Source organism: Sphaerodactylus townsendi, linkage group LG11 (assembly GCF_021028975.2).
Source record: "Sphaerodactylus townsendi isolate TG3544 linkage group LG11, MPM_Stown_v2.3, whole genome shotgun sequence".
NCBI classification, from domain to species: Eukaryota; Metazoa; Chordata; class Lepidosauria; order Squamata; family Sphaerodactylidae; genus Sphaerodactylus; species Sphaerodactylus townsendi.
Genome location: NC_059435.1, coordinates 3806291 through 3878379, shown reverse-complemented (window position 1 = coordinate 3878379; position 72089 = coordinate 3806291).

The window sequence follows — 72089 nt, the reverse complement described above, 5'->3', positions numbered from 1 at the left end:
GGCTGGTGTGTCCTCTGTTCCTGTTCCTTGTTAATTCAGATCTAATCACAGTTATCCTTGTTTTAGTTACATCTAAATTAGATGACTGCAATATACTTTACAGGAGCTGCCCTTGAAGACTGTTCGGAAGCTGAAAGTAGTGCTGAATGCTGAGGTTAGACTGCTGGCTGGGGCCAGCTATCAGGAGTGCACGACCCCTATGTAAAGGTAAACATAGGTGGATTCCACCCAGCACAAATATAATGCTTTTAGGATGTTATAAGAAGATCTGCTTTGGTATTTTGTGTTCCCACAGCATGAGAGAACCCAAGCATTGTCAGCCAGAACGGACCTTTTATCCCACTTGCTGCACATAGCTCTTGTCAATTTCACAGTGGTACCCGCCAGTTTGTGTGTGCTTCAGGAGAGTCTCAGTGGGTTTCTAGAGTGGAATCCATGTCAGGAGGGGAAAGGAGTCTTGAAGAACATTGGCCAAGATATGATGATATAATCCTATGGAATCGTGAAGAACCTGTAATGAGAAACAGAGATAATATAAGTATAAGAGGGAAAACTTGCCAATGGTTTACATATTTACAGTTACAAAACAGCCTAAAAGAAGACAAAAGAAACTGGGAATTAGAAAAGAAAAAGACAGATTTGGATATAGCCTTGACCAGACAAGATATTAAAAATGTTAGCACATTTTACAAAATCCTGTTGGAACAAAAAGAAGAACAAGAACTCATAAAAAACAATATGGTAAAATGGGCACAAAACATAGGGGGAAATATAATGTTGGAACAATGGTCAAGTTATTATAAAGATATATATAGATTTACTCCCAACGCAGCTATCTGGGAGAATAACATAAAAATGTACTTTAGAACATACATAACCCCCACAATATTAAACAAAATGAATGCTAAAATCTCCCCGATATGTTGGAAATGTAGAAAAAAACCAGGAACATTTATTCATTCCTGGTGGACATGTAATAAGATAAAAAGATACTGGGTTGAGATACACAGTCAAATATGTAATATTCTCAAAATTAAATACAAGAAATCATTGGGTACTTACCTACTAGGGCCAGCACTAATGGAAAAAAAGATACCTTATAAATGTAAATACTTACTTTTTCATATGCTTACAGCAGCAAGGATAGCGTTAGCGCAGAGGTGGAAGTCCGAGGAAATCCCAACCCTAGAGGACTGGAGAACTAAAGTGCAAAAAATGTTTGTGCTGGACAAAATATCATTTACACTTAGAGGGAAACCAACGGAAGACTACTATTCTACATGGCAGCCGTGGACTAATTATACTAATAAAGTTTAATGGACGTCATTCACTTTGTATGAGTATAGAACAAAGTAACATTGATTGTTGCTATTTTAATTGATTTACAGACAAAATATTAATGATTAAAATTTAGTTACCAGGGATTGTTATGAATGCAACGTAGAGGGGAAGTCTTGGGGAGGGAAGTGGGGAGGGAAGTGGGGGGCGGGAGGTAAGGGAGGACAAAAGGAAGGATCTAGAAAGATGAGTCGCAAATTTTTCTGTATTAGTTTAGATAGCTCAGTTTGATAACTGTTCTTCTTTCCTTTTAATTATTGTACGAATTAATTTGCGCTCATGTTAATTTATGAGGTAACGAACACTGATTTCCTTTCTGTAATATTTGGTAATATGCAATAAAAATATTACAAAAAAAAAAAAAAAAGGAGAGTCTCTGTGGAGATTCCCCACAGAGGTTTGCTCTGCTTGCAGCTCATGCATTTGCTATTTCACTGTCAAAAGTAGATGAATAAAATTTGTTCAGCCTTTTGACCTCATGCATGTTTCATGTTTGTTTTGTTTTGAGGGGGCCATCTACAAAGCTATGGCAACACAAATAGGCATATATTGCAGCTCCTCTAGTCGGAGGCTGGAAGGCCGAGTCACTCTTGAGCCAGCTACCTGAAACTGACCTCCATCGGGATTGAACTCATGCCGTGAGAGAGCATTGACTGCAGTACTGCAGCGTACCACTCTACACCGTAGTGGCTCCAATAGTACAGCAATTACACTGGCTACTGAGCCACTCCTGAGCCTAATCCAAAGTGTCGGTTTTGTCTCTTGAAGTCCTATATGGTTGTGCCTGGGGTATCTGTCATCTGTTGCTGCGTGGGAATTAAGAACTGCATTTTAAAAAAAGAACTGCATTTGGATGAAGATAAAGATTGAAAAATATGTGGAATTAGAAAGAAAGGTGATACTCATACTGTATAGAACCCCAATACAGCTAGCCTATATGATTAAGGGATTACGCCCAAAATGTTGGCATTGTGGAGAACAGGGAGCATATTATATTCATATGTGGATAGAATGTAAAGTGGTAAAAAAGTTTTGGGAAAACATTTTGAAATATGTAGAACAGTTAGTAAAAGTAAAAATTGATGTAAACAATGATTTATTAATAGTGGGGATAATAGATGATACAAGAGTAAATAGAACTTTGGAACCAATGTATAAAATAATGATTAGAGCAGCACATGCAGTGTTAGCGTTGGGCTGGAAAGATAACAAGAAATGGACAGTCTCAAAATGGTTAGACTATATTTGGGAACAAATACAGCGAGAAATTTTTGAGAGACTGGCAAAAAATACACTATGGCAAGAGAAATGAGAAGATATTATGAAATTATGGACATTGTATGAGAAATGGATGGAAGAAGCCGGATTTAACGAAGAACTATGCAACAAGAGAATAAGAAGAATGAACCTTCTGCTGCTTGCTTGAATAACCAATGAAAAGAAGGGGGGGAGGGGGAGAAAAAGGAAAAATGCATAGTTTGAATAAACATATCGAATGTAACAAATATAACAATATTCTATACAATAAAAATTATATATATAATTATTATATTATTATTATTATTATTATTAAAATTATATATATAATTATAAAAATTATATATATAAAAGAACTGCATTTGGTTAATTTGATGGCAGTCTTAAATTGTGGCTTTAAAATGTGATTTTTATTCTTATGTTTGTATTGTAAGCTGCCAAGTTGCATAAAATGGAAAGGCAGCTAATAAATGCCTTAAATAAATAAATAATGTTTCTGGAAAAAACAGCTCGTGATTTGGGGTATGTATTGCATTGTACCTGATGGTGATTATCTTTGCTTATCCAAGGGATGCTTATTTGAAGCACAATTAAGCTTCCTCTAAAGTCTGTGCTCCTCTCTTATCTTTTGTTGAAAACTATAGGACTTATTCCCTTCCCTAGAAGTAATCTATATTCTTTAACTGTTGGAGGAATGATAGATTGTTAATTGTTGTTGATTGATTTCTAGACAAAGCTAACAGCAATGCATTAGTTACATTATTAGATGAGACACTGATCTACGACTTGGACATTCTTGTGGGAGTTCAATACTTTCTTTAATGACATAATTACAGGCTTGATAACTTTGCTAACAGGAGTATTAGTATGGTAGCCAACGTGGAACATCAGGAATTTATAAAAATTAGGTGTGTTTGGGGAATTCAGGCATACCAGTGCCTAGCACACAGCAAAAGAAGACGATATGCTAGGAAAACAATAGCAAACAACCCCGTACTAGCTCTCAAACGTGTCACGATTTAAATGTATAGCTAAATTAATATTGTGCCATAATTTGTGATACTGCCAAACTTTGAATGAGGAGGAGGCTAGAAACAACCTTCCCTTGCTTGAAAAGTTTGCAATATCTTCAAGTTGGACTCTGATGTCTTTAACTTGGGTTTAACTTGAAAGAGCTTATAGAGTACCTGCTACTCTCTGTTAGGCTACCTCGGCTAACTCTAACCAGCTTATCTGGGTGTTGCCCTTGCCAAAAGTCAGGCAGCTGGCTAATGCCAGTCACATCCCCTGGCAGGTCCCCTTTGGCACCAATGTGAGGTCCCACTGGTGCCACTGCTGCTGCACTGGTGCCCATGCGTGGCACTGCCACACATGATTTAATTTGAGGTTACAAAGAATCTGCCTGGCATGACAAGGCATATGAATACCCTTGGGCTCCTCGGTCTCTCCCCACAGAAATGGCAGGAACAAAGTACTGTGTTGTTCCCTTCTTACAGGACATTCTTATGCATAAATAATTTGCAGAACATGCACAATTTCCTTCAGATGTTTCAGCCAGAGAAGGTGGTGGTAAGAAAGTGTTGTTGTGTCACAGCTGTGACTCAACACAATGCATGGCAGCTGTGAAAAAGGCAAACTCTATGCTGGGGATCATTAGGAAAGGAATTGATAATAAAACTGCAAGGATTGTCCTGCCTTTATATAAAGCCGTGGTGCGACCGCACTTGGAGTACTGTGTTCAGTTCTGGTCACCGCATCTCAAAAAGGATAACAAAGAAATAGAAAAAGTGCAGAGAAGGGCAACGAGGATGATTGAGGGACTGGAGCACCTTCCTTATGAGGAGAGGCTGCAGCGTTTGGGACTCTTTAGTTTGGAGAGGAGACGTCTGAGGGGGGATATGATTGAAGTCTATAAAATTATGCATGGGGTAGAAAATATTGACAGAGAGAAATTTTTCTCTCTTTCTCACAGTACTAGAACCAGGGGGCATACACTGAAAATGCTGGGGGAAAGAGTTAGGACTAATAAAAGGAAACACTTCTTCACGCAACGTGTGATTGGTGTTTGGAATATGCTGCCACAGGAGGTGGTGATGGCCACTAACCTGGATAGCTTTAAAAGGGGCTTGGACAGATTTATGGAGGAGAAGTCGATCTGTGGCTACCAATCTTGATCCTCTTTGATCTGAGATTGCAAATGCCTTAACAGACTAGGTGATTGGGAGCAACAGCCGCAGAAGACCCTTGCTTTCACATCCTGCATGTGAGCTCCCAAAGGCACCTGGTGGGCCATTGCGAGTAGCAGAGAGCTGGACTAGATGGACTCCGGTCTGATCCAGCTGGCTTGTTCTTATGTTCTTATGATTTAGGGTGACCCTCATGAGATTTTCAATGTGAGAGATGATTTGCCATTGGCTGCCCCTGCTGAGTGACCCTGGACTTCCTTGGTGTCTCCCAACCATGGTAGACCCTTAACTTCTGAGATCTGACAAGACTGAGCTATCCTGAACCATCCTGAGAACTTGTTAGGCATAAGTTTCTCAGAAGCCATCTTACTTCTTTCACCAGTTTGATGGAGTTCCTTCTGGCCCAGACGAGAGGCCAATCCCTTTCTGCTCATTTGGCAGCTATGACAATTATTTACCATGAGCCCCAGTCTCCATCTTTAATAAAGTGACATTCAGAATGTTCACAGGGCTGCTCCAGCTCCCAAGAGACCATCCTAATTGGTCACGTCTGCTTCGTTGTCTAGCCACCAGCTGGCAGAAGAGCACCGGATGCTATCATGCTCCGCTTGCAAAGGGAAAACGCAGCTGCTTGGTTTGCTATTTAAAAATATGCAGAAGAAACAAAGTCTTCAGATGTACGCAGGGCTTAATAAAAGACATGCAAGCTGAAATAAGATGACCTTTCAACAGACATCTCCAAAGGGGCATGACTGCAAATGTATACCCTTCAAGAGGACAGATGGGCATCACTCCTCTATCCAAACAGCGGAATCTCCCAATGAATCGGGTATAGCTAGCAACATTTGGCAAGCTTCCCTTCAGGCTTTTTCTGCTCCAAGGCAAACCACATATTTCCAGACATCTGTGTGCAGTAGAACTAAAACTACACCATGCTTGACAATAGGTGATCCATCAAAACACTTAACGAAAATCCAACAGGAATTCCAGAAGCCAAATCATGAAAAATTATTTCAGCAGAACTCAAAAAGTACATTGTGGGGCGATACAAACTCTATAGATGGTCTCTGTAATGGAGTTTATATTTACATTTTTAATTATTCTGTGTCCGATCTGGGCAAACACAGTTTTAAGAGGAAGCTATGCAAGGGTACAGAGATTGCTATGAAATAGTCACCAGTAAAAAGCTTTTGGCCCTGACCTGAATGGAACTAAGTACCCAAAAGCTCAAATGTAAATTAAGTACTGAAAAGCTCAAATATAAATTCACATAGAGAGCTAACAAATTCAATTATAAAGATTATGTAGATAATAAAACACACACACATAAAACAACAATACAAATAGGGTTTGTGAATAGCCTACATTACAAACATATTTATGCACAATTATAACACAAACAAATCCAAAAAATATAGCATAACATCATAGTTCAATATACTATTTAATGAATGTCATGTGCACAGAAGATTAAAACAATGAATATGATGTATCCAAGGTGTTTAAGCATAAGGAGAGTCCACATTTCTGGAGCAGGAATACCATATCTTGTTGGGCCAAGCAAATAAATCATGCTCACCCCTTTCTGTCGGAATAGTACCAGAACAGGGGCACATAGCCAAATATCTTGAACTATTAACTGAACCCCAACAGAGATGGATTATTACAAGGGCCAGATGCAACACCTTTCCATCAGCCATTACAAAGGGTCACTACCTATCTATCCCTCTCCAGGATCGGGTCTGTCCACACTGTAAAAAACCAAGTGGAGACTCTTGCTCACATTATACTTGACTGTCCGAGTCTTGGAAAAAGTAGCAACATTTCTTTTACAAGTGACAGAATTTTCTAAGTAACGTCAAAATGGGTACAGTTTATTTGTCTGTGTTTTGAATGTACTTTTGATTTGTACTTCAGAAATGTCTGTAATGCTCCGGAGCCTATTTTACTATGCCTAATAAAGGTTGTTGTATTAAGGAGAATCCGCATGATAAGCACAGGAGCTCCAATGAGAATCAGTTAAAGCCTTGCTCAAATTCTCAGTCAGAATGAACCCGCAAAAGAGAAAAGTTAAGCCCATATCAAGTCTGTCGAGTTGTATCTTCACACGAACAAGTATGATAGCTACCATTATCTCAAATGCAATATCAGGATTTCCTGATTATCTGTATCACACTATAAGAAATGAATCATTATTGTGGGTATCTTCAGGAGGGGAGTGGGAAATGTACCTCTTGAGAAATATTAACATACCCTGTTTCCCCGAATATAAGACATCCCCTAAAAATAAGACATAGTAGAGGTTTTGCTGAAGTGCGAAATATAAGGCATCCCCCGAAAGTAAGACATAGCAAAGTTTTTGTTTGGAAGCATGCCCGATGAACAGAACACAGAAAAATAAGACATTTCCTGAAAATAAGACATAGCGCATCTTGGGGAGAAAAAATTAATATGAGACACTGTCTTATTTTTGGGGAAACACGGTAGCTTAATATTGCCCAGTTTTAGTAAAACTATAATCCTGTTTCAAAGAAAGTCCCACTGAAATCACAGGGGTTGAAATGCTTGGGGATTTTGCTCAATATCGGTTTATCAACTCATTAGTTTTGAAAAAATGATGTTCATAAAAATGGAGAGGAAAGCAAAGGGGGAGGCGGTGTACCATCCTCTGATGTGGGGCGAAAGCCCGGCATCTTCCCCTTGGTGCCCCAGGGTATCCCAGGCACAGATCTTATCAAAGGAAGGTGTGAACTGTTCCCAGGCTCGCAATGCTTTGTAGTGAATGCTTTGTACCCTGCTTCCCTGAATATAAGACATCCCCAGAAAATAAGAAGACATAGTAGGGGTTTTGCTGAAGTGCAAAATATAAGGCATCCCCCAAAAGTAAGACGTAGCAAAGTTTTTGTTTGGAAGCATGCCCGATGAAACAGAACACAGAAAAATAAGACATCCCCTGAAAATAAGACATAGCGCATCTTTGGGAGCAAAAATTAATATAAGACACTGTCTTATTTTCAGGGAAACACGGTAGTTTGTAGAGGAGAGTAGGAGCTGTTTGGCTCGGTGGGAGGGGGCAACGGGATATAGGTAAGAGGTTTGCGTGGGAATCACCAGATTCCTCTTTTACGATGTTACCTATGCTCTGAATTAAAGGCTTTAGAACAAATCTACAGTTTCCGTGATTTCCAGATCTGAGGTATGACAGGCAGACAGCCTGTTGTTCTCTGATGGTATGAGGAAAGAGTAACTGTTATCCCTTAAGGTTTTCTTGTTGAATTGCTTGAATTTTTTCTAAAGTCTCTGAATTTGTGCTTAATGCTGTAACATTAGCAAGGTTAATACTTGCCCCTATCAGCAGAGAATAAAGCGGAGTCACTCTGGTAAGATGAGAAGTCTTCTTGCACTCACTTCAACCTTCTATCACCCTTGGAAAAGAATACACTCCACGCAAGATGTTCTTTCCATAGGAAGGCTTTTACTTTAGCAGTTGCAGGGTTACACAAGTCCATCTATACAAGTCTATTATACTATACAGAACACTTCAGCTATAACAAAGTTCAACATACACAGAACTTAACTCAGTCTCTATCTCTCTATCTAAACTTAACATATACAAATTCATATATCAAGGATACTTTTCCCTGCCCAGGCAGATATCAGCTTACTGTCACTGGTCTAGAATTACAGTTGAACTAACCAATCATGTTAAAGGTTAATTGTTGCTACTTTCGCCCCTAGACTCCGTTCTCTGGGTTGGCAAACTTTCTGCTAACTTGAAATGACCTTTTATGTGAACTTTTCACTCTTTTTATATATATCATGACAGCCCTAAACTAAAAGAATGTCGTTCCAAAGAAGGAGGAATGTTGGAGAAGCTGATGAGGTGCATTTGCCTGTCTAATCTAACCTATTACATGGCCAAAAGTCTGGAAAGTTTTAAAAACCAAATGCTTTTCTGTCCAGAATGGGCAGTTACTTTGAGCTTGTATATTTTGATATAAATGTATTCAATAATGTATGTTTTAGACCCTTGTTTTTATTTTGTCTGTTTAATTTTAAAATTTTTTAAATGTTTAAGAGTAAACTGATATCTGCTAAACCCATAAATACTAATATTAAATATATGCTGATGTGGTCTGGACAGAACAAACGAAGCTGCCTTCTACTGAATCAGACCATTTGTCCATCATGGCCAGTATTGTCTACTCGGACTGGCAGCTGTTCTCTAGGACACCAGGCAGAAGTCTCACTCATCATCTGAAACCGTTTAACTAAAGAGCCTGGGGACCGAATTTGGGATCTTAAGCATGAAGGGAAGGCCGGAGTGAGGGGGAACTGCGCCCAAGGCGCATGCGTGCCCTGCACCCCTGCCATGCCCCTGCCCACCCTGGAATGCCCCCATCACCGGAACACCCCTGCCACACCCTCACCACGCCCCCAGACAAGCACATGCCCAGTGCATCGTGCGCCCTTTGCCTCCTTGGCGCTATAGCACTGCATGCAGGCAGATGCTCTACCACCGAGTTGCAGCCCCTCCCTTAGGAAAATGGGCAAGGGCAAGACTGAGAGGGGCTTGTTGGGGAAAGCCTGATGAGAAGGTTGACTTGGTATCGAGCAGTAATGAAAAAGGCAAACTCTGTGATGGAGATTATTGGGACAAGATTGGCAATAAACAGGCCAAGATTATAATGCTTTATATGGTGTGACCTTTATTGGGAATATGGAGTGGAATTCTGCCTGTCATGCCATTAAAAAAGAGATGTTGCAGAGTTGGACATAGAGTGGAAAAGGGCAACCAAGATGATAAAAAGTTGCAGCACCTTTCGTTTGAGGAATGGCTGAAGACTGGGACTTTTTAGTCTAGCTATGTGATGACTAATGGGGGGAAGAATGTGAATAAAATTATTAATGGGGTGGAGAAAGTCAGTAGAGAAAGCTTTTCCTCCTTCTCTCGTAATGCTAGAACTTGAGTGTATCCAATGCAGTTGGTGGGCAAAAACAACAACAGCCAGAACCATAAATGGAAGCATTTCTTAAATTTTTTTGTAAAGATCTTTATTAAGACAATGACAATTAAAACAAACATTCCATACAAAAACAAAAAATCAATATTTTTATCTTTAACAGAGTATTAAAAACTGCCTACAATACTTATTAGATAGACTTAATAGAACAAAATATTCTTACACTTTTATTAAATTATTATTATATAATCTTTTTTTAAAATGCTTTATTATAGAAGAAGAAATTAAGAATAATACAAACAAAAAACCCCACAAAATTATAGTTATATATACAAAACTAATACATCTTCATATCAGACAAGTTGGTAAATAATAACAATTAATCAAACGTCCAAGAAAAGAAAAAAAATATTTTAACAATAATTCAACAATTCTATCCATTATTATTTAATTGTACTTCCTTCTGTGCGTACTCTATTTTTAATTTAATAACTTTAACTAAATACTTTGCTTTGGATATGGTATTTCTTATTTAAATACATTTCCCATTGTTCCCATTGACTTTTAGTATTATAATTCTCTTCTAATACCTCCAGTCCAGTCAATTGCGATATCTTAATCACTTCTAACATCTTCATGTTCCAGTCAAATATAGATGGGATAATTGGACTTTTCCAGTTTTTCGCCAGAACTATTCTAGCTGCTGTTGCTAAGTACTGAAATATTTTTCTTTTACTCATATCCATAATGCTATTACACATCCCCAGTAGGTATAATTCCGGGGAGCATTTTATTTTTATTTTAAGCATATTCTGTAGCTCTACATGAATTTGCGTCCAAAACTTCTTAATTTTTTTGCAGGCCCACCATTGATGAAAGAATGAGCCATTTTCTAGGTTACATTTCCAACAAAGCGCGGGTTTCTTCGTAATTTTAGCTATTTGGGTCGGCGTAATGTACCATCTAAATCTAATTTTATAGAAGTTCTCTTTTATATAGTTACTATGCGTAAATTTTAAACCTGTGTTCCAGGTTCTCTCCCAATCCTCTAATAATATCGGGTGGCCCAAATCCTGAGCCCATTTGACCATATAGTCTTTTTCAACCTCCTCTTCCAGCTCTAATTCTAAACACATACTATACATTTTTTTAATTAACTGCTCATCTTTTTTAATTAAATTCATTTCTAATTTATCTACCTCTCCATGTGTCCAGAACGGCTTAAGTTCTTTTGAAAAGATATCATAAAGTTGATGGTATAACCACCAACCTAGATTCCAACCCTCCTCTTTCAGTTCTTCAATAGTTTTAAATTTATATTTAATTTCATTATTCCTCTGATCTTTTTTCAGTAAGTCAGAATATTTAATCCGTCCTTTATCTAGTATATTTTTATTTAATAAGGCTTCATGAGGGGAGAGCCACATTGGTGTATACCTAAATAGAAGTTTCCTATACTTCTGCCAAATTCTATAAGTAGCATATCTAAATAGATGATGTAAAAATTGCTTGTTAACTTTTTCTTTTTGATACCATAGGTAAGCATGTATACCAAATCTCAGATCTGCTCCCTCTACTGTTAATAAGTTATTATTGTTCAGTGTGAACCATTCCTTTAACCAGACAATACAACTTGCATCGTAATATATTTTTAAATTTGGGGCTGCAATGCCCCCTCGACTCTTGGAATCAGAGAGTGTTTTGTAGCGGACCCTTGGTTTTTTTCCACCCCACAAAAATTTAAGCAGATCCTTTTGCCAGATCTTGAATGGTTTATCTGTTTTTATTATGGCTAGATGCCGGTGCAAGAAATAATAGCCTTGGAACTACATTAATTTTAAGTGCTGTTATTTTCCCTAATAGAGTTAATCGGAGCTTGGACCACCTATCTAAGTCTTTCTTAATCTTATTCCATACTACTTCATAATTGTTTTCAAAAAGATTTAGATTCGTTGATGTTAAATTTATTCCCAAATATTTTATTTTAGAAGAGATTTTTCCTCCCCATTTTTCTTCTAAAATTTTCTTATCTCTAGCATCCATATTTTTAAACCAATATCTGGGTTCCTGTTTGCCGCTTATGCATCGGGTTTGTCGTTTCACCGCAGAGTTTCGGGCCAAGGCGCAGCGGGAGGCCTGCTACCGCACGAAGCGCAAGCAGCAGGCTATGGGGAGTGTCGGTAGAAGGCGGTATGCTCCGCGATCGAGCCGCCAGTTCTTCCTTTCCATTTTACCGGTGTTTCAGTGGGCGCTTCGGGCATTCGCCATGCTCCTCCCACCCCTGAGGTCGGAGGATAAGCGGGCCGCGACCGCAGACGCACGGTAGCGACACGTAAGTGGGAGGAGGGGAATAGCGAAGTTTTCGCGCTGTCGACCGCCGTTAGGGAAGACGCTTTCCCCAACAACAACTTTAAAGGGTTGTTGTTTCAGGGCGTTTGAGGCCTCTGGCGGGAGTGGAGTTATTTTGTCGCCGCTGCGCTGCAGCAGCGGCGCTTCGTAACGCGCCTGGGCGGCGCTTTTACCGCCCCCCCCCAGGCCGTATTTGGGCCGCAGGCATAAACGGCTCGTTAACTTTCAAACCAGATATTATATTAAATTGATCCAAAGTTAATTTTTTACATAACCTGCTTTTAAGTGGATCTTCCAAAAATCGCAAACGTAGATCATCCGGCAGGCCCTAATTTTGTAACATTCTTTTAATTTTAACCTTCTATATTTGGGGGGTCTTTTCTGATTCTATCAATGAGTAATTCAAAAACTAAAATAAACACACGGGGAAAAGGACATCCTTGATGTGTGCCACACTGTATCTGGCACTCACTTGTCCTCTCCCCATTCACAATTATCCTTGCGTGTTGTTCCAAGTAATTTTTTTCTATCCAATTTACAAATTTCAGACCAAATTGTCTTTTCTGTAAAACTATCTTAATTAGCTGCCAATCTAAACTATCAAATGCTTTTTGCATATCCAAAAATAAAAGCGCTAGTTGCTTGTCTGGATGATTTTCAAAATATTCAAGTATGTTAATAATAACTCTGGTATTTTCTTTCATGTGGTGCTTAGGAGGAAAACCAAATTGATCTTGTGGTATGACCTCCGAAAGAACTTCTTTTAATCTATTTGCTGTTATTGTAAGAAAAATTTTATAGTCCGAGCTGGTAAGAGATATAGGTCTATAATTAGCAACATCGGTTCTATCTTTGTCCTCTTTTGGAATAAGCGAAATATTAGCCCCCCTTCCACGTATCTGGGATTCCCTGAATATGTATATAGATAGATAGATATTTATTATTACGGCCTTTTGGCCAGCCAATAGTTTAAAATCAGAGTACATGTGAATACATAGCACTCCACTTATACAAAAATATAATATAAATTAAAAATCCATTATAAAATCTATTAATAAATAAATACATTAGCTTTGTGCATTATTACAGTCCCTCATCACACAAAGTGCTCTTCTTGCCTTTAATAAGGAACTACTTTGTTGTGTACCAGTATGCAAAATTCAGCTACCTTCAGTGATAGCAGAAACACGATCTTTCTACTTCACACACACGTACAGAATTCGAGATCCTAGTTATCTATGAATGGATATACATGACGAAAGTTAACAATGGTTGGATCAACAGCTTCCTTTCACCTTCTCATGTAACTTGCAAGGTAATGTAAGATATGTGACATTGAGCTCCACTTCTGAGCCGCGGCACACACAGGTTCTCCTGTGCCTTGGTTGCTTTGGAACCGCCCCATCAGATTAGCTGATGGGAAGGCATCGAAGCGAGCCTCAGAAAAGCCTCCATCGGGCTTCTTGCTGATGTTATTACGGATAGATAAGGTGCAGCTGGAAATACCTATCCATGATTTTAGTGGTTTATATAGGACAGGTAGCCGGGAAATTCTGTTTGCAACTCAATGTCAGTAAGACGTTGGTGGACCATACCCATTGCCTGCTACTTCCAATCTTCCAAAGTTGCACTGACCAAGACCACACTGTCTGAGTTTTGATGTAATCTTTCTAGCCATCCAGGGTAGGGTGTTGCTGCCAATAATGAAGGCATTGAATCCCTCGTACAGGAAAGCACTTTTAAGCCAGTATTTGATGGTTAATTTCCAAAGATGGTCTCTGACTTCATGGCCATCCCTGCTTTTTTTTCTTTGCCTTAATACTCACATTGGCTGTACACATTTCGGTGTATTAAACAAGTATCTCAGAAAAATCGATAGGACTCTCTCCAAAGGCACAAAATCTGAAATCATTGCCAACGGAGCACCATAGGTCAATTGGGCTAAGGCTTTGGCCTCAAACAGTCTAACTCCTGAATATGTATATCATTAAACATTTTAACCAAAAATTCTATTAATTAATCACAGAACTTCTTATAGAACAGGTTAGATATACCATCAGGACCCGGGTTTTAGATGAATTTTAATTTTTTAATTACTCCATATATCTCCTCTTTACTAATTTTCTTATTCAATAATTCCCTAAATTTTTCAACTATTGGGTCCATGGCAAATAGATCTAATATCTTATTATATTCTTCATTATTATTTACAGACTTGGATACTCTCTTTTGGATATAGTAAAGAATAATATTTTAGAAATTCATCTTTAATCAATTCATTATCTGTAAACAATCTGATGGTTTAATTTTCGGAATCCACTTTTCCCACTCTTTTCTCTCTTAATCTCCTTATGCAAAACCATCTATTAGGCTTATCTATTTGTTCAAAGATTTTGTCTTTTTTCTAGAGCATTCTTTTTCTATATGCATCAGTAGTGTGTAAGTAGGAATTTCAAATTGATGTTTCAACAAAAGGATAGTCTCTTGTACTCTTTATTTTGTTGCTTTGTAGGGTTTTGGGTCAAGCCTGTTCTCCTTCTTTTCTTTTATTTGCCTCTTTTCTGCATGTTTACATTGTGGTCAGCATTTTTTTTCTTTTCTTATCCTAAAATCTGTGACTAAGTAGGATCCCTCTTATGTATGCCTTTTAAAGGAACTCTTAAATCAAATTTCTCTCGGTATTCCTTATCAGAGTTAAGTAATAAAAAATTCCTCTAATCTTGTATTTACAATCAACTAATGTACACTCATCCAAAAGTAAAATTACTATCTGCTAATGACCACCTAAATTCTTGTTTCCTATTGTTTTGATCTCATCTTTATCAAAATTAGTTTAGTGATCAGAAATAATACTTGCATGAATTTCTGCATTTATATATCCGCCCATCATTACAGGTGATGTCGAAATCATATTACATTCTAGAGACCTATATTAAAACCTAGATGAAAAAAAGGTGAAGTCTTTCTCTTTGGGATGTTTATAATCTTTCATACATCAATAAGCTCCAACATTTCTACTCCCTCAAAAAAAAAATTTGGGCAATTTCCCTGCTCATTGGAAGCTGCAGGTGTACTCCCCCATACACATTTATCTGCATCCACATCTCATCAATCCATTCATATCACCCATTAACAAAAAAATCCATAATCATATTGTAACAGATGATTCTGAAATTTTTTTAAAAATATTTCACCAAAAAATTCATTTTTCCTGTGTTGGGGAGCATATATTCCTACAACAGCTCAATATATTTGTAAACCATTAATAGTAGTACTCACTCAACAAAATAAGGCGGTCCTTCTAAATCTTTATAAACTAGAATTGGGCTTGTACTTTTCCTTAATATACACTCTCACTACTCCTGCCCTCTTCCCATTATTTCCAGTCAAGAACAAAAATCAATTCCTAGTTTTGGATTTTTAATAAACCTGAATATCCTTACCCAGTATATGTGTCTCTTTGAATTTTAGCTACATTTTATGCATCCTGTTTCCTAAACAAATAGTTAAATACTTTTTTTCTCCTTTTCATTGGACTATTTAGTCCATTAACATGCTCCACACAACAATGTTCATACTCTCTTTATTATATAAAATGAAAGTACAACCTAAGTGAGCACTTTAAAAATCAACACAAACATTAAACCTTTGTGGAGCCTCTACTCCTAAACATCTGTAAAGTGAGATAGGATAAAGAGAAAGCTTAGATCCTTAACAGGAATTCCTCAAGTATAAAAAAATAGAATAAAGATCTTTATCTACTTTAGTTCTTTTTTAAATTTCTTAAAAAAAAAAATCAACTGCTTCTACTTTACTTTAGCTAGCCACAACTTCTTTTCTACCCCTTTAAACTAAAAAACAGACAATCCTTCTTGGAAATTCTACTTGTAATAAATTACTCTTTTTTTTTTCATAGAGTGAAGTTGTTAACTCCACATAACTCTTTCTGTAGCATTCAGGGATTTTACTGGGTATTTCCTTTAGAATAATGATTTCTTTACCATCCGTCACTTTCAATCTCCCATCATAATGCCTGTGCAAAATTTCTCCATTTTCTAAATGCTTTTTTTCTCATCAATGTCCTGAGAACATATCCCTAGGAAGGTTTTTTTCTACATTCTCGCGAACCATTGTAGAATTTCTGCACCCTTATAAGTCTCCCCATCAATCTCCTTAATTCAACATTCTTGCTGCCATCCTACTGCAGTAAATTCTGCCAATATTTCCACCCATTCTAGCGAGTTTAAAATCCTCCTTTGTCCTGTTCTGGAATTTTTCTAAATCTTAGGAATTCTCTCTTTGTATTTCATTTCTAACCATTTAAGTTATCCAATATATAGGATCTCTTTCTCCGCTTCACAGTCTTTCCAACTCTTACCATCCACTCTTCTGAATTTATCATCTCATATGTTTAACATTGTCCATCAGCTGGTTTTATCTTATGTTCTAATGTCCCAATTTTTTTTAACTTCCACTTTTATTCCTGATAAATCCTCTTCTTTCATCTTCTTAACTTTGTCACATTAGTCTCCATGATAGTGTGTGTAATCGGAAACTGAATTTAGCTCATCATTTCCTCTCATTAATATTAAGTTTATCCGAGTGCGTCACTTGGCTTGTTGTCTGGCCCTGTCCTGCCACGCTGGATTTCTGTTGTTCTTCCTTAGGAGTCATCTCCTTTTTTCCTCTGCCTCCCCCCAATTTGCCAAAATATATAATTCCGCCAGGCACAAAGGGGCTGTGCAGGATCTTTTCAAGCTAGAGCTTAGAGCTCCTTTCGGCTTGTTATAGCTGCCAGTTATAGTCAAGCAAACCTCAGTTCTTTAATAGGTACGCTTCAGGCTTTTTTTTTCTTTATTATCCCCTCGCTCATTAGTAAAGCCTCGCAGAAAGCAATGCCAGTTCCTGGAAGGGAGTTGGGCTTCAATGGCCTAGGGTTTACGGCTTTCGGGAGATATTCTGTGCTGTTAAACAGGCTCTTGCGGAGCTTTGCCCCTCAACGCCAGGCTAGACGAGTCTCTGGACCTGTAGCTGCCCCAATGCAACTGGGACTCACCATGCCATTTGTCGCAGCCAAAGCCCCTTCGAGCGGGGAGAGTTCCTTTATGCACGCTTCATACACCGTCCGGAGATCTGAGCCGCCACAGCCATTCTCGGCCATCGCCTCGGCTGCGCTTCCTTGCCGGCCCAGCAATGAGCCCAACCTGCCAGCTGCCCTTTTGCTAAGCTCTTTATACCTGAGCTTATCTGAGAGCCCACTTTCTTCGAGCAAATGCTCAAAAATAGGGGCTTGCCGATACCCCAACGCTCCGACCGTTCACGGAGCTTCTTGCTCCGCCAGAAATCGCACTGGAAGTCAAATTATTATAATATAATCCTTAAATTTTTCTCAGACTTCCAACTAAACTTTCACAAATTCTAATTCAAATATTCCCAAATCATAAACATTCCAAAATTCAATACTCTTTTCCTTTATGTCCCTTAACCTTTTAAAATTTCTTCTCATAAAGACAAGATAGCAATTTTTAACATTGACAATATTCTAATAATTTTATACATTCTGAGCTATTTCCCAGATAAGTTATCAATGGTCACCAATTTTCCACATAATCTTCAACATATTTGTTATTGATTAAATTAGACAGCTTATCATGTGGGGCAAATTCCAGCAGTTTATTCATCCACTCCTCAGTTAGCGGAGAATTCTCCTTAAATTGAAGTATTTCTTTGCTCAATGAGCAATTTAATTGTACGATTTATTTCCAGTCGGTGTAGTGATGGCCCACAAGCACAAATGGCTTTAAAAGTGGATTGGACAGATTCATAAAAGGGAGGTCTATCATTAAGTACTAGTTATGATGACAAAAAAGAGCCTCCATTTTCAGAAGCAGCTAACCTCTGAATCACAGTGCAGGGAGGCAACATTAAGATGAAGTTTTGTTTCCTGTGCTCTGTTCGATGGCCCTCCAGGGTTACATAGTGTTGTTAGGCATGGCTCGGCAATCAGTGGGAGACTGGAGGGTGGGCTGGCCATCAGTGATGGTGTGTCACTTCCAGGAAACCCAGAAGACATGGCACCCTTCTCTAGGAATCACCAGAATGTCTATGGTAAAACCATAGAGTTTCCATTAGTTCCTAGAGAGGTAAAACCACAGAGTTTCCACCAATTCCTAGAGATGTGTAATATCACTTTCAGGCTTCCCTGGAAGTTTCATCATGCTGCCATTCATGCTGCTTCTCTAATATATATATATATATTGCTGGCTACATGGCAACCTTACCAGAGCAGCTGGTTGGCAGCGATGTGACACAGAATGTCAGTCTAGGCAATAAGATTTGGATGGGCTCTCCATTTCTGTGACAGAGGCCTTATGTTGCCACACAGAAATATATTTCCCTTTTACACAGTTAATATAACAAGAATTTGGCTCCGAAAAGTGTAAAAAATATTTCTCCCCTTTCAGTATTTAACATCACAGGCATTGGCTGCAAAAAAGGAGAGAAATTTATTGAACTATTACATTAATTTCAAGCCCCTGTTAGCAAATCCCATGGCAAGAAGAAAAAGGAAAGTAAAGGCCCATAAAATTCTTAATAGCCTTTAGATCAGAAACATCTGTTGGAGCCAGGAGCCTTTTCTCAGCCTACAAACCAGATGAGAACTTAAAACCTCCCTATCCCTGATCAACACTAATATGATCTCCTTGGGATGGTGGTCTAGGATGGGGAGTATAAACTATTAAGATGATTTTACTATTAGAACAATTACATATGGGAGGAAAGGACATGGGCAGGTGAATGTTACTGTACGTTGTCATGGACCCCTGAATAATATTTTCAAGCTGGCTGGGCTGCTTCTTACAAACTATTTTGTAAATATTTTACTTAGGATTGAAGCAGCAAGTTGGCAATTTTTGAAAAGCCTGGGATAAGGAAAATATTGTGGGGCAACACCGGGGCAGGCTCGCTTTAGCGCTGGGAACTGTTTGGAAAACTTGCACAAACCGGGATATTTCACTTGCACATTGTTACCTAGCTTAACAGTTAGAATATATATTTTAAAGTAGCAATGGGGAATGACTCAGCTTGGCAATGCGAGAGGCAGGCTAGGTGGGATCTTTTAGACAGCTATACCAGAATTGGCTTTTGAAATATTTCACAGTTAATACAAAGAGACCAAATTGAATTTAAATACTTTTATAAAATTTTGGTAAAAAACAAACATACAGTGAGGCATAAAGAAGCTTACACACAAGTCCCTGGAGGATATAAACAGGGAGGAAAAATAGGTTTGGAGGATAGATTGGGAAGGGAAGCAGCGGGGACTATATGTTACCTAAGTTCATCTGAAGAAGTCTTGAAGAAGGCAAGGATTCCTATGCCAGCATGGAGAGAGGGGGCCAGCAGCAGCTGGAGCCAGCTTGGAGAGCCAGCTTGGAGAGCCAGCCTGAAGAGCTTGGAGAGCCAGCATTGAGAGCCTGGAGAGCTTGGAGAGCCAGAATTGAGAACTTGGAACTTGGGGTGCCCTGTATTTTTATACCCCTTAGCATAGTTTGGGGCGGGAGTAAGTAAGTTTCTATTCCTGGATTTTTAAGTAAGTTTTTATTCCTGGATTTTCTGGGTTTCCATGCTGAGATTGCTGGGCTGAGTCCCAAGATAATAGAGCCAATTGTTTCTTGATTGTATCAGTACTAGCCCTGAATGGCTTTATGCAGAGCTTCTTTAGGAGTCTTTGCCCAGGTATTCAAATTTGGCTGAGGCATTTATCATTAGGAAAGGATCTATTGTCAAGGAGATAGTATCTAGAGGCAAAGGAAATTTAAAGTCTGGTATCAGGGAGTTCTCTAGGTGCTTTGTGTTAGCAAACTTCTTTGGCGGGGTGTGGTAATCAAGATGCATGTCCATGGGGCTTCCAGTCTCAGCTGACTGCATTAACCCTTTTTAATGATCTCGTTTTGCTAACAGACCTTTTTGCACAGTTTGGCCTGTATTAATATCTGGACATTCTTCTACACACACACAAATATATATGGCTATTGGCATTTCCCTGTAAATATTGTAGGAAAATCGTGTGACATTCATATTCCAGTAAAGTGGGGTATGAAGGGTGTAAGGCTGAACACACTCAAAGTTGATTCTATAGAAAGGAACAAACTTTATTGATATATGTCGCCCTAGGTACAGGGTGCTGGAACTGAGGGTTCTTGCCCTCAGTCCCAGTATATATGTGGTGTGTGGGCGGTCCTTTGGAGTGGCGGGGATCAGGGGATCAGGAGAAACGAAACGGAAACGGAAACTGCGGTAGGACCTTGGTCCTGACAAAGGGTAGGGCAACAACATCCCAGGATATTTAGACCATGCGGAAACTGCCATAGAGAAACCCTGCAGCACAAAATGTCAGATGCGAGAGCTTTAAGCTTGAGCAAGGGGAAATGTTGGGTTGGGGAAAAGCCTTATTTTCCTCTGACACCTTTTTTGTCCATGCTGTCTGAACAAAAAATTAGGAGGGGGCTTTTTTAAAGACATCTTATTTGTTCAGGACATCTTATATGTGTTGTGCATAATTGGCCCTTGAGTCTCCTTATAGGACAGAAAGATGGGATATAAATCCAAACTTTTTTTTCCTTCTGTGTTCATCTCTTGCCTTGAAACACCCACGAGGTGGGATTTCAGGGGGTTCCCAAGAGCTGGTTGTCACTCAAACAGCACACTTTACCTTATGATTGCTCTATCAGGGTGTGAAAATAATCTCACTGTTATCATCTGTGTAGGTGTAGTTGGATGACAGAAGTTGGGGACATAAACAACCATTCACACTGTAGAGGAGATGATTAGTACTGCAGATGAGAGTTGCCTTAGATGTCTTGACTCTGACTGTCTTTCATGGTATAATCATGAACAGAATGAAACCCTTCAAAATCCATAGTAACCAAGTGGCTTAAATGGGTATAACCTGATTCATGATTGTATTGTCGAAGGCCTTCTGTAAAGGATTCAATGGTGTTGATGAGCGGGTCAGCCGCCTGGCCTTGACTGCATTCCACAACCCGGGCGATGGGCCAGCATCGGCGGCGGAGACCTTATCTCTGCGAGAGAGATGAGACCTCCGTTCCCATGGGAATCCGGGAGGGGGGATGGGATGGACAGAGTTATAACCTGTGCTTCTGGCGGGAGACTTTATTCCTGCCACGTCATGTACGTGAGCTTTCTAGGATGTCTGAATAAACGGTCTTTTACACCAAAAAGCCTTTTATTTCTGCTTCTATGGAATTCCTTACATTGTGGCAGGAATCCTAGTTCATCTATCTTCCTAGTGCAGTGGACCTCTGGTGTCTCGGCATGGAGAGGTTGAATATTCCTGTGGAAGGTGCGCGTAGCCCCCAAAGAGGGCTCCGAGCTTTCCCTTCTGGATTTGGAGGAACCGGGCGGAGAGAACGGGTCTCGGCTGGAGACTCTTTCCCGTCCTCAGACGTATGGGCACGAGTCTTCCCTTACTCCCGTTGGGATTCCAGGGACGAGGGAGATTCCATCATGTGGACTTACCATGAGTGCGTTTGGAAGCTGTCTATGGATCGAGCGCCTGTGGATCGGATATCTGCCCGTTTCCGTGTGGATTACAAACTTCAGATGCAACCTGTCCACGGGGGAGACGGGTCTGACCACCTTTCATCTGCGGCAACACAGGAGTCCATTGAACGCATTCCTGGACTGCGTGATTTTTTGGTGATGCTCCCAGGAATCCACCGTGGCCCCCAGATCCCGGATCAGCAGCTGCACCTCCGAGGTGCCCCCTGTGGAGCCACCGGGTGGAAGCACGAAGCGTCATCACGTTCTGATGAAGAGGAATCCGAAGAAAGCCTGCATTCCCATCCGGATCTATTCCCCCTCCCATCAAAAAAAGAGAGCTGGGGATGAAGGAAGGTGGCCCGACCGGGCGTAGACTGCCCAAGAAGCGTAATGGGCCCGTGAACGCCAGCTATGGGAAGAGGTGAACGCAGGAGCAGCTGCAGCAAGAGCGTGAAAACCTGCAAAGAGACCGGGAACAGCTTGGCGCCAAAGAAATCCAACTTCCGAATTGGACCCCGTGCCAAAGACGGCACTGCAAGCGGCAATATGTGCAGAGACCTATCCGTCCATGATAAAGTCCTGGAACACTCCAAAGCTGGACTTACAAGGTACGTCAACAGCCGAAGCGTTCAGGCCTTCGTCACGCAAAAGTGAACTAACTGCAGCTGTTCAACTGAGACTTAACCTGGCAGAACTGGAACGAGAGAAAGCAGCTTTGCTATGCGCAGCAGGATGCCTTTGACTCGCAAGGAGAGAGATTTAGCCTTGGAGAGGGAACTGAAGAAGCAGCAGAACAAAGAGGCCCCAAGTTGGAGTCTACGCTGTCACTGGGTACAGCCAACGCCAGGAAGGCGGCTTACGCAGCTGGGAGGGCCTGCTACACGCGCATCTGCCACACCTTCCAAGGACCGGCTCCCCAACAGAACACTCAAGCGGCACCGGCGTTGGTGCCCCCACCTCCACCCGATTCCGGCCCCCCCCGCGCCGCTGCCTCAACAACTCTGCGCCAACCGCCGCCCCAGCCGGGCTTAAGCGGCGATGGAGAGAGGATATTACAGACCTCCAATACCTGCCCGTTTCGATGGGACCGGGACTGCCAAACTCCCCTACTTCATCCTACAACTCGGGACATGCCCACATGGAGGGACTACTGACGCATTTGTAACCCGGTCTGAACAGCGGCTGAAAAAAATATGGGACATCGGGTTCCGGCTCTTTAGATGGGGCGGCAGCCACGGCTGGTTTGTGACTCTTTTGAATCTGGCAAGATGAGGATACTTCAAGCCGCGGTGCCGGGCGTTCCTCCAAAAGCCCTTAAGGGCTCGCCTCCAAGATCCGGGTGCTGAAAAAAATGAAGCCATCCGCTACAGCATCAAATCTTATTCAGCAAGGCAACCGCTGGTTTGCGGAAATTTGCCCGTGAATTTCATGCGGCTGGCTGTACTTTCTGGAGCTCCCTCCTGAAGTGGCCTGGATGCGCATGAAATGTGAATACTTCTCGGATGCTGTCGACCTTGGTAAACTGCGTGAAACGGTGTTTCCTGAAATTCGGATCCCCCGCACTATTGCTGATTGTGATGTCGACTCTGGGATCCCAGGTGGCATCTACGTTTGAGTACGCTTTCAGTGCCGAGGGCTGCCTACGCCCAAAACCGGCCGGGCTACTTTAATTACCACCGCTGGGCGACTCCCCAAAGCCAAGTTTTTTCCAGCAGCGCCTTCTACTGAGACCACCTCCGAAATGGGCCGTCACCATCTGGGATTGTGTCTCCTATTGCGAGGAGCGACCGGGGCATCTAGCCGCCAACTGCCCGAAAAAACAGAAAGCCAACAGCTCCGGCCGCGCGCACCCCATCTCGCCAAGCCACCACGCAAATCCGGGCCACCCCAGCGAATCGCGGTCGTTCTAAGGCAGTCACCGAAGGCTGCACTCCAGAGGAAGGGAAGCAGCTGTTTGCCTCTCTTCAGCCCCCCATGGATATGAGCCCTAGACTCCAGATGCGGTGAGGTGAAGGCAGCGCTCCCATTACGATTCAAGCGTTTCTGGCCAACCCCGCTAAGCATACCTCGGATTATAGCCCCTCAGCCCCTTTGTAGATTCTTGGTGCTCCCATTGGTTAATGCGGCCCCAGGTTGCGGAGGAACTTGGTCTAGACCGAGTCCCCCTGACTAAGCCCATACCTATCTTCACCCAAATGAATGACGGCAGTCCTCTCGGGGTCGAAGGACCGGCCCAGTTCAAAAAACGCTAACCGGTTTCCTCCTCCGCTGCGCTTCGACCATTGGGAGAAAAATTAGTTTTGATATTCCCCATGGCGGTGGCCAAACACTCCATAGTTCTGGGCATGCCATGGATTGCTAGTTGCATGAACCAAAATTCATCTATGGAAAGAAAAGGATCTTAGAATTCACTGACCCTCCCTTAAGCGCGAGGAGAACACACATGAATTGGGGGGAAAACTTCCACCTTCTCCTGACATACCCCCCCCCTTGGCTTCATCAGCGATGCACGCTCCTAATTGCTCCCCGATTCTACCGGGCATTCCACCGCGGCTTACCAAGATTGTAGCCAGAGTATTTCAGGGAGCAAGAATGCGATCAATTGCCACCCCAGAGAGACACTGACTGCAAAATCGTATTACAGCCAGAGTATGGCAACTGCCCAAAAGGTAGAATCTAACGCATGAGTCCCAATGAGGAGAAGGAACTGCGTTGCCTCCTTAGGACAGCTAAGAACCTCGCATTCGGCGAGGGTTCATACGGCGGAGCTACCAAACACACACATGCTGCTCCTGGTATTGTTTGTTAAAAAGGATGGAGCTCTTTAAGACTCTGCAATCGGATTACCGAGAGCCTCAATCTCGGTTTCCCTGTCCAATAAATACCCTTTGCAGCTATTAATCAAGGACCTTTTAGATGCATTGGGCAAGTGGACGATGCCTTCTTTACTAAGTTGGACTTAAGAGAAGCCTACTACAGGGTCAGAATTGCGGGAAGGCTATGAACATTTGACTGCATTTAACACGGAAATTTGGGACAGCATGAATACTTAATAATGCCATTCGGGTTAAGTGGGGCCCCCGGAGCTTTTATGGCCCTTTATCAACGAAGTTCTCCATGATTTATTGGCATACGAAGTGAGTAGTGGTGTATTGCTTAGATGACGCTTTTAATTCTATTCACAAAACCATGGAAGAGCATGATGGCATTGGTTCGGGAAGTATTGAAACAGCTTTACCTCAACAACTCCTCTTTGCCAAACTTTCTAAAATGTTGTTTCCACCAAACCTCTATCGCACTGGCATTTGGGTTACCGGATCTCTTCCGAGGGGCTAAAAATGGATCCTGCTAAGATTGGACGCCAGTCCTCCAATGGCCTGCCCCTACCAATCCCGAAAGGAACCTCCAATCTTTTCCTAGGAGGTTTGCAAACTTCTATCGCGATTCCCTTTATACCCCAATTCGCTGAACTGACGGCTCTCCCACTGACAGACCTCTTTACGCGCTTTAAAAAAGGGTTAAAAGATCCACAGGCTGCCAAGCCCGGGGCCCCCCTTTCCTAATGGTCTAAAGAATGTCAGACAGCCTTTCAGCTTTTAAAATCAGCTTTTACTACCGAACCTATCCTGAAACAACCCTGACCCAGATCTTCCGTTTGTGGTTCACGTGGATGCTCCTCAGACCAATAAAGCGGCTTTGGGGCAGCCCTGTTGCAGAGAAATAAAGATGATAGGCTGGTTCGCGTGTGCTTATTTATCAAAGAAATTCTCCGGTGCTGAGCTCAACTGGACTGTAGGGGATAAAGAGACTGCGGCTACATCAAAGTAGCGCATCTTTCCACTTGGCCGCCACTGGCTGGAAGCGAAAAACACCTTTCAAGTTTGGTCGGATCACAAGAACTTGGTCACGCCCTCTCCACCCCCCCCTCAAGATGTCCGCAAAACAACTCCGTTAGCACCGATTTCTTTCTCGTTTCTCTTTCACTGTCCATTTTTTCCCCGGAAAAACCAATAAACTGGCCGGATCGCGGCCTCTGCAGCGCCTCACCCGGGGAGGGGTGGAGCTACCTGACGGGATGATTCCGTGCACTGTTCTCTTCCCCTCCCAATTGGGGCTGGCTGTCACCCGGATATAAGACGTCCACTCCTCCTTCTCCACCCATTCCCAGCCTGGTCTCTCCTTTCCCTCGGGAACTTCGAGGAGGGCGGGCTCGCGCGAAGAAAGCCACCAGCGGAGGAAGGTGACTCCCAATTGCGCCTGGAGAATGGTGTTTGGTGGCGGGGGGATTGTTGGCACGATGCCTCCCCTCCGTAAAGCAGGTTCATCGGTGGCCTGTCATGATGCCCTTACGGCTGGACATTTTGGCTTCCTAAAAACTCTGCATTTAGCCCGCCGTCAATAATTTGGTGGCGCGCTGATGCGCAAAGGAACATCGAGACATATAGTTAAAGGTTGCTCTGTTTGTGCGGAAGACCAAGAACGTTCAGGGAAAACCCCATGGTCTGTTGAAGCCTCTCCCGGTGGCCCCCGCCCCTGGGAAGTCATCTCCATGGATTTTATTACGGATTTGCCAAGGAAAGTCAAGGGCAACCACGGTCTTGTGGGTGGTGGTGGACTTATTTTCTAAACAAGCCCATTTTCATCCCCATGTGCTTTCCCATCCCCTCACGCTCCTAAAGTGCGTAGCTGCGTCTGTTCATTCAGCATGTTTATCGTCTACACTACCGCCCCGTATAAGGTGGTCTCCTCGCACCCAGCGGGCCCCAATTCATTTCCAAAGTTCTGGAAGCTTTTCTGGGTTTGTTGGGGGCCGCTTCAGCGGTTGCAGCTTCCCCTACCACGCCTTCCAAAGTGGACGCGTGAGTCAGAGAGAACGAACAGAACCCTGGAGCAGTATTTACGTTGTTTACACCAACTTCCACCACCAAGACAATTGGTCGCGAAGTTAATTCCATTTGCAGAATACGCCTATAATGAAATGCGGTTCATAGCAGTACAAAAAAAAACCCCTTCGAAATTGTGTCTGGTCGGTCCTTCCCTCCATTGCCGCAACTACCTACGGAAGCGTTGAATCCTCCGGAGTTTCAGCAGTGGATTTCATCTCTGGCTGAGGGTGGAAATGGTCCAGACCGCCTTTTACAACAGGCTAAAAGACTCCCAAAACTTCAAAGCCGGATAAGCACCGCTCGGATTTCCCGCTTTACGTGTGTGAAGCTTGGGTGTATTTGTCTACCAAAAACTTCAGGAGACGTGCATAAAATTTCTAAGCTGGGCAAAGATTAGTAGGACCTTTTCAGATTACCAAAAGTGATTAATGATGTCACTGCCCGATTGGACTTGCCTAATTCTGCTAAGCACATCCATCCTGTTCTTCCATTCCAGTTTGCTCAAAGGAGGCTCCCGCTTTCCGATGCAAGCCTGGCACGACTCAGCCGGAGAGACTCCCCACCGACTATAATTGATGGCCACAAGCATTACGAAATTGACGCCATCCTGGACTCTCGTTTTAATCGCAAACGCTTGGGCAATATTTAGTCTCTTGGGTGGGATATTCCTCTGGGTATAATCAATGGGTTTATTCCGAAAATATTGACGCCCCCGCCCTCATTTCTGCCTTCCATCGCACCTTTCCGCACAAACCTGGGGGGGAGAAGTCTTTTAAGGGAGTGCAGAGTGTAAAGGATTCAATGGTGTTGATGATGGCCGTCAGCCGCCTGGCGTTAACTGCATTCCACAACCCGGGCGATGGGCCAGCATTGGCGGCGGAGACCTTATCTCTGCGAGAGAGATGAGACCTCCGTTCCCATGGGAATCCGGGAGGGGGGATGGGATGGACAGAGTTATAACCTGTGCTTCTACGGGAGACTTTATTCCTGCCACGTCGTGTACGTGAGCTTTCTAGGATGTCTGAATAAATGGTCTTTTACACCAAAAAAGCCTTTTATTTCTGCTTCTATGGAATTCCTTACACCTTCATGGTTCTGGTGGGTTTTCTGGGCTGTGGATCTTGTTCCTAACGTTTTGCCTGCATCTGTGGCTGGCATCTTCAGAGGTATATCACAGAGGGAAGTCTGTTACACACAGAACCAGTTGATTCATGATTGTTCTATTAGACCCTTATCCACACAGAATAGTGTAGTCTAGGGCCCTTTCCACACAGCAAATGTAAAGCAGGTTGCAGGCAGGATAAACAATGCAAAAATACAATAAGTATCCACAAGGCTATCACCACAATCACGTGGTATATTTTAACTAATGAGTCAGTTTATAAATGGAAATTTACAATAAATCATGTGTTTTCATACACTTCATATGTACATTTCATCATCCAATATTACATCATATCAGAGATAAGTGCATAATTTTACATAAACTATTTTCAGTTGTAAGCAATTCAAAGCTTTTTCAGTTACAAGCAATTCAAAACTATGAAAATGTGAGGTGGGGCTGGTAAACCTTCTGGATTTTTTGTTAATCTCATACAGCCTTCCAAGGCCCCTCCTGAAATAAGCAAATATATATAAGTATCATGTATGTATGGTGATTGGCAATCATAATACAACCCAACCCTTGTAAATTTTAACCTACAATAAATTTCTTGTTATTAGGATTTGAGTTTCAAAAAGTTATCTCAAGGACCCTCTTCTGTGGACCAAACAAATTTTTTTTTTTTAGAATTACTACAAACTTTTTATAAAGAATTCCTCAAAATAGTTATTAACACTAAAACAGCAAGCTCACCATAACATGCTCCTTTTACAAGTGAAGCTAATTGTTCTCAGCAAGAAGGCACTGTAGTTCAACAGGTGCCTGCCTTATATACAATTCACTCCAGATTACATACAGCTGTTTCACAAAAAGCCTTGTAGATCTAAATACTGATTAGTTGGAAATGTGCATTTGAAAGCAAAAGTTAGAAAAGCTTCACGTCTCAAAAGTCTCTGATGGGTACATCACTGTCCTTCGAGTTTAATACTTCCAGAATAACCACTTTCATGGATTCTGGACTATGTTCTGTTTCAGTAAAATGTGATACCAATGGAGTGTCCATCTTCTGTGTTCTAATCCAGGATAAGTGTTCTAAGATTCTAATCTTGAAACGTCTGGTTGTATGTCCAATATACCACATATAGTATTTACATACAATTCCATAGATGACATTAGAAGAATAAATAACCTTGTCATAGCCCCGGGCCGTTCGCATGGCTGGACATCCCGTGGTCAGCAAGTGCACTGACAGGGGCATGCGCCTTTGCATGGAGGCACTGTTTTTCCCACTCACCTCCCTCCGTTGCACACCTATGAAATTTGGCAGCCATGGACCTCCGCAGCCATGCTGCCATCCCTGTGCTCCTCTGTAGCTACGCAGCAGAGAGGTAGGGACTGAAAAAAAGGGAAGCGCATTTCCCAAGGCAGCCGCACACTTGGGTGCGGCTACAATCCACATTAAACCAAAAGAGTTGCAGATAGTGCAATTCTTGAAAAACCCGAGTTGGGGGAAAATGTGGCACAAACTTATGTTAGGGATCTGTGCGATGTTCCTCCCAGAGGAGCAGCAGTGGCGTAGGAGGTTAAGAGCTCGTGTATCTAATCTGGAGGAACCGGGTTTGATTCCCAGCTCTGCCGCCTGAGCTGTGGAGGCTTATCTGGGGAATTCAGATTAGCCTGTCCACTCCCACACACACCAGCTGGGTGACCTTGGGCTAGTCACAGCTTCTCGGAGATCTCCTTGCCCTTCCCCCCCTCACAGGGTGTTTGTTGTGAGGGGGAAAGGGCAAGGAGATTGTCAGCCCCTTTGAGTCTCCTGCAGGAGAGAAAGGGGGGATATAAATCCAAACTCTTCTTCTTCTTCCCAACACGGTTTTTGTACCATGGTTAGCCTGCATTTATTGGCTCATATGGAAGTGGCCTAGGAGTGCTCAAGGCAGGGCCCATTGGTGCCATGGCACCCACTGACACCTTTCCTGGTGTTTTTAGAAAGTGAGTGAGGCCAAGTGGGGCTGTTACCCTGTACTGGCTTATCCTGTACTGGCATAGTCAAAACTATCACTGTTTTAATCATTTTATATTGTCTATGCCACTTCCACCGTGACCTTATTATTATTATCTATTTATATCTAGCTTAACTAATTATAATGAGCTTACATTCTCTGTACACCCATGAGCAACATTGATATTTGCCAAAAACTCCTTCCCACAAAGATGTTTGGTTAATAGAGGCTAATTAGAACCTTCTCTGGTGACATCACATCATATTGTTTTCGATGGTGTGAGAACAATACCTGAAGGTGTAATTGCCCTTACATGTTTATGGATTCTTTTAAGATCAAACCTATCAATTACAAGACACGAAGACATTCAACAGCCAGCTCACCTTGCTCACAAAGGGAGATCTGAGAGTGATTCAAACTGGAAGGAATAAAAAGTTTGCTCAAAAAGTTTTTAGACTTCCTTTTCCAGTACATGACTGACAGATCTATCAGTGACTCAGAAATCACATGAACATACATAAGAAGAAGAGTTGGATTTTTATCCCCCCTTTCTCTCCTGTAGGAGACTCAAAAGGGCTTACAAACTCCTTACCCTTCTCCCCTCACAACAAACACCATGTGAGGTAGGTGGGGCTTAAAGAGCTCAGAAGAACTGTGACTAGCCCAAGGTCACCTAGCTGGCGTGTGTGGTAGTGCACAAGTTAATCTGAATTCCCCAGATAAGCCTCCACAGCTCAGGTGGCAGAGCAGGGAATCAAACCTGGTTCCTCCAGATTAGAGTACACCTGCTGTTAACCACCATGCCATTGCTGCCATATACAGAATGAGGCCCTTGGTCTGACAAAGTCAATATTGTTTACTCAGAGTGGCTCCAGACCTCCACATGGAGCTTTTTCCCATCACCTATTTCCCATAACCCCTCCTTTCTAACTGGAGATACCAGGGATCGAACCTGGGACATTCTGCACACAAAGCAGATCCTCTATCACCGAGCCACAGCACCTCTCCTATCAAGAGAGAGATACCATTTGTGTGTGAATGAGTCAGGGCAAACCAAGCACCATACATAAACTTCCTTTTGCACAACAGCCTCCGCACACGCCAACAACAGTACCTCAGGGATGGTAAAAACACCGTCCCTGCGGGGCTGTTTGCACGGCTGTTGCTGCATCAGCCCAGCAGCATCGTGCTTCCCCCCCCACCCCCGCAAAAAAAAATGGTGGGAAAACACTGCTTTCTTGACTCGCTCAATGAGTGAGTCTTTTGGAAAGCAGCGTCTTCCCGCCAGCGCCATGCGAAGGGCAACGACATGAGGACACCACTTTTAGGTGCTGCTGGTTTGTTTTGTTTACCTACCTTTTCTCCCTGCAAAGCTCTGGGTGGAGAAAGGGGCATGGCCACGCTGCCCTCTGACCCCTGGGGGTTGGAGGGCAGTGTGGACGTGTCCCTCCTGCCCTCCAGAGCTTCGCAGGAAGAAAAGGTAGGTAAACCTAATGAACTGGAGGCAGCTCCGTGTGGAGCCACCACTGTGGCCCACAGCTGCTTTGGGACCGCCCGCACGGGACTGTGTGAGTGGTGGCTGGCCACCAGCATAATTTATGCAGGTAGAGACCTAAATTATGCCGGTGGCCAGCCACTTCTTCAGCCCACGCAGAAACGTCCCCCCCCCCCCACCCCCCCCCCCCCCCACCCCCCCCCCACCCCACCCCCCCCCCCCCCCACCCCCCCCCCCCCCCACCCCCCCCCCCCCCCACCCCCCCCCCCCCCCACCCCCCCCCCCCCCCACCCCCCCCCCCCCCCACCCCCCCCCCCCCCCACCCCCCCCCCCCCCCACCCCCCCCCCCCCCCACCCCCCCCCCCCCCCACCCCCCCCCCCCCCCACCCCCCCCCCCCCCCACCCCCCCCCCCCCCCACCCCCCCCCCCCCCCACCCCCCCCCCCCCCCACCCCCCCCCCCCCCCACCCCCCCCCCCCCCCACCCCCCCCCCCCCCCACCCCCCCCCCCCCCCACCCCCCCCCCCCCCCACCCCCCCCCCCCCCCACCCCCCCCCCCCCCCACCCCCCCCCCCCCCCACCCCCCCCCCCCCCCACCCCCCCCCCCCCCCACCCCCCCCCCCCCCCACCCCCCCCCCCCCCCACCCCCCCCCCCCCCCACCCCCCCCCCCCCCCACCCCCCCCCCCCCCCACCCCCCCCCCCCCCCACCCCCCCCCCCCCCCACCCCCCCCCCCCCCCACCCCCCCCCCCCCCCACCCCCCCCCCCCCCCACCCCCCCCCCCCCCCACCCCCCCCCCCCCCCACCCCCCCCCCCCCCCACCCCCCCCCCCCCCCACCCCCCCCCCCCCCCACCCCCCCCCCCCCCCACCCCCCCCCCCCCCCACCCCCCCCCCCCCCCACCCCCCCCCCCCCCCACCCCCCCCCCCCCCCACCCCCCCCCCCCCCCACCCCCCCCCCCCCCCACCCCCCCCCCCCCCCACCCCCCCCCCCCCCCACCCCCCCCCCCCCCCACCCCCCCCCCCCCCCACCCCCCCCCCCCCCCACCCCCCCCCCCCCCCACCCCCCCCCCCCCCCACCCCCCCCCCCCCCCACCCCCCCCCCCCCCCACCCCCCCCCCCCCCCACCCCCCCCCCCCCCCACCCCCCCCCCCCCCCACCCCCCCCCCCCCCCACCCCCCCCCCCCCCCACCCCCCCCCCCCCCCACCCCCCCCCCCCCCCACCCCCCCCCCCCCCCACCCCCCCCCCCCCCCACCCCCCCCCCCCCCCACCCCCCCCCCCCCCCACCCCCCCCCCCCCCCACCCCCCCCCCCCCCCACCCCCCCCCCCCCCCACCCCCCCCCCCCCCCACCCCCCCCCCCCCCCACCCCCCCCCCCCCCCACCCCCCCCCCCCCCCACCCCCCCCCCCCCCCACCCCCCCCCCCCCCCACCCCCCCCCCCCCCCACCCCCCCCCCCCCCCACCCCCCCCCCCCCCCACCCCCCCCCCCCCCCACCCCCCCCCCCCCCCACCCCCCCCCCCCCCCACCCCCCCCCCCCCCCACCCCCCCCCCCCCCCACCCCCCCCCCCCCCCACCCCCCCCCCCCCCCACCCCCCCCCCCCCCCACCCCCCCCCCCCCCCACCCCCCCCCCCCCCCACCCCCCCCCCCCCCCACCCCCCCCCCCCCCCACCCCCCCCCCCCCCCACCCCCCCCCCCCCCCACCCCCCCCCCCCCCCACCCCCCCCCCCCCCCACCCCCCCCCCCCCCCACCCCCCCCCCCCCCCACCCCCCCCCCCCCCCACCCCCCCCCCCCCCCACCCCCCCCCCCCCCCACCCCCCCCCCCCCCCACCCCCCCCCCCCCCCACCCCCCCCCCCCCCCACCCCCCCCCCCCCCCACCCCCCCCCCCCCCCACCCCCCCCCCCCCCCACCCCCCCCCCCCCCCACCCCCCCCCCCCCCCACCCCCCCCCCCCCCCACCCCCCCCCCCCCCCACCCCCCCCCCCCCCCACCCCCCCCCCCCCCCACCCCCCCCCCCCCCCACCCCCCCCCCCCCCCACCCCCCCCCCCCCCCACCCCCCCCCCCCCCCACCCCCCCCCCCCCCCACCCCCCCCCCCCCCCACCCCCCCCCCCCCCCACCCCCCCCCCCCCCCACCCCCCCCCCCCCCCACCCCCCCCCCCCCCCACCCCCCCCCCCCCCCACCCCCCCCCCCCCCCACCCCCCCCCCCCCCCACCCCCCCCCCCCCCCACCCCCCCCCCCCCCCACCCCCCCCCCCCCCCACCCCCCCCCCCCCCCACCCCCCCCCCCCCCCACCCCCCCCCCCCCCCACCCCCCCCCCCCCCCACCCCCCCCCCCCCCCACCCCCCCCCCCCCCCACCCCCCCCCCCCCCCACCCCCCCCCCCCCCCACCCCCCCCCCCCCCCACCCCCCCCCCCCCCCACCCCCCCCCCCCCCCACCCCCCCCCCCCCCCACCCCCCCCCCCCCCCACCCCCCCCCCCCCCCACCCCCCCCCCCCCCCACCCCCCCCCCCCCCCACCCCCCCCCCCCCCCACCCCCCCCCCCCCCCACCCCCCCCCCCCCCCACCCCCCCCCCCCCCCACCCCCCCCCCCCCCCACCCCCCCCCCCCCCCACCCCCCCCCCCCCCCACCCCCCCCCCCCCCCACCCCCCCCCCCCCCCACCCCCCCCCCCCCCCACCCCCCCCCCCCCCCACCCCCCCCCCCCCCCACCCCCCCCCCCCCCCACCCCCCCCCCCCCCCACCCCCCCCCCCCCCCACCCCCCCCCCCCCCCACCCCCCCCCCCCCCCACCCCCCCCCCCCCCCACCCCCCCCCCCCCCCACCCCCCCCCCCCCCCACCCCCCCCCCCCCCCACCCCCCCCCCCCCCCACCCCCCCCCCCCCCCACCCCCCCCCCCCCCCACCCCCCCCCCCCCCCACCCCCCCCCCCCCCCACCCCCCCCCCCCCCCACCCCCCCCCCCCCCCACCCCCCCCCCCCCCCACCCCCCCCCCCCCCCACCCCCCCCCCCCCCCACCCCCCCCCCCCCCCACCCCCCCCCCCCCCCACCCCCCCCCCCCCCCACCCCCCCCCCCCCCCACCCCCCCCCCCCCCCACCCCCCCCCCCCCCCACCCCCCCCCCCCCCCACCCCCCCCCCCCCCCACCCCCCCCCCCCCCCACCCCCCCCCCCCCCCACCCCCCCCCCCCCCCACCCCCCCCCCCCCCCACCCCCCCCCCCCCCCACCCCCCCCCCCCCCCACCCCCCCCCCCCCCCACCCCCCCCCCCCCCCACCCCCCCCCCCCCCCACCCCCCCCCCCCCCCACCCCCCCCCCCCCCCACCCCCCCCCCCCCCCACCCCCCCCCCCCCCCACCCCCCCCCCCCCCCACCCCCCCCCCCCCCCACCCCCCCCCCCCCCCACCCCCCCCCCCCCCCACCCCCCCCCCCCCCCACCCCCCCCCCCCCCCACCCCCCCCCCCCCCCACCCCCCCCCCCCCCCACCCCCCCCCCCCCCCACCCCCCCCCCCCCCCACCCCCCCCCCCCCCCACCCCCCCCCCCCCCCACCCCCCCCCCCCCCCACCCCCCCCCCCCCCCACCCCCCCCCCCCCCCACCCCCCCCCCCCCCCACCCCCCCCCCCCCCCACCCCCCCCCCCCCCCACCCCCCCCCCCCCCCACCCCCCCCCCCCCCCACCCCCCCCCCCCCCCACCCCCCCCCCCCCCCACCCCCCCCCCCCCCCACCCCCCCCCCCCCCCACCCCCCCCCCCCCCCACCCCCCCCCCCCCCCACCCCCCCCCCCCCCCACCCCCCCCCCCCCCCACCCCCCCCCCCCCCCACCCCCCCCCCCCCCCACCCCCCCCCCCCCCCACCCCCCCCCCCCCCCACCCCCCCCCCCCCCCACCCCCCCCCCCCCCCACCCCCCCCCCCCCCCACCCCCCCCCCCCCCCACCCCCCCCCCCCCCCACCCCCCCCCCCCCCCACCCCCCCCCCCCCCCACCCCCCCCCCCCCCCACCCCCCCCCCCCCCCACCCCCCCCCCCCCCCACCCCCCCCCCCCCCCACCCCCCCCCCCCCCCACCCCCCCCCCCCCCCACCCCCCCCCCCCCCCACCCCCCCCCCCCCCCACCCCCCCCCCCCCCCACCCCCCCCCCCCCCCACCCCCCCCCCCCCCCACCCCCCCCCCCCCCCACCCCCCCCCCCCCCCACCCCCCCCCCCCCCCACCCCCCCCCCCCCCCACCCCCCCCCCCCCCCACCCCCCCCCCCCCCCACCCCCCCCCCCCCCCACCCCCCCCCCCCCCCACCCCCCCCCCCCCCCACCCCCCCCCCCCCCCACCCCCCCCCCCCCCCACCCCCCCCCCCCCCCACCCCCCCCCCCCCCCACCCCCCCCCCCCCCCACCCCCCCCCCCCCCCACCCCCCCCCCCCCCCACCCCCCCCCCCCCCCACCCCCCCCCCCCCCCACCCCCCCCCCCCCCCACCCCCCCCCCCCCCCACCCCCCCCCCCCCCCACCCCCCCCCCCCCCCACCCCCCCCCCCCCCCACCCCCCCCCCCCCCCACCCCCCCCCCCCCCCACCCCCCCCCCCCCCCACCCCCCCCCCCCCCCACCCCCCCCCCCCCCCACCCCCCCCCCCCCCCACCCCCCCCCCCCCCCACCCCCCCCCCCCCCCACCCCCCCCCCCCCCCACCCCCCCCCCCCCCCACCCCCCCCCCCCCCCACCCCCCCCCCCCCCCACCCCCCCCCCCCCCCACCCCCCCCCCCCCCCACCCCCCCCCCCCCCCACCCCCCCCCCCCCCCACCCCCCCCCCCCCCCACCCCCCCCCCCCCCCACCCCCCCCCCCCCCCACCCCCCCCCCCCCCCACCCCCCCCCCCCCCCACCCCCCCCCCCCCCCACCCCCCCCCCCCCCCACCCCCCCCCCCCCCCACCCCCCCCCCCCCCCACCCCCCCCCCCCCCCACCCCCCCCCCCCCCCACCCCCCCCCCCCCCCACCCCCCCCCCCCCCCACCCCCCCCCCCCCCCACCCCCCCCCCCCCCCACCCCCCCCCCCCCCCACCCCCCCCCCCCCCCACCCCCCCCCCCCCCCACCCCCCCCCCCCCCCACCCCCCCCCCCCCCCACCCCCCCCCCCCCCCACCCCCCCCCCCCCCCACCCCCCCCCCCCCCCACCCCCCCCCCCCCCCACCCCCCCCCCCCCCCACCCCCCCCCCCCCCCACCCCCCCCCCCCCCCACCCCCCCCCCCCCCCACCCCCCCCCCCCCCCACCCCCCCCCCCCCCCACCCCCCCCCCCCCCCACCCCCCCCCCCCCCCACCCCCCCCCCCCCCCACCCCCCCCCCCCCCCACCCCCCCCCCCCCCCACCCCCCCCCCCCCCCACCCCCCCCCCCCCCCACCCCCCCCCCCCCCCACCCCCCCCCCCCCCCACCCCCCCCCCCCCCCACCCCCCCCCCCCCCCACCCCCCCCCCCCCCCACCCCCCCCCCCCCCCACCCCCCCCCCCCCCCACCCCCCCCCCCCCCCACCCCCCCCCCCCCCCACCCCCCCCCCCCCCCACCCCCCCCCCCCCCCACCCCCCCCCCCCCCCACCCCCCCCCCCCCCCACCCCCCCCCCCCCCCACCCCCCCCCCCCCCCACCCCCCCCCCCCCCCACCCCCCCCCCCCCCCACCCCCCCCCCCCCCCACCCCCCCCCCCCCCCACCCCCCCCCCCCCCCACCCCCCCCCCCCCCCACCCCCCCCCCCCCCCACCCCCCCCCCCCCCCACCCCCCCCCCCCCCCACCCCCCCCCCCCCCCACCCCCCCCCCCCCCCACCCCCCCCCCCCCCCACCCCCCCCCCCCCCCACCCCCCCCCCCCCCCACCCCCCCCCCCCCCCACCCCCCCCCCCCCCCACCCCCCCCCCCCCCCACCCCCCCCCCCCCCCACCCCCCCCCCCCCCCACCCCCCCCCCCCCCCACCCCCCCCCCCCCCCACCCCCCCCCCCCCCCACCCCCCCCCCCCCCCACCCCCCCCCCCCCCCACCCCCCCCCCCCCCCACCCCCCCCCCCCCCCACCCCCCCCCCCCCCCACCCCCCCCCCCCCCCACCCCCCCCCCCCCCCACCCCCCCCCCCCCCCACCCCCCCCCCCCCCCACCCCCCCCCCCCCCCACCCCCCCCCCCCCCCACCCCCCCCCCCCCCCACCCCCCCCCCCCCCCACCCCCCCCCCCCCCCACCCCCCCCCCCCCCCACCCCCCCCCCCCCCCACCCCCCCCCCCCCCCACCCCCCCCCCCCCCCACCCCCCCCCCCCCCCACCCCCCCCCCCCCCCACCCCCCCCCCCCCCCACCCCCCCCCCCCCCCACCCCCCCCCCCCCCCACCCCCCCCCCCCCCCACCCCCCCCCCCCCCCACCCCCCCCCCCCCCCACCCCCCCCCCCCCCCACCCCCCCCCCCCCCCACCCCCCCCCCCCCCCACCCCCCCCCCCCCCCACCCCCCCCCCCCCCCACCCCCCCCCCCCCCCACCCCCCCCCCCCCCCACCCCCCCCCCCCCCCACCCCCCCCCCCCCCCACCCCCCCCCCCCCCCACCCCCCCCCCCCCCCACCCCCCCCCCCCCCCACCCCCCCCCCCCCCCACCCCCCCCCCCCCCCACCCCCCCCCCCCCCCACCCCCCCCCCCCCCCACCCCCCCCCCCCCCCACCCCCCCCCCCCCCCACCCCCCCCCCCCCCCACCCCCCCCCCCCCCCACCCCCCCCCCCCCCCACCCCCCCCCCCCCCCACCCCCCCCCCCCCCCACCCCCCCCCCCCCCCACCCCCCCCCCCCCCCACCCCCCCCCCCCCCCACCCCCCCCCCCCCCCACCCCCCCCCCCCCCCACCCCCCCCCCCCCCCACCCCCCCCCCCCCCCACCCCCCCCCCCCCCCACCCCCCCCCCCCCCCACCCCCCCCCCCCCCCACCCCCCCCCCCCCCCACCCCCCCCCCCCCCCACCCCCCCCCCCCCCCACCCCCCCCCCCCCCCACCCCCCCCCCCCCCCACCCCCCCCCCCCCCCACCCCCCCCCCCCCCCACCCCCCCCCCCCCCCACCCCCCCCCCCCCCCACCCCCCCCCCCCCCCACCCCCCCCCCCCCCCACCCCCCCCCCCCCCCACCCCCCCCCCCCCCCACCCCCCCCCCCCCCCACCCCCCCCCCCCCCCACCCCCCCCCCCCCCCACCCCCCCCCCCCCCCACCCCCCCCCCCCCCCACCCCCCCCCCCCCCCACCCCCCCCCCCCCCCACCCCCCCCCCCCCCCACCCCCCCCCCCCCCCACCCCCCCCCCCCCCCACCCCCCCCCCCCCCCACCCCCCCCCCCCCCCACCCCCCCCCCCCCCCACCCCCCCCCCCCCCCACCCCCCCCCCCCCCCACCCCCCCCCCCCCCCACCCCCCCCCCCCCCCACCCCCCCCCCCCCCCACCCCCCCCCCCCCCCACCCCCCCCCCCCCCCACCCCCCCCCCCCCCCACCCCCCCCCCCCCCCACCCCCCCCCCCCCCCACCCCCCCCCCCCCCCACCCCCCCCCCCCCCCACCCCCCCCCCCCCCCACCCCCCCCCCCCCCCACCCCCCCCCCCCCCCACCCCCCCCCCCCCCCACCCCCCCCCCCCCCCACCCCCCCCCCCCCCCACCCCCCCCCCCCCCCACCCCCCCCCCCCCCCACCCCCCCCCCCCCCCACCCCCCCCCCCCCCCACCCCCCCCCCCCCCCACCCCCCCCCCCCCCCACCCCCCCCCCCCCCCACCCCCCCCCCCCCCCACCCCCCCCCCCCCCCACCCCCCCCCCCCCCCACCCCCCCCCCCCCCCACCCCCCCCCCCCCCCACCCCCCCCCCCCCCCACCCCCCCCCCCCCCCACCCCCCCCCCCCCCCACCCCCCCCCCCCCCCACCCCCCCCCCCCCCCACCCCCCCCCCCCCCCACCCCCCCCCCCCCCCACCCCCCCCCCCCCCCACCCCCCCCCCCCCCCACCCCCCCCCCCCCCCACCCCCCCCCCCCCCCACCCCCCCCCCCCCCCACCCCCCCCCCCCCCCACCCCCCCCCCCCCCCACCCCCCCCCCCCCCCACCCCCCCCCCCCCCCACCCCCCCCCCCCCCCACCCCCCCCCCCCCCCACCCCCCCCCCCCCCCACCCCCCCCCCCCCCCACCCCCCCCCCCCCCCACCCCCCCCCCCCCCCACCCCCCCCCCCCCCCACCCCCCCCCCCCCCCACCCCCCCCCCCCCCCACCCCCCCCCCCCCCCACCCCCCCCCCCCCCCACCCCCCCCCCCCCCCACCCCCCCCCCCCCCCACCCCCCCCCCCCCCCACCCCCCCCCCCCCCCACCCCCCCCCCCCCCCACCCCCCCCCCCCCCCACCCCCCCCCCCCCCCACCCCCCCCCCCCCCCACCCCCCCCCCCCCCCACCCCCCCCCCCCCCCACCCCCCCCCCCCCCCACCCCCCCCCCCCCCCACCCCCCCCCCCCCCCACCCCCCCCCCCCCCCACCCCCCCCCCCCCCCACCCCCCCCCCCCCCCACCCCCCCCCCCCCCCACCCCCCCCCCCCCCCACCCCCCCCCCCCCCCACCCCCCCCCCCCCCCACCCCCCCCCCCCCCCACCCCCCCCCCCCCCCACCCCCCCCCCCCCCCACCCCCCCCCCCCCCCACCCCCCCCCCCCCCCACCCCCCCCCCCCCCCACCCCCCCCCCCCCCCACCCCCCCCCCCCCCCACCCCCCCCCCCCCCCACCCCCCCCCCCCCCCACCCCCCCCCCCCCCCACCCCCCCCCCCCCCCACCCCCCCCCCCCCCCACCCCCCCCCCCCCCCACCCCCCCCCCCCCCCACCCCCCCCCCCCCCCACCCCCCCCCCCCCCCACCCCCCCCCCCCCCCACCCCCCCCCCCCCCCACCCCCCCCCCCCCCCACCCCCCCCCCCCCCCACCCCCCCCCCCCCCCACCCCCCCCCCCCCCCACCCCCCCCCCCCCCCACCCCCCCCCCCCCCCACCCCCCCCCCCCCCCACCCCCCCCCCCCCCCACCCCCCCCCCCCCCCACCCCCCCCCCCCCCCACCCCCCCCCCCCCCCACCCCCCCCCCCCCCCACCCCCCCCCCCCCCCACCCCCCCCCCCCCCCACCCCCCCCCCCCCCCACCCCCCCCCCCCCCCACCCCCCCCCCCCCCCACCCCCCCCCCCCCCCACCCCCCCCCCCCCCCACCCCCCCCCCCCCCCACCCCCCCCCCCCCCCACCCCCCCCCCCCCCCACCCCCCCCCCCCCCCACCCCCCCCCCCCCCCACCCCCCCCCCCCCCCACCCCCCCCCCCCCCCACCCCCCCCCCCCCCCACCCCCCCCCCCCCCCACCCCCCCCCCCCCCCACCCCCCCCCCCCCCCACCCCCCCCCCCCCCCACCCCCCCCCCCCCCCACCCCCCCCCCCCCCCACCCCCCCCCCCCCCCACCCCCCCCCCCCCCCACCCCCCCCCCCCCCCACCCCCCCCCCCCCCCACCCCCCCCCCCCCCCACCCCCCCCCCCCCCCACCCCCCCCCCCCCCCACCCCCCCCCCCCCCCACCCCCCCCCCCCCCCACCCCCCCCCCCCCCCACCCCCCCCCCCCCCCACCCCCCCCCCCCCCCACCCCCCCCCCCCCCCACCCCCCCCCCCCCCCACCCCCCCCCCCCCCCACCCCCCCCCCCCCCCACCCCCCCCCCCCCCCACCCCCCCCCCCCCCCACCCCCCCCCCCCCCCACCCCCCCCCCCCCCCACCCCCCCCCCCCCCCACCCCCCCCCCCCCCCACCCCCCCCCCCCCCCACCCCCCCCCCCCCCCACCCCCCCCCCCCCCCACCCCCCCCCCCCCCCACCCCCCCCCCCCCCCACCCCCCCCCCCCCCCACCCCCCCCCCCCCCCACCCCCCCCCCCCCCCACCCCCCCCCCCCCCCACCCCCCCCCCCCCCCACCCCCCCCCCCCCCCACCCCCCCCCCCCCCCACCCCCCCCCCCCCCCACCCCCCCCCCCCCCCACCCCCCCCCCCCCCCACCCCCCCCCCCCCCCACCCCCCCCCCCCCCCACCCCCCCCCCCCCCCACCCCCCCCCCCCCCCACCCCCCCCCCCCCCCACCCCCCCCCCCCCCCACCCCCCCCCCCCCCCACCCCCCCCCCCCCCCACCCCCCCCCCCCCCCACCCCCCCCCCCCCCCACCCCCCCCCCCCCCCACCCCCCCCCCCCCCAACGAAGTTGTTTTGCGGACATCTTGAGGGGGGTGGAAAGAGCTGCCAGGTTTTTATGATCCGACCAAACTTGAAAGGGGTGCTTAGCCCCCTCCAGCCAGTGGCGCCAAGTGGAGAGTGCTACTTTGATGGCCGCAGTCTCTTTGTCTCCCACAGTCCAGTTGAGTTCGGCACCAGAGAATTTTTTAGACAAATAAGCACACGGAACCAGTCTACCATCTTTATTTTTCTGTGGGGCTGTCCCAGGTGCTTTGTCCGAAGCGTCCGCGTGAACCACAAAGCGGGAGATCTAGGTCGGGGTGTTTTGGGACCAGGATTCGATTGAGTAAACGCATAGATTTTAATAGTTGAAGAGCTGTTTGACATTCCTCAGACCAGAGAAGGGGGGTCCCGGGCTTGGCGGACAGTGAATCTTTACCCTTAGTCGCGTAAGAGGTCTGTGAGAGGGAGAGTCCAGTTCAGCAAAATTGGGGTATAAAATCCACGATAGAAATTAGCAAAACAAAGAAACGACTGGAGTTATTTGCGGTTGGTGGGGGCAGGGCGAATAGTGGGACTGCATCAATTTTACAACAGGATCCATTTTTAAGCCCTCGAGCGAGATCCAGTAACCCAAATAGTCAATGGAGGTCTGATGAGAAACAGCATTTGGAGAGTTTGGCAAAGAGAGAGTTGTCAAGCAAGCGTTCCAATACCTCTCGGACCAACATTTCATGCTCTTCTATAGTTTGCGAGTAAATTAAAGCGTCATCCGTATACAACAACTCCCTTGTACGATGGAAATCATGGGGGGAACTTAGTTGATAAAAGACCATGCAAGCTCCGGGGGCCCCACTTAACCCAGATAGCATTATTAAATATTCAAACTGTCCAAACTTTGTGTAAAGCGCGGTCAGGTGTTCATATCAGCCAGCAATTCTGACTCTGTAGTAAGCTTCTCCTCAAGTCCAATTTAGTAAAAATGCGTCCCTTTGCCGGAGGTGCATCTAAAAGGTCCTTGATCAAAGGTAAAGGATATTTATTGGACAGGGAACCCGCATTGAGACCTCGATAATCTGTGCAAAGCCGTAGAAGACCCATCTTTCTTTTTGACAAACAAAGCGGGAGCAAGCGTGTGTGTGTGTTTGGTAGCCCGCCTTGATGAAAGAGCGAGCAAAGGTTCTTGTCTAAGAAACCACGAAGTTCCTTCTCCTCATTGGGACTCATCACGGTAGGGTCTACCCTTGGGCAGTTAAGCCCCTGGTTTGTATAACAATTTTACAGTCCAGTGTCTCTGTGGGGTGGCATCGTTGATCGCGTTTCCTACTCCTGAAAAACTCTGGCTAGATCCTGATATGCAGGTTGGGATGTCAATAGAATCGGGAGCAATCACTTTAGGGAAGCCAGGGAGGGGGGGAGTGTCAGGAGACGTTGGATTTTTCTTCCCAATTCATGTGTTCACCGCAGGGAGGTCCAGTGAATTCTAGGATCCTTTCTTTCCAAGAAGATTTTTGGTTCATGTAACAACAACCAAGGCATACCCAAAACTATGGAGTGATGTTTGGCCACTGGCGCTAAAATGGAAACTAATTTTCTCCCCAATGGTCGGAGCAACGGAGGAGGAACCGGCTGTATTTTTGAATTGGGCCGGTCCTTCGTTTCGAGGGGGCTGCCGTCCATTTAGGTGAATGGGCATGGAGCTTAGCCAAGGGGAATGGGGTCCAGACCTAGCTCCTCTGCCACCTGAAGTAGAGCGCATTGAATCGATGGGAGCAACCCGGAATCCCACAAGGGGCGAGGCTATAAGTCGAGTGTGTTTAGCGGGGTTGGCCAGAAATGCTTGGGCTGGTAATGGGAGCGCTACCTTCACTCACCGCGTCAGGGGAGTCGGGCCCATGTCCATGGGGAGCTGAAGAAGAGACGGACAGCTGCTTACCCCCCTCCTCTGGGTGCGCCTTCGGTCCTGCCCGCTTTGGAAGCGAGCCAGTGGGAAACGGCCCTGACCCTGCGTGGTGGTTTGGCAGGCCCAGTGCAGCGGAGACTGGAAGCCCGGTTGGTTTTTGCTTCTTGGGACAGTTGGCGGCTAGATGACCCTGGCCCTCCGCGGTAAAGACACAACCCAGAGTCGGCGTGGCGTTCAGAGGTGGTTTCGGTAGAAGCGGCTGGAGCTTGACTTGGTAGGCACGGTAGTGGTTTTCGGTGATGAAGTGACCTCCTTGGCGAGCGTATTCCAAGCGAGGCATGCCACTTGAGACCCCAACTGGATCCAATCTGCAATGGTACGAGGAACCCGGTTAAAAAACACAGTTTCCGCGTAGCTTGCTATCCACAACATCCGAGAAGTATTCGCATCTCATGCGTTCCAGGCCACTCAGGAGGAAGTCGAGCAGCCGCCGCCAGAAATTCCCGCGGACAAATTCTGCAAGCGAGGCGGTTGCCTTGCTGGATGGTTTTGATGAATGCGGATGAAAGCTTCGTTCTCGGCGCCTGGATCTTGAAAGCCAGCTCTCAAAGCTTGGAGGAATCACGGGCACTGTGCGAGAGTCCTCATCCACCAAATCCAAAACAGTCCGCGAACCAATCGGCTGCCGCCCCATCTAGGACTGAACCCGATGTCCCGTATTATTTTAGCGTTCAGACCGGTGCAGATCATGTAGTCTTCCAAGTGGGCATTGGGTTGCAAGATGAAGTAGGGAAGTTTGGAGGCGGTCCCCATCAAAAGCGGAGGGCTGGTATCGGGGGCCGAAAGTAGCCCGATTCGGCGGCTCTTAGCCTGCTACAGGAGGTGGTTGCGCTGGCTGAGCAGGTTGGGCAGGCGGCTGTTGTACAGGGGGGGGGGCTGGAGTCGGGGGAGCTGGCGGTGCCGCTGGCATTTGGGTGGCAGGACCCGATTAAGTGGCCCCCCTGGCACCCGGCGCGATCGAAGTAACAGCATAGGTTTACCAACTTGCGGCCCTCTGGTCTGCCGCTGCCTCCATAGTTCCCTCTCCAAAGCAGTAGCTCCCTCTCGCTAGCGAGTGATACATCTTGGTGCGAATTAAGCATGCTTTTTCTCGCCCTAATTTAAGCCCAGTTCGTCCCGTTTAAGGGCTTCAGTGAGTTCACTTTGCGTCGCCCAGAACTGGAAAGGCGCTTCGGCGTTTACCGTTGTAAATCCAGTCTGGACTGTTCCAGGACTTTATCATGGACTGACAGATTCTGGGCATATTACCCGTTAAGGTAGCGTCTTTGGCGGGTCCAGCTTCGAGGCTGAAACTGCTTTGCGTTGCTGTTCCCGGTCCCTAAAGGGGTTTCGCGCTCTTGCTGCAACTGTGCCCGTTCCTCCTCCCATAGCTGGCGTTCACGGTTCCATGCGGCTTGGGCATCTTCGAAATTAAGCCCTACTTCCCTCATCCCAGTCTTCTCACCGATGGGAGAGGAACCCGGTCCGACTGGGAATGCAGGCTTTCTTCAGACTCTTAGGTCATCCAGGAAGCGGGCCACCAGCGGAGACACCCGTAGCCGCCGTAGCCACCGGTGGCTCCCAGAGGCACCTCAGGTGCGGTCGCCCGGACCCGGGATGGGGGAAGTCCAGTTGGGAAGCTGATACGGATACCCCTCCCAATTCCAGGTTGAGTCCCGGTGTCACTTTGGGCCGGGCCCCAGTGCTGTGCCGCGGTGGTTCCTTGGGAGCATCACCAAAATACGAGTCCAGGAATCGTTCAATGGATTCCCTGGAGTTTGCCGCTATGAAAGATTGGTCAAGCCCGTCTCCTCCACTGACAGGTTGCATCTGAGGTTTGTAATCCACACGAGAACGGGTAGAGATCCGTTCCACCCAGGCGCTCGATCCATGGACAGCGCCCCAAGCGACTCATGGAAGTCCCCATGCGTCGTCGTCACGTCCCTCGTTCCAACCCAGCGGGTAAAGGGAAGACTGCATTTTGAAATCACGAGGGCGGGGAAAAGGAAACCACCAAAGCGAGGCCCGTTCTCCTGCCGGTTTCTCTCTAGATCCAGAAGGGAAAGGTCGGAACCCTCTTGCAGAACTGCGCAGCCCTACATGTAGTAACGGTCAACCTCTCATACATAGCAACCAAAGAGGTCCACTGCCCAAGAATATAGATGAATCAAGATTCCTGCCACAATGTAAGGAATTCCATAGACGCAGAAATAAAAGGCTTTGGTAATGAAAGTCCATTTATTAAGACATCTTAGAAAGCTCAAGTACACGCAGTGGCAGGAATGACACTTCCCGCCAGAAGCACAGGTTATAATACCATTCACCCCATCCCCCCCTTCCTGATTCCCATGGGAACGGAGACTTCATCTCCCGCGCAAAGATAAAGTCTCCGCCGATGCATCTGGCCCATCGCCCGGGCTGTGGAATGCACTCAAGGTTACTTCACCATCAACACCATTGAATCCTTTACACTGAGCCCCATCCTCCCACCACCCCCATTCCCGGCCTCCGCACATGCCAGCAGGGCTTGGGGACGGACTGGGGAGGCCTGCACAGAGGCTGGGAGGCAGGGCTCAGGGGATGGGCCATCCACCACTAAGCCATGCCCCCAGCCTGTGTGCAGTCCAAGATCCACCCCCCACCCCTGACCTCTGTGCAGGCCAGAAGGGTCTGGGGAGGCCTGCATGGAGGCCAGGGGGGCAGGGCTCAGTGGTGGTGGGTGGCCCAGGTGGATGCCGCCCCCCTCTCAGCCCTGCCTGGGGATGGCTTGGGGAGGCCTGCACAGAGGCTGGGGGCGGGGCTCAGTGGTGTGCACCCGGGGACATGGGTGACCCCATACCTCTATAGGCCATATGCCTCTGCTCACAGCTAAATACTTTATCTCAATTTTCTGACCTTGCATTCATCCTGCATTCCTGCACTTCCCGCCTTCTATAGTGTGGGATAGTATTATGGGCTGGGGGGGAGGAATGGGTTTGATATACTGGGGTTGTTTGAAGGTTCTAGCAGAACCAGATTTTTCCCTCTTATCCATGTATCTACCAATAAAGGCTACTTACCATTCACATTACAGACTCTGATTTGGATCATAGATCCAGGGCCGTGGGTGGCCCAGTAGCTCCACAGTAGCTCCACATCAGAGATTCTCTGTTTAACAAGTGCTCTTGCCTGCACAAGCCCCAGATCTAAAATGGCTTGGGGGGCTGTTCCTATCTTTTGAATTGCGTTATGCCAACTAGATTGGAAATTGTGTTGTACAGTTAGTGGAAATAGACTTATTAGCCCTTTACAGATTGATAATATGCAGACCTTGGCCTCAACCCTGAGCATCCCAGTTTTCAATCTAAGCCACGCATTGGAAAAATCCTTAGGCACCTACTAACCCTGACTGTGGACAGATATTATATTCATCTCTCAGGCACAGTGACATAGGTATAGATTTTTTATGGAGTGTTCGGGGGCAAGGCCACACCCCCACCCACCCCTGGGGGTGTGGCCACACCTCCCCAAGCCCCACCCTTGGCCTCAGTGCTTATAAAACTTCTCTCCAAGGCCAGAAATGGCAGACTCCCCTGCCCTGCCTGCCCCCCCCCCCACTGGCTGGGCTCCCAGCTGGAAGCCGGCAGTCCCTTCTCCCTCCTCTCCAGGCAGAGGAGTAGCTAGGGAAAATGGAGCCTGGTGCAAAACCTGAGGTTTGCTCCTCCCCCCCCATGGGTGGCTGCTGTGATGTGGAAATCCACCCCCAAACAGCATCACTGGTGTTTAAATTAGGGAGCCCAGACTCTCCTTTTAAATCCACCTTAAAGGGAAAATCTGGGGTCCCCAGTTAAAACAACATTGAAAGTGATGCTGCTTTGGGGTGGATTATCCCCCATCCTGAAACAGCATCACTTTCAAGCTTTAATCTGGGAACCTCAGATTCTCCCTTTAAGTCCATGCCGAAGGAGTTGGATTCAAAATGGGAATCTGGGGAAATCTGGGGGGTCACTTTTCCTGCTGTCAGGGGTGCAATTGTTAAGCTAGCAGAACCAAACTTTCAGTGTATCTTTAGGAGATTCTCCTGATGACACCATCCGGGTTTGGTGAAGTTTGGCTCAGGAAGTCCAAAGTTATGGACCTTCAAAGGTGTAGCCCCCATTTTCTATTATCTCCCATTGGAAACAATGGGGGATGGGGCACCCCCTTTGGGAGTCCATAACTTTGGACCCCCTAAGCCAACCTTCACCAAACTTGGCTGGTGTCATCAGGAGCATCACCTGATGATAGCCTGAAATTGTGGTGCTGTTAGCCTTAAAAATGCACCCCCTGCAGGCCAAAAACCAAAAAACACTGTAAAATACAAAAACCTCAAATGGGGTGGAGCTTCGGGCATGCAATGGGGGGGTTGAACCTAAGAACCCCCCCTTACCTATGCCCTCACTTAGGCAGATTCTGCACAGGCCAAAAACAGTGCCCTAGGGACAGTAAAAACGCCATCCCTGGGGTGCTGTTCATATGGCTGCCGCCTCCATAACAAGGTAGTGCTGTGCTTCCCCCTCCCCCCCACTGGGGCAGAAACACTCTTTTCCTGCTTTGTTCAATGAGCAAGACTTTTGGGAAACAGCATTTCCCTGCCGGTGTCGTGCAAATGGCACCAGGTTGGAGGCGCCACTTTTCGGCACCTCCATTTCCCCCCACACTTACCCGGGGGTCAGGGCAGCATGGGCATACCTCCCTGTCGCTGTGGAGCTCTACAGGGAGAGAAGGTAACTGTGGGGAAATGAAATGGAGGTGCCTCTGTGTGGAGGTGCCTCCAGGGGCCAGGGCCGCTCTAGGGTCGCTGCCATCTCAGCGTGTGAACAGCCCCAGGGCTCCACAAGCATCATAAATGCCAGTAGGCAGCCACTGTGGTGACCCATGACTCTGTGTAGCCAAAACGGGTTCTACTGGTTTACAGCTCTAATGGCTCTGAAAGCTCTTCAAAGTCAGTTTGATTGGTGGTAAAACAAAGTTCAGCAGCAATTTGTTGGGAGTACAATGGGTTTTACAGTTGGGAGTACAATGGGTTTTACCTCTTTGTTTTCACTGGAAGATGTAAACGGCTGATTTGATCCAAAGGGAAAGGATTAAAAGCATGCTCTTAACAGAAGGGGGAGGTAGATAGGAAAGGGTACTGATAATGACTTTTCCCATAAAGATTTAAGGTTTGTTTGGACGTGCGGCAGATCCTTCCTCATCCATAAAAGAATTAGGAGAGAAGCTGGTGTGTTGTGGTTCAACAGGAAGGATGAGAAATTAGTTACCGCAGCACTGGAGGAAGGGCTGAGAGCTACTTTTCCTTTTGTGAATGGTCACTCCTAGGTGACCTTCTGTTCACAATTGCTTTAAGCTTCTAGGCCCCTTCCAACTCTATGATTCTATTATTCTAAGCAGCACTGCTCAGGAGGATGCCTGACCTGGACAGCCCAGGCTAGCCCAATCTCACAAGCTCTCAGAAGGTAAGCATGGGTGACCCTAGTTAGTACTTGCATGGGATGCCACCAAGGAAACCCAGAGCCACAAGTCAAACAAAGGAATGGGTAGCCCACATGCGCAGAGTCAGTGTGGTATAGTGGTTAAGAGTGGTGGATTCTAATCTGGAGAAATGGGTTTGGTTGCCTACTCCTCCATATGAACCTTGCTGGGTGACCTTGGGCCAGTCACAGTTCTTTCAGAACTCTCTCAGCCTAGGCAGAGGCAGGCAATGGCAAACCTCCTCTCTTGCCTTGAAAACCTAAGGAATTGCCTCTTGCCTTGAAAACCTAAGGAATTGCCACAAGTTGACTGCTGTTTGGCAGCACTTTTTATCACCATTCACCTAGAGGATGTGTAAGGATCAAGAGTGTGTTCTTTTGCAGGTGCCTTGTAAAGAGGTGGTGCTGGACATAGAGATGTGGTTTGTCCTCTTCTTCTCTCAAGGATCAAGGACAATTTCTTCTCCCTAAAAAATTTACTTCAGGCCGTCCTCGGCAATTGCAAGGCCAAGTGGAATGCCAAGCTTTAACCACAGCATCTTTGTATTTCCATGCAAGCCACTCCACCTCAAACAACAGTAAGGCAAATTCATGGGTCTTTTGTCAAGTAGCTTAAGCTAAGAATGGCACTGACCTTTGGAGGTTTGAATGCATTGTCAGAATTTGTCAGCCTTCTCAACTAGCCAGACTTTTGAATTCAAACATTGGTTTATTAAAGGGACACTGAGAACAGCATGCAAACGAGTCTTTGCTGAAACTGAGTTGTGCTGTACAAGTGGTGGTTAATATTCTTTCCCCCAAATTCCTGCCTTCCTCTCCCTTAGTATTCCACTGGAATGAGATCACTAGAAATGTTCTCAGGTGTGTTACAGCAGGGTAACGGGTTCAAAATATTTAAGCCAAAAAGCTTAAGCCGACAAAGGAATAAAATCAGATAAATATTTTATTCACGCCAACAGACGGGCAAGACAGCATCAGGGGAGCCACTTTTAAATGGCTGCTGTCTCTTACTTTTATAGGTTACATCAGAATAGCAGTAAAAAGAATACACCCCAAAGTTCATCATCATCAATCAATCATTTGAAAAGGTGGGATGGGGCAAACTAGTGCCCTTATTGGAAGATGTCAGTACTCTGCCGTTGACAGAGTACTTATGAACTTAGGCCCAGCTTCCCTTTATCAGTTATTGTTTTCTACCGTCCTACTTTTCTAGACAAAGAGCTTAAACATTTAGTCATGTTCTTGCTTTGTATCAGAAAAGAGCAGACTCAAGGTGCCGGGCCGGGGCAAGAAGACCTCGAAAACAACGTAGTTCATAATCTCATACATTCCCATGTAGAATTGAGAACAAAGGGTATTTCATTCAGGCTTTTTGCTGATCTGGCTAGTAACAAAAGCCAGAAAGCAAAAGGTCTACTTTGGTTCATCTTTAATTAATCATAATTAAAGCATAAAATCATAAAGGCAATGCAACTAGAGAAAATATCAGTATGGAAACTTAAAAGATTTTTCAATACTTGTTCTGCGCCTACAGGTGGACCAAAGCCTTCAAGCCCAAGATGGAGATAAAGTCCAGGTGTCACCAGCTTGGAGACTGAGAAAATGATTTGTGTTTCTAAAAGCCAAAAGTACACAAACACAGGAATAATAGCATAACAGTCAGGCTCTTCCAATACCACCTTCTTTCGCCCCCCCCCCCCCCACAGCCTCATGGCAAGAACAAGGAAAGAGCTGCAGTCTTGACAAGGTCTTGACAATTGTTCACCCTCGCTCTCTTCCCCCCCTCCCAAAATAAATATTGTTCATAAAACTGTGAATGTCAGGCATTCTCAGACGAGCGGACAAATGACATTTCGGTCACAGTTGTAGTTAGTGTGGTTATGAGAAGCCAGAAGGAACCAGCAAATGTGACTCAATCTGCTTCTCTTGTGAAAATAACCTAATGTTTTTATTTTCCCTGGGAGGATGAGATGACTACAGTATTGGAGTTACTGGGGAAGGGGCATCTCCAGTTACCACATGTAGGAAGTGAGAAGAGGAAAAATTGGTAGGGGTTCAGTGAATGGGGTTATTATAATTACTATCCCCTCATGGGCACCCCCTTGTTATAGGGAAGGGGCTTGCATGCTTCGATGATGTTGAGAGCTTTGCTGGAGGTATACTACCAGAAGGGTTCCCAAGCCAGACGAGTCTCAACCGAGAAACCAAACTAAGAGTATCCACCAACCCATACAATTGTCAGGACCAAGCCTGTCAGTGCCCAGATGTCTTGCTGTGTAAGAATTACAAATGTTTTCCTGTAACTGCTTTTCTGTTTCCCTCTTCCCTTCCTGGCAACTCCCTGGCGCCAGCTCTCCTGCAGGAAGGTGTGAACGGTTCTCAGGTTCTTTGAAGCTCTGTAGTGCAAATGTTGTAGAATTTGTAAGGCACATTTGGTGTGGGACAAATGGGGGGGGGTTGAAGGATATAATCTCTGGATCTAAGATAGAGAGCTTAGATTCAGCTTTCTATTGTTACTCTATGCTTGTTAGAAATAAACTGCTTTAGGACTTTCCTACGGTCTCTGTTATTTCCACGTTCGAGAGTCTGACATTAACAATATGGTGAAACAAACAAAAATAGTTCCATACCGCATTGGTCATTGTACAGATTAAAAAGGGTCACATTGCATGATGAGGGTCCTGGGCCAACAAGTGGTGCACAAGTGGACCAACCATCAAAAAGAAAGAAGTATCGTGTGCAAGAAAATCATGCCATCATCGCCTGTTACTGCATAATTATTATAATTATAATTATTATTTTAATGTCACAGCTGCCAGTTCTTTAGCTGGTTGTTGGCTTTTCATTACAATTGGAGTCTTATCCAGAGGGCTAGGACGTTGTAATGTACTGGCTTAGTATTTATGTGGATCCTAGCAGGGCTGTCTTCTGTCAATTTTGTTGGAAGAAAGGGACCTTGATGCTGTTTCCTGCCTCATCTTATAGAGGGGGTTTTGAGCACAAATAAAATGTTTTCAAAACATTTTGGAGAAAAATTGTGCAGAATTCCACCCCAAAAGCTTTTATTTTTGTAACTAAAACATTTTATTTGTGCTGTGCAGAAAAAGCCAAGGACTAATGGGTCTCCAGTCTTACTTGTATCTGACTTCCAAAAGCTCATAACCTAAACATTCTTGTTGGTCTGCCACCTTTTTTTCTTGTGCGTTGGGTCTATCAAGAATGCAGTAGATGGTGCCAATTTCATTGGTCTCTTGCTCCACTGACAAACCTGCAGTGTAGTGAAAAAAGCCCTTTCAATGCTGGCCAGAAGAGCTGTTGTGTGGGTGGGGGAAGGCAGGGAGGAACTGGAAATCCCAGAGGAAGTGTAACACCTGCTATTTCCCTTTGCCTTCCCTACAAAGAGAAGGAAAAGTTGCACTTTGCCCTGTTTTGGAAACCACAGAGCTTTTCTGACCTGAAAGCATAGTGACTTCCAAAGAGGCCAAAATGAGTGCATAATCAAGAATCCAACCCAAATGTAATGTGTACTTAATGTGACGCAAACCACAAATTCATATAAGATTCACTGATATTTGGCCTATAGGCAGAATCATCTGTGGCATATTCTGACCACATGAAAAATGTGGCATATTCTGACCACATGGAAAATGGCATGATTGTAAAGACCCATTAGGTTGAGGGAATGCGAAGCAATATGGGGATTGAGAAGCAATATGGGGATTGAGTTTATAGCTACTTTTTAGATTTAGAGTTGCTCTGCATAGGAAGTTTTGCTGCCCAGTCCCCATTTGAGAAAAACATAAATGGTCTTGGGTGCTGTGTGGTTTCCGGGCTGTATAAGCATAAGCATTTATTGTCATTGTGCACGCACAATGAAATTTACAGCAGCATTCCTCGATGCACACAATTTCAGACTCAGACCCCATCCTCACTTTCCCCTTCCTCCACCCATCCCTACACAGCTCCAAACACATCAACACGAAGCTACGGAGTTCAGCATAGCCACAGCTCTAGAGGAGAAGCTGTCTCTAAGCCTCTTTGTCCTAGTTTTGATGGACCTGTATCGTCTGCCGGATGGTAACAGTTCAAAAAGAGAGTGTGCTGGAGGAGACGGGTCTCTCAGAATATTTTGGGCTTTCTTTAGGCTTCGGGAATTATAGAGTTCTTCCAAGGAGGGGAGAGGGCAGCCGATAATCCTCTGTGCAGTAGTGATCCCCCTTTGGAGCGCCTTCCTATCTGCCACTGTGCAACTGGAGAACCATACACAGATGCAGTAGGTTAAGACACTCTCTATAGCACAGCGGTAAAAGGACACCAGGAGTTTTCCATTCAGTTGTTGTTTCCTTAGAAGTCTCAGATCTGCTGCTAGAACACGGCCATACAGCCCCGGAAACCACACAGCACCCAAGTGTTTCCGGCCGTGAAAGCCTTCGACAAGACATAAATGGTCTCTTGTTCATAACAATGTGGATGTGCAGTGAAAGAGTCAGAAGGCCAGCATTTATAAAATATTCACAATACGCTCCTTTATGTGTAACTTGGGATGAGATTTTTGCAGACAGGTGGGTGCAGGTTTCTTTCCCTTGGCATTTTTCTCTGCTGTGCTTGAACTCTGCTCCCTGCCTCAGGGCATCTTGAAACACTAATGAAAGTCTGTTGGGATTCGCAAAGGTGATTCGCTGATTAACAAAGGTGAGGAAGTTTTCAAGGGTCCCTTCCTAATGACAGCAGGTGAAGGAACTTTCATACCATGTTTTCATGCCACTGCAATAGTACACAATTCAGGGAGGTACAGAAATTTTACCTCATTCATATTTATTAGAACACGTCTGGCAGTTTCTTTTAATTTATATGGAGTAAATTTCAGTAACAAACACTAAATACGCATACCAGCAGACTTCCCATTTAGGGAAAGTTTTAAATATGGGTTTGCTGGGCGCCCAATTCGATTTTAAACTCTGTATTAACCACTGTTTTAAATGGGGATCTAGTAATTTATTTATATTGGAATCTAATTGTTTAGTTTTGATTGTATTTAGCTGAACTATGATTTAACTTTGTTGTACACCGCCCAGAGCCCTTCGGGGATAGGGCGGGATATAAAACTAATCAATCAATCAATCAATCAATCAATCAATCAATCAATCAATCAATCAATCAATCAATCAATCAATCAATCAATCAATCAATCAATCAATCAATCAATCAATAATACCACACACTTAACCACTGAGCCATTATGGCTTTTAGATAATTTGCTTGTAGGCATGCTAAGAATTTCAAATGTTTTCTTGCAACTTACAGTGATTACTAATTGCCTGGAGACACATTGCAATTTCATTTTAAAAAGAGGGGCGTAATCCCCCCCCCCCTTTGCTTTTCTTAAGTGACCTGGAATGAAGTTGGCTCTTTGCCTGCCCAAGGTTGAGAACCAGTTTGGCAGCGGGACCTTTTGATAAGAACAGGGTGAATGGATCACTCAAAGAAAAGGAGACCGAGTGGGTTCCCTGCTGACAATGTGGGGTGGTGACACTCATTTGAGCTGTGTTTTCAGGAAAGGCATTTGAAGAATTGTGTCAAATAGAACTGAGAAGAGGTGACTTCTAGTGCTAATGGGCAAAACAGCAGCTAACAAACTGAGAGGTTTGGACAGTAGGCATTGGAGGTTTCTTGAAGAACTCACATTTGTTCATCCCCTAACAAAAATATGCACCTTGCTAAAACTGGTGAAGCACGTATTCTGGGTAAATTACTGGAAATTGTTATTGTGGGCTGATTTATTAAGCACAAAGTGGTGCTGAGGGAAAATCAACATGACTTTTTGCAGAGAGAGGTTTTAATTTGTCGCCCTTCATATGTTATTGAGAGTGTTGACATGCACGTGGTTAAGGGACATTGCTTTTTGGGAAGGATTTTGACTAAACTTAGCAGTAATGGGATAAGAGAACAGAACCTCTCATGGATTATAGCTTCAGAGGGTAGCCTATGCTAGTTTGTAGTAGAACAGTTAGAATCCTGTAGCACCTTAGAGACCAACAATCATTTTTTGGACATGACCTTTTGGGAGTCCAAGTTCCATGATCAGATACAAGCAGGGATGGAGACCCATGAGTCCTTGGCTTTTTCTGCACAGCACAAATAAAAAGCTGTCAGAATGAAAATAAAATCATTTTGGGGTGGAATTCCAGTTTCTTCCCCAAAACATTTTGAAAACATTTCATTTGTGCTCAAAACTTTTTTTTTCTGAAAATGCTAAGACTCCCCCCCGAAATTGGTTTGAAAATGTTTCCTGCTTGCTGTGCAGGGGGCTACTTCCTGTAACCCAGTTGCACTTGACCAACATCCCATTCCACATGGTGACTCAATACACACATGTGTGTACCTGTACCAGGCTTTTGGAAACTGGTGGCAGGACTGGATCATATCTCCCATCATTTCTGCTCCTCAGGAAAAAAATGGGAGGACATGTGTGTAATTACATGTCCAGTTTGCAAAATGATGTGTCATTCTTAACATGAACAGGCCCACCTGTTTACCATGAATTTCAGTCTAGGGAAGACTTAACTATAGATCTATGGAGCCAGCTCAAGAAATTCTATGATCCTTATCAACATTCTTTGAATTTTCTTCTATAGGAGACTAGCAGGGTACTCGTGCTTCACTACGCATACTTCATCACAGGCTCTCTATGAATTTCGGGGTGACATTCAGCATACTTCTTTACAGTATGCTGTAACATGTGACATGCAGCATATTTCCTCACAGCCTGTCTCTGGACTGATGGGTTTGTTTTTGCATATTTTGCAGCAGCTTCCTGTAGTTGTCTTTTTCTAATGCAATGTGTTATTGCTCTCTTTCAGTCCAGCTCCCTGCCCTTCAACCCTACCCTGAACCTCTTCACACCCCATAGTTCACAAACAGGCTGTAAAGAAGTATGTTGAATGTCACCCCGAAATTCATAGAGAGCCTGTGATGAAGTATGCATAGCGAAGCATGGGTGCCCTGCTAGTTATATATAGGAGAACAGTTAGAATGAGTCCAGTAGCACTTTAGAGACCCATAAGATTTTCTGGGGTAATGAGCTTTTGAAAGTCAATGCTCATACCTCCCAGAATCTTGTGGGTCTCAAAGGCCAATTCTGCATGGCCAGATGAGCGGGGGTGCATCAGCATAGTTCATGTGATCCACCCCACTGGCTGTGCCGGCAGCGGCACAGCCTTCGCATGGGCTATGCCACTCCCAAATTCCTCCTACCTCCTGCCACCTTCTATCACTTTGTGGAGGCCAGGGGACACACCCCCATGGCCACAGCGATGCCTCTAAGGTTGGCGGCCAGGAGGCATGTCCCCTGGCCTCCACAAAGTGACAGAAGGTGGCAGGAGGTAGGAGGCATCCGGGAGCAGCACAGGAAATATGCTGGCTTCCACCCAGTGCCATTCTCTTGAAACGAATGGAAGCTGGCGTTTTCCAAAAACACAGTTTCAGGGGGAGAGAACGCCGCTGCTTCAATTTGGCTCCCGCCCCACCCAACGGCATCTTCCTAGGCTGAAATAGGTGATTTCGGCCCATGCAGAAACAGCCAAAGGTACTACGCGACTTAATCAGAGGTGCTCTATTGTAGACCAAAATGGCAATACTCTGAAACTATATCCAAAAGGGGTTCCCCCCATTTTTGCAGCATTCTAATTTTGATGCAAATTTTGAATGCTCTATAACAGTGATGGCGAACCTTTTCGAGACCAAGTGCCCAAATTGCAACCTCAAACCCACTTATTTATCGCAATGTGCCAATGCAGCAATTTAACCTGAATAACCCCCTCGAGCAGGGGCCAGCCTGCTGTAGCCTCCAGCAAGTCCCACATGCACTGCTCTGTGCCTCTCTAGCATCTCTGCCACCTCTGCCCCCCCCCCCGGGCAGCAACCACCTGGAGCCCAGGCACCAGACCCGCCAGCTGAGTCCTCCCTGCTTGCTGAGGTGCACGCACATCAAGTCCAGCAGCCCAGGCCAGCCTAGATGTGTGTGTATGTGGGGATGGGGGTGCGATTCCCCCCCCCACATGACAAACTTTGTGCACGCGTGCCCACAGAGAGGGCTCTGAGTGCCACCTCTGGCACACGTGCCAGAGGTTCGCCACCACTGCTCTATAATTTATTTTTAAAAAGGAAACTTGAGAACTTTAAAAGAAGCCCCTTGACTGTGAGGCAAAAGTCATAATTAATATCCAGGGCACTTCACGTCTTCTTAACATGGCAGAGTGCTATGAATTGTTGCCCTCAATTATACCTCCAGCAGCTGTGTCATGGAATCACTCCCACTTTTCCTTTCCACTCTCAAGTGCCTTCTCCTTCTTCAGACCTGTCACCCCAACAGCATCAGCAATCGAACTCTTCCTAACCCTTGGGTGTCATTATCGTCCACCTTTCCTATGTGAATGGCCAGATTAATTAACTGCTTTTCTCAGGAGCTCTAGAAATATATTTTTGAGGGAAAAGACATATTTTTTCTGTCAGAACTTCAAAATTCTTTATGTCGTTGGCATTCCTCAGAAGGCTCCCAGTTTGCTTCTAATCCTATATATCTCAGGACCGTTAATAAAGAAACAAATCCTGCATATGTTTACTTAGAAATAATCCTCACTGATGTTAGTAGATCTTCCATCTAAGTCAGGGCAGGTCTTGAATTGCCAATGAATTTCACAGAAAGCAAGATGGTAAGGGATGCTACCTAGGTAAAATACCGAGGAATACTGAGGGAAGCAAAGGCTGTCAGAGACTAGGAAGGGGGTTGGATTGTAACTTGGGGATGTGTGAATATTGATTTAAATAATGACTTAATGTTCATGGGTGTAATGGAAGACAGAAGGGTGGACAAACAATATAGTTATATGTATAAAATAATGATCAAAGCAGCCCATGCAACAATAGCCTTGGGCTGGAAAGAAAAGAAAAAAAATGGACACTTCAGAGATGGTTAGAATATATCTGGGAACAAGTGACACCTGATATTTTCGATATACTAACCAAAAATAAGATGTGGCAAGATAAACAGAATGAAATTTTGAAGATATGGATAATATACCTGGACTGGATGAAAGAAGCTCGAGTCAACGAAGAAATATGGGAGAAGAGGCTGCAGAGAATGAACTTACTGCTGTTTGTGTGACAAAACTATGAAGAAGAAGCAATGGGGGGAGGGAGAAAAGGGGGAAAAGTATTGTTTGAAAATGTATGAAGAAGAAAATTACTATAAACTGTAAAGTTCAAATGATACAATAAAAAATTAAATTAAAAAAGTAACTTGGGCAGAATGGGCCCACAGTTAACCCGTCCTGTCTGTCTGCCTGTCTGTCTGTCTGTTTATTAACATGCTGCCCTCCCCACAAGGACTCAGAGCGGCTTACAGCAATAAATAACATAAAAATTCAATTAAATAAAACAATTAAACAATTACAACAGCTCTAGTAATTAAAATCTAATAAAACAAGATAAAATACATTTCAAATTCAACAACTCAACTCAACATTTAAAATTAAAATCAACTGAAAAACTTAAAAACTTAACATCAGAGTTAAAATAAGACCGGCAACAGGTGCCATTAAAAACAGATAAGAGATTAAAGGTTTGGGGCCGACAGCAAGTGTAATTGAGGATAAGAATAATTACAATTACAATTTCGGGCCTCAACTCAAAGCCTAGCAGAATGACTCTGCCTTACAGGCCCTGCAGAATTGCACCCAATCCTGCAGGGCCCTGAGGTTAGGTGGCAGAGCATTCCACCAGGTAGGGGCCAGGGCCGAAAAAGCCCTGGCCCTGGTTGAGGCCAATCTGACAGTAGTAAGGCCGGGGATCACCAGGAGGTTTGCAATTGCTGATCTCAGGTTTACCTTCAAGAAATATGGGGTCATGTGGTTTCAGAGGTATGCAGGTCCCAGACCGCTCATGGCCTTAAAGGTCAAAACCAATACCTTAAACCTGATCTGGAACTGTACCGGTAACCAATGCAATTCGCAGAGGATGGGGGTAATGTGCTCCCTCATTGATTCCCCATTAAGAAACCTCACGGCCGCATTTCCCATCAGCTCCAGTTTTTGAATCAGAGTTAAGGGAAGGGCAGCATAGGGCGATTCCGCACGAGTAAAATAAGTTTGACCCAGTTCCCTGAGAAGGGTACTAACCTAGGTCAAAGCCATTGTTGTTCCCCACTGCAACCAGCTTGATCCCAGCTCGGAGGGCGGAATCATCCTGTGCCTCTTCGCCGCTCCATTCCGATTGGCTACTGTTCTACGGCCATGTTCCGTCTATCCCCACACACATTATTAAAAAACTGCCGCAGGAATGGAGGGATGAAGGTGGCGTTTTTTGATTGGCCGCTTACATTGAGTGCCTTGAGTGACCATTGTGTGCCGTTTGTGCGACCAGCCATCGCTTCAAACGCAAGAAAAAAGAGGGGGAAAAATTAGGAGCGATTTTCGCCATGGCGGTTCTCCAGCTGTACACATGCCCGAAACACTCAGCTGTGATTGGCTGAATTGGGGACTCCTGGCACCAGAAATTCTGCACTTTACTAGAATCAAGCTGAGTTCGAGTGTGGTTCCCTGAAAAAGTAGTAGTTCCCAACTGGAGTCGGAAATTTGACCGTTACACAGGGCGAAGCTGGTACAAAACCACGTCAATCCCAGTGGTTGTGCTGAGCACTTAGGTCGAACGCAGCTCGAACTTAGGTCAATAACACAAGTACAGTAAACCTTTATTAGGCATAAATAATTCTACATACAGTATGTTCGTTTCATAAACAACAATACAACAAGGCATCCAATACACTAAGTTAGGATAAATTATACAATAACACAAGTGTGGAATATACCATAGAGTGAATTACAGTAATCTAGCCTGGAGGTGACCATTGCATGGATCACATTGGATGAGGAGCGATATGGAGTCAGCTGCCAAGCTTGGCAAAGATGGAAAAATGCCGTGTGCACAGTATGGGTTATCTGAGAGAAGGGAAGGCCCTTTCTGCATGGGCGCTGTGGGGGGGTGCATTGGCATAAACAATGCCGACACAGCTTCTCGCGACCGTTCACACGAATGGTCTCGGTAGGACTGTAGGCAGCGGTGGAGCCTTCGCACAGGCTGCACCATTGCTGAACACCGTACCTCATCTCCTGGCTTCCGGTGCGTTGCAGAGGCCAGGGGACACCCCTCCTCTGTGGGCTGGAGTGGCGGCTCTGGAATCGCAGGTCAGGGGGCGTGTCCCCTGACCTCTGTAACACGCTGGAAGCCAGGAGATGAGGTCCAGCGTTTAGGGACTGTGTGGGGGAAATGGCACCTTCCAGCCGCTGCCGTTCGCACGGCAGCAGTTGGAAGACGCTGCTTCTGAAAAACCTTGCTCAGGGAGTGAGGTTCAGAAGCAGCGTCTTCATGCCGCTTGGGGGTGGCAAGGCCCCAGCAGTGCCGATGCAGCAGCACTGGCCATGTGAACCCCTCCCCACGAACCCCTCCACAGAGGCCGTGTGAACCCCTCCACAGTTTTTAGTGTCATATATGCCGGTGTGCAGCTGCTGTGGGAGCCCATGTGGAATTACCTGTGAAAATACCTCTTTTCCCTCCCCTCCTGTTTTCTGGTCCTTAGCTCTGCCTGCAGCCTTTTGGGATGCTGTTGAATTTTGCGAGCCTCCTGTGTTGACTAGAAAATCTTGTTTCAGTTTTGTTTCTTCTTTTGGACAATGAAACTTTATTTTTCTAATGATGACAAATTTCCCCCATGAAACACAGGCAGATTTTTTTGGGGGGAGTGGCAGGTTTATACAAATTGCTTAAGAACAATGGTTTGTTCTGTACAGCACAAATAAGACATCCTGAGGATGCAAAAGAGAAAGGTATCCTGGAGAGGAATTCGATTTCGATTTCGAATACCTTTAATGGCATATAAATAGTTTAAGATTAGCTTAACAAGATAATAACAGCCTTTACAACTTTACAACTTCTGACGAGTTAAAATAACACCATTTAAAAATTTAGCCACCACTTCCAACAGCTCGTAGTTGTGGCTGTTTAAAAGATATATAACCTTCTGTTTATTTGTAATGCCTTCACTTCCATGCAGGAAGGGGATTATGTGCTTCTTCCTACCTATCTCATAAAAAGGACAATTCAACAGCATATGAGATACTGTTTCCACAGAACCCATGCCACACGGGCATTTCTGGAGAGGAATTCCACACAGCTTTTCCCCAAGATGTCTTCAAAATGCCTTATTTTAGACCAAGCGATTTTATTTTGAAAATGCTAGAAGAAGGGCTTTTTCCCTTCAAGTTGTCTGGAAGACATTTCCTGTCTGACTGTGTGGAGCTCAGGAGGCATCTTATGTTTTCTACCCAACTGATCAGCTCTCTGGTCAGTTTTCCCCACAGTTTGTGCCGGACACTTTGTGTGCTGCTGATGGGATTCTCCCTGCCTCCATTTGCTGAAGATGGCCCCAGGATGTTTGCTCTGCAGGCTTTGATCCTGGGCGCCTTTTCAGCCTGAAGAGCACAGAGATGTACTCAGCTGGTCCTGCCAGTTCTGGCAATGTATAGTTTTCCTTTTTTAAAAAAATGGAGGAGTAATATTCAAAGATATGCAGACATGAATATGAACGAGAATCTTAGCACTCAGAAGGTGGGTCTGCTGCCCATTGAAAAGCATTAGGTAGACCTGCCCTCCACAGACCATCTTGGGTTTTTCTGGGCATTAAGAAAAATTAAAGATGGTCTGGAAGGCATATCTACCTAATGCTTTTCAATGGGTGGTGGTAGACCTTCTGAGTGGCTCAGAATCTCATATTCATGTCTGCTTATCTTTGAATACAGCTTCTCCAACATTAAAAAAGGGAAAACTATATATTGTTGGAATTAGCAGGGCCAGCTGAGTACAACTATGTACTCTTTCGGCTGAAAAGGCACCAGGATCAGAGCCTGAAATTTTATCTGTTCTGCTCAGTCGGAAGGATTTACCAAACACACAATGTATAGAAGAAGAAGAAGAAGAAGAAGACGACGAAGAAGAAGAAGAAGAAGAAGAAGAAGAAGAAGAAGAAGAAGAAGAAGAAGAAGAAGAAGAAGAAGAAGAAGAAGAAGAAGAAGAAGAAGAAGAAGAAGAAGAAGAAGAAGAAGAAGAAGAATTTACCTTGTGGAGGGATCCTTCCCCACTCTTCGCTTTCTTTCTCCTTCCTGCCATGGCCTGCTGCAGCTCCCATTCACCCATCCTTTATGAACCTCACCTCTGCTGCAGGGCCCACTGATGCCTCTCTCTCTCTCTCTCTCTCTCTCTCTCTCTCTCTCTCTCTCTCTCTCTCTCTCAATACTGAAGCTTCCTGTTTTGAGCCCGGCTGGACTGCTGCTCTTCCCACCAGGTGAACCAACGGAGGAGGAGGAGGAGGCAGCAGTTTTTGTCTTTGCTTGCATAGACAATGCAGTTAGTGGGGCATCAATTGCTCCCGATGCATTTTTCAAACAGTTTGCAATATGTTTATGCAAACCCGGGGGATCAGCCCACGTGAACAGAAATGCTTATAGTCAATGAAGCCTCAATCTGTGGATTAAGATATTTGCAGATTGGAAACAATCGACTACACACACACACACACACACACACACACACACACACACACACACACACACACACACACACACACACACACACACAGAGAGAGAGCTTGAATCAAGCATCATTAAGGAAAAATAAATGTACCAAGGAGGGTTGTGTGTGCAATCTTAATTGACAGCAGTGTACACAAAGCGCTGCCATTTATTTTATTACAAGCAAACATAACATTTCCAAATGTCAGCTCTGTGTTCTGTTGACCAGCATTTTAATCGAGGCACACTCTTTTTGCTTATTAAAATGGTGATTATAATTTTATTTCCTTCTAACACTGTCATCATTCGCTCTACACACCATCAGCATTATCGCATTGCACTTTTGGCTGGCGATAATTTGTTGTATCCTTTACCAGGAATTCATGTCAGGCTCTGCTTGTGGCCACCCTTCTAATTCAAGTGCAGTGGGAGGCATCAGTGGGTCAGCTGGGAGACCTCAAAGCGAAGTTGATAGGAAGGTGTTCCACTTTCCCTGCAAGCACTTTTCCTGCAAGCTATTCCCTACCCATTATTCCAGACCTCTCAAGTCACATGAGAGTGTTTGGTCTTGTCAGTGCAGGTAAGAAAAGGCATGGCAGCAATGCAGAACAATATTTGGAGCCTAGGGGGACTTTCCACATGCTTGTAGCCCATTCAGCATCAATGTATCAGGCCACCCACACTAAAGTTTGTGATGATCGGCAGTTAATAAAGCCCTGGTAAAAACTGCTTCTGAGTCCAGTGACCTGCAGTTTTGCTGAAATCTCATTGGGATACCAAAACCATTTTTTTCTAGGCGTCTCCAAAGACACCACAAAATATGTTCATTTCAGTTTATTATAAGACTCCCATAATCCAGACAATCAGTGGGTATCGTATCACTGTCCCCCCATATATTATATACTTTTTTCCTTTATATATACTATGTAACCAACCACTCTTTTAAATGATAGAATAAATTATGTTGGCCTCTATTAACTTTTCTTCTCCCCACTTCCACTTGTTCACTTTAGATTGGCCACTGTCCACAGTGTCAGAGAGAATCCACCCACCCATCATTCTGTGCAGGTCACCCAGGACGGTCTGAGCAGATTCTGTGAGCACCCAACATGGTACAAAGTCCTCGAGCACATTTTCTCCCTGTGGCAGCAAGTATGACCACCATATAGATCTACAGCAACTCAGTCGTTATTGCCCAGCCATTTCACAGAGGTCCCTTTTCATTTTTGTGTTGCGCGTGTGCAGCTATGCAGGTGCAGCTGATCGGATTGTGAGATGATTGGCAAGGCTGCGAGGGTTCATTTCTGTATGCCTGCATTGCTACACGTGTGTTGCAGTAAATAAAAAAAGAGAGAGAAGTGTCTGTGTGTGAAGGTGTGAAAGCAACCCAAATTGTTTCCATGGGCTCCAATTGCTGCCTGAATGGGTGAAATGAACACATGGGAATTGGAAAAAGGAAAACTGGTTCTTTATGATGATTGTAACCCATTATACATATGCTGTGCGGAATCCACCTATGCTTGCCAACTTCCAGATTTCACCTGAAATTACAACTGATCTCCACTTGAAAGAAATGAGTGTCCTTGGAGAAAATAGCTGCCTTGGAAAGTATACTCTATGGAAGTAAACCCTCCTGTAATTGGAGCCCATTGAAAAAAATCTGGGGTGCTTTTGCACCTTCATTGAGAGTTGAGGGTTTATTCGAACAGCGAAAAGCAAATATTTTATTATCCGCCCAGGTCAATCATTTCTGTGTATTTTAATTTATTTCTTATGCCCCACTCCATCATCCTCACTAAGAAATCTGCCCTGGGAACAGAAGGTTACCTTTCCCAGGGTCCCTGTCCTCTAAGAAACATCCTTAACAACCTGGCAGAGGGCAGGTATCAGGGAGGGAGGGTTCCAAAAAGACTCTTTAGACACTGCCAGACAGGAAAGTACAGATGGAAGGAAGATAGGTGGGGAGTGAGGAATTCTTCACTAAGTTGAATTGTCATTTGACGCACAGAAGAACTCTTTAAAGTGTAATCCTCACTTTGTGATGAAAATCATCCTTTAGAACAGCTGTAGTTCATATTCCAAACAGAGATGCTTTGATTCCAGCAATTAACTATGTCAATGACCTCTGTACACAGTGAAAAGGAGCATTCCTTTGAGTGGTTGGTGGCATTCCACCTGGTGCCTGAATGGGAAGCAGTTGGGGGCCCCATGGGGGCAATGAGCCGTGACATCTGCTGGAACTGGCATGAGCAGGTGCGGATAAGTAAAGCCTGTGATAAATTTGCAGCCAGGACAGAGTTTTCCTGCATATACATACATACATACATACATACATAAGCCTTTATTGGCATAGTCAGAAAGAAATACATAAATCAGGAGCAAATGCATGAATAAAAAGACCCCACGGGGAGCACAAGTACGTTCTACTGGGAACTCTCAACTATCTCCGCAATGAAATTGGCGATCTCTTCACAAAGACCGGGGTCTGAGTTGTTTAACAATAGAGATAACCTAATCAGATCAGGCAGCCCAGATTGGAAGAAAAAAATGTAAGTTGGTATATTTAGATCTGATGTTATCAATTCTGGTGCAGTGCAAGAGTTGGTGAGTCAGGGTTTCCAACCACATTTAAGTTTGCAGCTACATGAAGAATTCCTTGGCGGATTTATGCTAAATTGCTGAACCTACCCTCTTTAATAGGGCAGGAGGTGCATAATCGTTAAATAAAGCGCGAATGGGTAAGGGCTCTCACTTGCGTGTGGGTTCAAAGTGTATGGAGGTGATGAGTAGGCCATGCGTCTGCTCAAATGGAATTAGGAGTTGTGATGGAGAGCAGGTTCGTTTGGCTGCTAGATGTAAATTTGCAAAATCTAGATCTAGAAGCCGATCTCTGAGCCTATTGTACACTTCTGAATGGGACATTAGGTGAGGAGTGATTCCAATATAGAGCAGGCCGATGGAAATAATCTTTCTCTCGATTAGAGAAACCAGGGGTTAGCCCTGGCGTGTCCCTGTAGTGTTAATGCAGGAACAAAGGGAGGCTGTTCCGGATGGCAGGTAGTGAAGGCTGAGCCAAAAAATCTGAAGGCTCTAAGCCAAGCTTTATGTTCCAGGGTGTTTTGCCCCAGGGCTGCGTACGGGATGCAGTTTGGAACTCCCATTACTTGGTGGAAAAACTTGGATTGGGGGACATTCAGAGCTTGGTTCACTGCTTCTTGGACTCAGATCGGGGACCCATACCCATAGAGTAAAGTTGGGATTCCAACCTTTGCATTGAAGATCATTTTAATCACCGCAGCTGGAACCAGAAATGAGTGCCCCTCTTGCTGTATAAAAAAAGAATCAGAAGGATCTCCAGAGATACTAGGGGAGGACAGAGTGAGTGCTGCCTTTTTGGTGCAAGGACCAGGAAAGATTGTGTGAAAAGGTGATGCCAACGTATTTAAAACAATAAACTTGCTCAAGAAGAACATTGTTTAGTTTCCAGAAATATTTTTTGCGGGATCTAGCAAAAACCATGATTTTGGTTTTCTGATAGTTAATTGTTAATTTGTTGGTGTTGCAGTACTCAGAGAATTGTTTCATGAGCCGCCTGAGACCCACCCTGGAACGTCCTGCATATACCTTTGAATGGACTGTGGTGCATAGTGCTGGTGGAAAGTGCCATCAAGTCACAAGCGAATTATGGCAACCCTTCACAGGGTTTTCAAGGCAAAGTATGTTCAGAGGTGGTTTGTCATTGCCTGGCCTTTGTTGGAGGGCTCTCACCCAAAAACTAGCCAAGGATGACTGTGAGGTTGCTGCTTAACCTTGGAAGGTTTCCTCTGCCAAGGTTGGCGCGCAGCCCAGAATTGGGGAGTGTTTTCAGTATCTGTAGTTTCCAACTCTTGTATCTTCTGTTTTCCCTGCCTGTCTGTGTGAAACTGTTACAATGTAGTTTTCGGATGGGAACTACAGGTGTGTTTATCTAACTTTGGCGGGAACTGGGAGGGGAGCCCGTAAAAGCGGCTGCTTGAACTCTGGGAGGCCAGTTCCCGCATTGCTTGTGATTGCCAGGTCAATAAAGAACTAAAATGTTACTTTTGGTCTGGACTTTGCAAGTTCCTTACAATGACCCTGCTGAACTTCTGAGACCTGACAAGATTGGGCTAACCTGGACCATACAAGTCACAGTCTACTGAGCATAGCCTGCCTTTCAAAGCGTTAGCAATGGCATAGATTCAACAATAAATACTAAGGAATGAATGAAACCCCAAGTACAGTTGTCCTGTACCTTCATTTGGGGGAGCAGTTGTGGAACAATCATAACTCTTAATACATGCCATGACAACATAAAAGAACTGGCAATGAGCACAAATTTCATTGCAAAGTACATTAAAACTCTAGATTTAAATACATATCTGAGGACGTCCACTCCATGTTGGACTCATTCAGGGGCACCTACAGCCACAGGACAATATTGTAGCATATAAAACTTTTCTTGCATCAAAATGTGTCTATTCCCCCAACAAAAAGGTTTGAACAACAGCACCTGGTTCTCCCACTGGTTGTACAAAGCAGCATGTGTCCAATTCGATGCCACTCTCATTGCTTTCTTTATTGTTTGTTGTGTCATCTTAACCAACTAGTGCTCATGTAGTGATCAAGAGGTCATCATTACATCATGTAACCAATGAGATGTGCAGTGACATCCCACTGATTGAATGGGTAGCAGGAATTGGTTCTCATTTGCTAGGCAACCAGTAGATGCTCGGTGCCTTACCCTGCTGCCCTATTAGGGGAAAACACACCTTTCCCCTTGAACCATCCTAGTTCTGTCATGTCTAATTTCTACAAATTGTCCAACCCCATTCGGTCACAGAGGCAGAGGTGTTGGCCTGCATGCGTTGGACACGAAAAGACACATCCCCTATTCTATCCCAATAGACCCCATGTAAAGAATTGCATTCATTTGGTAAAGGTGTGTGAAATGTTCAAAGGGGCATTTTGTTGGAGCAAAAATGTTCATGAAATGTGACCCCCCCCCCTGCTTAGGGTCAGCCCAAGTTGCCCTTTACCCTAATGGGGGAAAGTAAAGCTCTACTGGGGTCCCTAACCTTTAAAAGCCTGTGGGAACCTTTAGAATTCAGTATGGTGGGTGAAGTTGCAAAATGGCTGCTGTGGGAGGCGAAGCCAGCCACAAAATGGCTGCTGCTGTTTACCTTCAGTCACACAATGAAGAGCCTTGTGCTGAGGTGGTAGCTGCTGCCAAAGCAACAATTAAAAACCCCCTGCATATTCAATTAGAAGCCTTTCTGGGGGAAAAACTTTCTAAAAACACTTGGCATGGCACCATGTTGGGGATCTCTGCACTGTACTTTGGTTCCCTGCGGTGCCGACCACATTCCTTGAAGTCATCATCTAGAGTTGTACAGCATCTCATGGGGTTTCTTACAAACAGGTTTTCCTATGACATTTTGATCACTTTTATTAACAAGGTGGTGTTTAACGCTGCTCCAGGAAACTCATTAGGATTAAAGGAAGAAAAAGGAATGGAATATGCTAATTTAAGTGTTTCCAATTGCAGTGTGCCAACACACAGTTCAAGTTTGCCCCCATTTGCAGATAAATTATTTTCCCTCCATCATTACTTGAGCAAAATGTACTGCCTGCTCGCTGGTCCTTTAAATTGCCATCTGTAGTTAATCTTTAGCAAATATTTGCTGCTTTCAGATATGCCAGTTTTGTCATCAGTGGCTGAGAAGGTGGCGACATGAAGCTCACTGGGCAGCATTTTACAGAACCACAAAGTTTAAAAGGGTTACATGGTGACATTGGGTTGATTGGCTTCCTAAACAGGAGAGCAAGTGAATGGAGCAAGGTCAAAGTACAGTACAGCACAGTAAACCATAGGTGTCAAACTCGCGGCCCTCCAGATGTTATGGACTGCAGTTCCCATCATCCCCTGCAAGCATCATGTCGGCAGGGGATGATGGGAACTGTAGTCCATAACATCTGGAGGGCCACGAGTTTGACACCTGTGCAGTAAACCGTTATTAGGCATAAAGCAAGGTCAAAGAATGTGCATACATTTGCAAATCGACTGATTCTCTTTGAGGATTAATTATTGGAAATTACCCATGGCTATTGATTATGGATTTGGGCAAGGTAGAGAAAGTACCACTTGGAGCTAGACACTCCCCTCCCCTCCCTTCAGAGTGTGTTTCCATATCAAATGACTAGGCTATGAAGAAGAGAGCATGTCATTCATTCATTCATTCATTCATTCATTCATTCATTCATTCATTCATCATTCATTCATTCATTCATTCATTCATTCATTCATTCATTCATTCATTCATTCATTCATAATATGTCTTGCTTACCTTTCCCTGTGAAACACTTGTATTCTCTCTAGTGCCCCACTCTTGTGGAATGGCCTGCCTGAAAAGTTTAGGAAGGCTCCCATTCTCCTGGCATTCTTCAAACAGTGGTGGCTTCGGCACAAGGCAAATATCACAGGTGTCAGACACTAGACAAACCATTTGCGGGGTCTGGGGCGGGGAGACTTTACACAGATCCTATCCCCAAAATAAGTCTGCCTCATTTTATTTCCTTCAGCTTGGGATTTTCAAACATTTTGCAAGATATTGTCAAAGGCTTTCACGGCCGGAATCACGGGGGTGCTGTGTGGTTTCCGGGCTGTATGGCCGTGTTCTAGCAGCATTCTCTCCTGACGTTTCGCCTGCATCTGTGGCTGGCATCTTCAGCCCGGAAACCACACAGCACCCCATTTTGCAAGATACTGGATTGGAGCTGCTCCTGGGCAAACAGCCAGAGAGGAGGCATTTTATCTCCCTTCCACCATGCCATCCCCAGTCAGGGAGAATCTACCTGCCACAGCAATATGTTCATTATTGCCCTGCCATTACAGGGAGGCCCATTTTTCGTTTGTGTGTAGCCCATGTGCAGCTATGCAGGTGCAACCGATCATATGGTGGGACATTTAGCATGGCTGTGGGGGTTTATTTTTGTATGCCTGCGCAGCTACACATATGTTGCTGGAATTTTTTTTGTAAAGAGAAGGGCATGAAAGCTTTATCTTTATTTTTATCTTTATTAACCTTTAATAGGCATAAATAGATCAAGATTTACACAGACACATTCTTCAGTCTCAAGTATAGTTCAGCAGCAAGGAAACAGACCACATAACCTGACGGTTGACCCCAAGGGGCTCAAATCACTTCAGATTCCTTTTTTTAAAAGAAACAGCCAGAGCAAATGACAACAAATACCCCTACACATCAGTGCAAAAATACAATCCAATATAAAATTGCAATAAAAATAGATCTGTTTAGCAAGTTAAAAGCAAAATGATACAGCAATAGGTATCCTACCATGCAGATTAGACAGATTGGAGACGATACCTATCTTTTATAAGAAGTTCTACATTTGTTTTATGTATCATATTTTATATTTAAAATTTGATTCTGTGCCAAATAATAAAAAACCAATTTGGTTTAGTGTACTGGTATAATATATGTATATATTTAAAAAATACAGTTAAAAGTAATAAAATGAGAATAAATTAGCACTTTAAAATGGTTGTCAGGTATAGAGCTACCATACGTGTTGTATGAGCATTGTAATCTCCAAGAAGAAAACGTATGGCAACAGTAGGGTTAGAAATTTTCCTCGCCACTAGTAAAGGGTGAATTAATCTGAGACGCGCATCTGCATTTATTTGACACTCTAGGAGGACATGGGTAAGAGAGTCAATGGAGCCACAGCGGCAGTGTCTTTGTTGTTTTGGAATTTGGTGATACCTTCCGTTGGTAGAGGCTGAAGGAAGACTGTTGAATCTGGCTAACATAAATAGGGCATGAAAGCATCCCAGGTTGTTTCCATAGGCTCCAGTTGCTGCCTGCACAGCACACATGTGAATGGGAAAAGGGAAAATGGATTCCTTTATAACAACTGCAACCTGTGATACATTTGTTGTGCAGAAGCAGCCAGGGCAAAACTGGGCCAGAGCTGAAATTCTTTTTGCACGTCCTAACACATAAATGGTTACAATGCTGACTAAAACAATTACAGATTATTCTGTCACCTAGAAGTCAAGGGAGCTAAAACCTCAGAGGGGGAATGGAAGACTAAATGTACATATCAAAGAGGTATTGGAAGTTAAACTACTCTCTGGTGTAACATTTAAAGTGGTTTCAGTTCTTTAGATCTTTGCTGTCTACGTTAGGCCAATTTATGAAAATACCATCCTGAATGCTACCCTGCCTGTCAATTGCATGGTGAAAAGAACCCAGAAAATGCAGTCTTTCTGACTTGATTTACAGAATATACCTGAAACTGTCACACTTATCCATTCTGGTTGTCTAAAAATGCTAAACGTTGCAGGGGAGAACTGAGTCTTTAGAATTTGCTAGGAGTTCCTGGATGACCTACATTTCAATCCCTAGATATAAATTATGCCCATCACCCAAGGAACAGGTTTATTCCAAAGGGGATAGCAATTCAACCCAATTAAAGGAAGAACCCTGATAAAAATTAAAATCAGCACTAGAGTGGAAAAAGGGACAAAATGAACACGTCTTTATCTAACATGGAGAAAGTCTCACAGCTGCTCTCCTTGATGAGAGGCTGCCTGTTTCTGCTGTAGCTTTCACCTCTACCCTAACTCAGATTCCTTCCATCTAAGGTCAGTTCTGCACAGCATGTGTATAATGGGTTGCAGTTGTTATATAAAAGAACCTGTTTGCCTTTTTCCTGTTCACGGTCATGCCATGCAGACAGCAACTGGAGCCCATGGAGGCAATCAGGGGTGCTTTTGTGCTTTTGTGTGGAGATGCTTTTCTCTCTCCTTTAATTTCCTGCAACACATGCATGCAGAAATGAACCCCACAGCCATACCAATCATCCCACAATACGATCGGTTGCACCTGCATACCTTTGCGTACTTAACATGCAAAATATATATAAAATGGCAGGGCAACGGCAGGCGGATTCTCCCTGAATGTGGATGGCGCGGTGGCAGGGAGGGAAATAAAGTACCTCCTTGTATTGTCGAAGGCTTTCACGGCCGGAATCACTGGGGCGCTGCGTGGTTTCCGGGCTGTCTGGCCGTGTTCTAGCAGCATTCTCTCCTGATGTTTCGCCTGCATCTGTGGCTGGTATTTGTGGCTGGCATCTGTGGCTGGCATATCAGATCCTCTGCAGATGCCAGCCACAGATGCAGGCGAAACGTCAGGAGAGAATGCTGCTAGAACACGGCCAGACAGCGCCCAAAGTACCTCCCGCCTGGCTGTTTGCACGGGAGCGGCTTAAACCTGGGAATTTGCTGGTTTAGCAATTTTCGAAAATCCCAGGTTGAGGGAAACAAAACAGGGCAGACTCGTTTGGGGAATGGGACTTGTGTGAAGTCCCCCCCCCCCAAATGATTTGTCTAGCATCCGACACCCATTATATTTGCCCTGAGCAGAATCGACCTAAGTGGCAGCAAATCAGATTGTTCCAGCGTGAGTGTTCCTGTGCCGTTTTTGCTAAACGAGCAGTGGTTATGGGCCCTCCATCACACTAGTGGCCCCTTCTGCACACGCAAAATAATGCATTTTCAAGCCACTTTCACAACTGTTTGCAAGTGGATTTTGCCATTCCGCACAGCTTCAAAGAGCACTGAAAGCAGTTTGAAAGTGCATTATTCTGCATGTGCGGAATGGGCCACTGGGAAGAATTAGAAACTCTCCTCTAGCCTAAGAAGCT